We start from the raw sequence: 71477 nt of genomic DNA, 5'->3' as shown, positions 1-71477 counted from the left end.
CAGTCTTTGGGGACAGCAATGGAGGAAAGGAACTCATTTTTGAGGAGTTTGGTGTTGCATCTTTCCCTGATGAGGAAGCAGGAGCTGACTTCTCCTGGCTGATTCTCACATCCGGAACGAGAACCCGGAGCTCCTTCCCTTACTAGTCCGTGCAACCTTGCAGGAGTCCCCGAGACGAGGCGGCTGCCGGGGGACCGGGACCCCTGAGCCTTTCTGAGGCATCTGGACGAGGCAGTGGAGTGGCCCTGGTCTGGGTGGCAGGCCAGCCTTCAGCCTGGTGGGCGGAATCCGGAATTCTTGCCCTGGCACAGAACACTCCTGGAGACAGAGCATCTAACAACAGGTTAGACCACAGCCAGGTGTCACCGGCCCAAGCTTTATCTTCGTGAGGAGAAACATCCCCTGGCCACCTCACAAGGGGCACAAGGAAGCTAGATTTCCTCCTAGAGGCTGAGCACCCGGCAGGAAATGCTGCCCGGCTCGTAGGTCTTATGAGATTTAAAACATGCTATCTGGTGTCCTGAGTGCCATCTTGGTTCTGTCCCATCAGAGGCATCTTTGCAAGAGTCAGATGAGTGGGCGGGGCATGTGGGCGGGGCTGTTTCTCTGCACCAAGGGTTTTTCTTTTTTTTTTTCCTTTCTTTTTTTTCTTTTTAAATATCCATTTGCAGGTAGCTTTCGTTGACGTCAACACTGACCTCTGAACGCTTTCCGCCCAGACGCGTGAGCCGCTGTCACCTGCCTGAACACACGGATCTGCCCACATCTTTGGGTCTCCACCGAGGCCGAGCACGTAATAAATGGCGGGGCTTGTGCATATCTACACACATCTGCGTGAGTACGTGCACGTATATGTGCATATACTTTTGACCCCGCGTTTCTCTTTCACATGCTTAGAAAAAACATTATCTCTTGTAGGGCTGATTTCAGGGCTTACAGGGATGATCATGGGAAGCAGACATAATAACATGTTTTCGGGATTCACCATAAATCTGCTTCTATCTTGTTTTACTGCACGTGATTTCATAGGTCGCAGATGTGGGAAGTATGAGGAGAGAGACCCAGTTGTGGCTCATGCCGTGTACCTTTTGTGCACAACGTTCAGCTGCACGGACTGTCTCAGATCTCGGACCGGGCAAAATGTTCAGGCCCACTAGCTTTACTCTGGAGGAGGGAGCTTCCCCAGCTGGTCGTTAACCGCTCAGTAAATCGTCTGAGGATTGTACGTGATTGCTCTATTAATAAGCCCATATTAAGAGAAATGAAGTTAATAATGAAGTTGCAGTGATCCTGTCCATGCACCACCTTGCAATCGCTGTCACAGGGTCTCAAAATGAGGAACTAAAGACCAAAATGAGCCCTGCAATAAAAATTAGTAGGCCAGAAAAGCCGTAAGTGATGGGGCCGTGATTTGCTAAGGGTAAACCACATTTCCTGCGAACTTCAGACCCGCCGTGCGCACTCGTGATTCTCTCGAGGCGTGGCGATCCCGGGAGAACGGCGGGTCCATCGGGACACGAGCCGGGAGCATGGGTGAGCTCAGACGAAGGACTGTCTGCCTCGGGCTTCCCCTGGACTCCCATGTAGCACAGGCAGGGACGCGGGAGCAGGGGGTATGGGGGAGCAGTGGGAAGGGACAGCGAGGCTCCTCGTGCCCTGGAGGAAATGAGCACAAAGCAGCTCCTTCTCGGGGACCAGAACCAGGATTTGTGGAAGGAGGTGGGCTGCGGGCTGGAGGGGCCATGAGACCGTGAACGGTGTACGTGCACACAGGGTGTGCTGTGTGTGTGTGCATGCATGTCTCTGTGCGCATGTGTGTGTGCGTGCATGTGTGTGAATATCTGTGGCATGTGTGTGCATGCACGTCTCTGGGCGGTGTACGTGTGTGTGCGTGTGCAAGCAGTGTGTGGTGTGTGTATGCACACGTCTCTATGCGTGGTGTATGCACGCATATGTATGTCCCCGTGTGAACAATGCTTGATGTGCCGTGTGCACGTGTATTTATGTGCACGTGTGTGTGCGTGGTGTGCGTGGGCATGGCTGTGTCTGTGTCTGGGTGTGGTGTGTTGGGTGTCACATGTGTTGTGTGTTGTGTGGGCAGAGTAGTGGGTAGTGGGCCCGTGCTGCCCGGGGTGGATGTATTTCCGCATGTTAACTTGCATCTCACTGCACCAGGGACTGGACATTGGCCATGAGGCTGAGGGTCACTGTTGCCCTGTTTCGGTATTTTCACCCGGAGCATTTGTGAAAGGACCCAGTGCCCCCCGAAGCCACTCTGTTCCCTCCCACCCCACTGTGCATCGAGGTCCCCGCTGCAAATTTAGTCCCGCCCCCTATTATCCCCTGGACGATGTCACCCTACCTGTCTAAGCCCCAGTTTGCCGGGCTGCGGACTGGGGGTAACGATGACCACTCCTTAGAGGGTGGTCAGGAAAACCCGGTGAGGTGAGGCTTGAGAGCCGCTGTGGCACGTCAGGATGGGGTCATCGGTGTAATTTCTACCGCGGGAGATGGTGGGGTTGTGCCCGCAGAGGCTGGACCCATCACCACACCTCCCTTCGTGCTGGAACGCCCAGGCGCCCCTCTGCCCCCTGCTTCCCCGGGGCCCGCAGGACACCACACCCTGCCTTCGCCAGCTTCCCGCACGGAAGGTGGCTCCCACCATGCCACCAGGGGACTCGTCTCTGGTTCATCCCCGAAGCACAAATACGCCCAATGTGAATCATCCGCGGGGCCCAGCCCGTGGACCAGAAAACGGACACATCTTTCGAAGACTGGACTCCGGAAACCGAGAGCCTCAGCACCTGGCCTTCCCTATCCTTCCTTGGCGTCGCCCCCGGACCCTGCCCAGAGCTCCTCCAGCTAGATGCCCTCGCCAGGGCCATGTCGGGCGGGGGCTTGTCTCCGGAGCCGCCGTGCTGTTTGCTTTCGTCCCACAGACTTCTCAGTTCGAGGATAACCTAGATGTGTCCGCAAAATCCGCCCACATTCCCTTTTATAAAAACAGTGGACGAAATTCCAAAGCCACCCCAATTCTGCCGTGGTGGGTGCATGTGACAAGTATCTGCGTGACCACATCCGTCCTGAAAACCAAAACAAAAGAAAACGGACCGCGCTGTATGCACTATAGGGAGTCGGACTTCAACAATAGGGCCTCTTAAAGTAACCGCGAGTTTAGTCACAGACCGCGGTGACCAACCCGCTTGTCATTTTAACGGCTGGCAGGTGAGCCGATCCGCACGCGGCTTCTTGGACGGCCTCAAAATACCGCGGACACCGTTGCGAGACGAACAGAGGAGCGTCTTGCCTTGAGACGCTGGGAAGGGCTCGCCCACTGGAAGAGGCGTGAGACGGGCGATAAACAGCCGTCCTCCGGGACCACCGCAAGGCAGGAGACGTGCATAAAGGCATTTCAATATTTCTGCAAACTCACAAAGAGTGAGCCATTTCCCTTTCATATTTAATAAAGATCTCTGTCAGCTGCAGCCAGTGATAAGCGTAATATCCTTAAATGGTTAATCCCGGGATCACGGCTCAAGTGTTTTCTGCCGGTCGGAGCAGGAAAGCTGTTAGTAGCTGCAGTGTGCATTTCATAAACCCAAGGAAAAAAATTTTTTTTTGATTTGGCTTTTTACTCTATCTTAAATGCTTTCGTTTTCAGGGGCGAGATAAGGCCTGGTTCTTCACGTAAAACTAGAGCTTAGCCATCGCCCGTCTCTCTCGGTGAAGGAGAAGGTCCTGTCTGTGCACAGATGTCTCAGATTAAATTGTACCTTTGCAATCCTCCCCGAGCTCACGCTGGATGAACTGCCAGAGGGGCCGTAGGCAAGAACTGAATTGCTTTGGTTTTAGTACACAGCGAATTTGGCTCAGACAAGCTGCATCAGTACATTAAATGCGAATCCCTCACAGATTTGAAAGCAGCCTTTAGCACAATTATTGACTGTGAGTGATGATTCTGTCTAATTGCGGGAGACGTCTGCTACCTGTAGCCCGGCTGGAGTCCACCGTGCCGCGGCAAGGCGCCGCCTCTTAATTCAATGTTCCAGCTTGAGAGCGGCATTGGAGGCTAAATCCCGACGTGTGTACACACGGTCGATAAACTTTAATAAACTTTACAGGTTCGGTAACTAGGCCGAGTGTATAATTCAATTTTTTCATTCAGGAAAGGAAAACGGCTAACAAGTCTGTTGGCCTGCAGCACTGTGCTCGCTCACCACAGGCAGACGCCTTCCGGAACAGGCGGACGGGCCCGAGCCGCGCTCCTCCTCGTGCCCCGGGAGCCCGCCCCTCTCTTCGCGGCCCACAGCACCCCCCCCCGCCCCCAGGGCCCCGGCGGCCCTGCTCCCCGGTCCGGGACCCACTGCAGCAGATCTGGGAGGAGAGCCAAGTAATGTGACAATTCTGCATTTTTGTTTAGGGAGGTCACGTCAATAACCGGGGGAAACGGGTAGGTTTCCTCACCGATCCACCGGCTTGCCCGCACCTGGCCCCTTCTGACTCAGCTTCACGTCCAACTACCATCACAGCAAAGCTCCAGATAGGGCTGGCTCTTCCCAAAGTTGGTGACTTTTCTTACAGAACTCAAGGCGATTTTCTCATGGATCTTACTTTTAGAATCTTGTTTTTTTGTGCTCTTTGCAAAAGATGCGCCCCCCCCCCACACATACACACACCACCACCACCAAATCCTGTCCATATATTGGCCATGAGTGCGTGAATGTCTCTTTGCCCACGAGCATGTATGTGTGTGTGTGCATATGTGTGTGTGCATGTGTGCGTGTGTGCATGTATGTGTGTGCATGTATGTGTGTGCGCGTGTGTCGCGCGTGTGCATGTGTGCGTATGTGTGTGTGTGCGTGTGTCGCGTGTATGTGTGTGTGCGTGTGTGCGTATGTGTGTGCATGTGTGTATGTGTGTGCATGTGTGTGCATATGTGTATGTGTGTGTGTGCGTGTGTGTGCATGCGCGTGCGTCGCGTGTATGTGTGTGTGCGCGTGTGCGCGTGTGCGTGTGTGTATGTGTGTGCATGTGTGTGCGTGTATGTGTGTGCATATGTGTATGTGTGTGCATGTGTGCGTGCGTGTGTGTGTATGTGTGTGCATATGTGTGTGTGTGTGTGTGTGTGTGTGTGCGTGTATGTGTGTGTGTGTGTGTGTGTGTGTGCAGTCTCAGCCCCTGGCAGTTTTCTAGTCGGAGTAAATTCATTTTGAATGAGCACCAGGCCGCTTGACATTATTTTAAAGAGCATTTAAGGCAGAATTTGCAAGTAAATTCCCTTCCTGTGCTGTGAACGCAAAGCCGGGCCATGCTTCTCCATGAAATCATTCCTCAATCGTGCACGAGCCGGGTCACCAGGCCTGTTTGCCATTAATTTTCCTTGTGAGGAATGGGCCAACGTCCACATGGGTTTGAGTTATGATTTTCTGCAAATTGGAGCATTCGTTAGAGTAATCAAAGCACAACCCGGAGGTCTGTGTCTGCAAACGGCCGGAGGGACGGTTTGCAGTGGTCACCGATGAGGGCGGTGGTCCTGCCCGGCCCAGAGCAGACCGGGTCCTTGCACGTCTGAGGCGTGGCACCCGTGTCCACCGTGGCTCCGTGGCTGCACTGTGTCCCTCACCGTCCCAGGGGTAGGCTCTGGACCCGTGGGAACCCGCTGTGGGCCACACTGACATCTCTGATCACGAGTCTTAAGAGAACCTTCCGCCAGGTTTGCTGGAAGCCTATGTAACTCGTGCTCAGTGTTTACGCGGAGATCAAACATCGGGTCAGTTCTGTCAAGATGGCTATAAAGCTCTCTCCGCCTTGCCCTTCATTTTAGAAATCCTGGCGAGGGTCGTGTGAGGTCACTTCGGGAGTCCGGGGCGGGAGTGGGGGGGCACTTCGTGCCGAGAAGCCACGGGCACCACGGCTCGGCAGGCTGCTCCCACGTGAGACACCCACCCCGTGCGGACCTGTGCGCTGTGAAGATCGTCGTCACAATCAGGAAGGTGCGCTTTGCGATCTAAACTCTTCACCAGCAGCCCAGAGGCTAGGTGACAAGCAGCTGTCCCGTGTCACGATTTTTCCTCTCTTGTTTGGCAAGTGTGTCCCAAGGGCGAGGGGTGTCTGCTGAGGGAGGCACAGAGTCCGAAGGAACGAGGCTCCTGGTCCCCGGGGAACCCGGGGCACGGTGTCCAAGTTCGGCGGATGGCACGCGGCGGGGGCCCGTCCGTGCCTTCCTGGCTCCGCGGGCGGCACAACCTGGGCCTGGATTCCAGGACGTCAGAAGGCGGACACGGCGGCTCCAGCCGCGCCCTCGGAGTTGCGGTCCCGCCAGACGGGAGACAGAGAGGTTACGGAGGCACACTCTACAGCTGTTGGTTTCTTCCTTATGTGTCCCCGCGGTGCGCGCTCGCATTTGGCGAAACCCCGCGTTTATGGAGGGCGAGACTGGTGGAACATGAACAAGAAGCTCTCGCACGACACTTCCAGGGACAGCGACTCACGAAAGGCAGTCCCGAGTGTCTCAAGAGCGGTTCCTCTGGGGCAGGAGCCAGCGCCCGGCACGGCTCCCCTTCTGTCCAGACGCTGGGCGTCCCAGACAGACGGCTGAGTGCTCCCGTGGCTCCTTTGTGTCCTCTCGCAAGCGGTTGTGAAGGTTGTACACATCACAGTGCAGCGGGGGGACCCTTCTCCCACGGGGGTCGTGGGCGCCATGACTCTCAACACCATGCTCGCTCCTGGGATGCGCCTTGTCTCCTGTGGCCTCTGTTCCCGACCCACAGGCCCCAGCTGGCCGGCCGTGCGCGTGTGGCCCTGGCCGGGCTGCTCTGCAGAGACACGTGTGTTCGGTCGGGGGTGGGGGGCGCCACTCCCTCCGCTGAGAAACCTGAACCCTGTGGGCTCTCATCCCGTCCCCCTGGGCGGTGGAGGCTGGGCCTCAGCACGCCGGAGGTCTGGCCTTGGGCACACCACTTCCTCTCTCTGTGCCTCAGTTTCCCCATCTGCAAACTGGAGATGGTCAGGACAGGACCTCCCCCGTTGGATTTCGGGAGGAGGGACTGAGTGCGGGTGGCTCTTCTCCAGGTTGCTGGCCAGCGGTGCCGTCCCGTTATTATTGCCTTGGTTTCCCTGTGGCTTCTGTCCCACGTCACCAGGTAGGCAGGACTGGCTCTTTCTGGGGGCGCTGAGTGGAGACCGCATCCTTTGCCTTTCTTCCCAGGCTCTGGAGACCCCTGCACCCCTCGGCCTGTGGCCCCTCTTCCTTTTCACGTGCCATCTTCTGTCCTCTGGGGCCTCTCTCTGTCCTGAGCTCTTTGTCTCTCACTCTGACCCTCCCAGCCACCCGGGATAGGACCCCAGGATGACACCGGACTCACCCGGCCAATCCAGGGTAATGTCCGTGTCAAGGCCCTTAACGTCATCACGTCTGAAAAGTCCCCTTTGCCACGTGAAGAGACAAATCCGTGGGCTCCGGGGATTAGGACACGGGATCTCTGGGGGGTCCATCGCCCAGCTGGCCACAACTGCTCCCCCAGCTACTACTACTGGCCACGTGGCTCCTTGGGGGGGGACTCTCCCCGTGATCCAGCCTGGCCATTTCCTTTCCCTGGACAGAGCGACTTGTTCAGGGACGTGCACCTGACCGGACCCAGGCCCACCCCAGCTCCTCTGCGTGTTCCGGGAGAGAGCAGTTCCCTTTCCTCGGAACCGCTGTAGGGGGTGGGAACATAAGCGAGGAGATCCAGGAACACTGTGTTCTCCAACGTTGATCCCACCTAGGGAGGGGATTCCGAGGAGATCCCACCTGGGAAGGAATCCTCGCGGAAGAAGGAGGAGCTGGGGACGATGAGAAAGAGCCCGTGCCTTTTGCGTCCTGGTTCAGGTTAGAGCCCCTGTAGCCACTGTTCCTGAAGCCCATGCCCCTGGACTTCCCGCCCACGAGCACCACCAAGCACCCTTTGTTGTGTAAAGGAGGTTACGTCTCCGGCAAGCTCATCAGAAGACAGTGTGGTGTCCAGCATGGCAGAGCGTGTGCCTCGGCGTGCTTATCCTGTGCTGCTCTCCCTTTACAGAAGGACAAACTCCCCTCCACCAGGGCCGGTCTCCCAGGACACACGGTCGTCCCACCCCAGGCCTCACGGTGGCTCTTGTGAAGCTGGAGACGGTGGTTTCCGTCCAGTGCGTGTTTATTGTGGATCCGCTCGATCAGGCTTAGTAGCACGTCTCAAAATGTGAGCACGGACCCCGGTCACCGCTCTTGGTCACTCACCAGGCAAACAATTCCAAGAGAAGAGACGTCCTCCCATGGGGCCGCAGGCGTGTGGGTCCCCAGGCGCCGAGGATCGTGGGGGTGGGGGGCGGCCACCCCTGAACCAGGCTGTCCTTGCCGCACACAGCCGTGCGGGTGCCCAGCATTTGTCCTGAGCCACGACATCTCTGAGATGCCACGTCCTGTGCGTCTTCCGACAAGTCTTCTGGGGTTGGTTTCTTCGTGTGTTTTTTATGCTGCTTTTTCAAAGCCGGGATGACATATCAACTTTCAATACACTGAATTTAGCACTAGTTATGATGAGAGGGGTGCAGGGGTGGCCTACTTGAGGACGTGGCCTTTCTTCCCCGGCGGCCCTTCCTCCCGCCACCACTGAGACGGTCCCCAGCTCTTCCTGACTTCGTGACTGTGACCCCAAGGAGCGACGGATGCGGTGCCGGGAGCGTGGGCAACGTGGCTATCACACCGTCAGAGACGACACCCGTAGCACTGAGGAAGGCACACCAACGTGGCCTCGGGCCACTGGGGCGCTGTCGTGGCCAGCGTGGCTGGGTGAGGGACTTAAACAACAGACATCAACTCCTCATGGGTCCGAAGGCAGCTAAGCGCCAGATGAAGGTGCTGAAAGATCTGGTTCCTGGGGAGGCCCCTCTTCCTGGTCTGCAGACTGCCGCCTTCTCGCAGGGTCATCACACGAGGGAGAGAGAACTCGCCTCTATCCTGTGTCTTCTTCCAAGGGCACCAAGCCCCTTCCGGAGGGCTCCACCCTCACAGCCGATCACCTCCCAAAGGCCCCACCTTCTAACAGCGTCACGTTGGGGTTAAAGCTTTCGCGTGTGAATTTGGGGGAGGGGGACACAAATACTCAGTCCGTGGCAGGGGCCCAAGTTGGTGGTATTTGAGGATCATGAATCTGGGGAGCGCATCTCACGGAAGGCTGCTTAATTATCTAACAACACTTAGTGGCCGCCCGTGCATCTGCTGAAGGGAGGTCCTGGCCGTGACCTGCACATGGGGACCATGAAGACCCTGCAAACATCTTCCTGGGAGGAACAGAAATCCCCGATGACAGATACCCCGTCGAGTATCACAACAGTCTGGAACGAAGACTGTGGGAGTCCATCAGCCGGAACCTACAATGTGGGGACACCCGGTGTTTAGGTTCGACTCCCAGGACCGGTCCCTGTGCACCCACCCAGGCCGTCTCTTACCTGAGAAGGAGTCCCATCCCCTCCGGAAGTGTCCCTGCATCGTTGCTTCTAGATGACCCAGGAGGCCACCCACGGGCTCTCGGCACACTGGGTCCCTGCCAAAAACGCAGCAGAGGCCTCTGTCTCCTCCGCAGGCCTCTGTGTCAATGCCCGCTGCCCAGGGCACGGCCACAGCGGCACCTGCCACAAATCCATGTCTGTGCTAGGGCTTCGTCTCGTGGCTCCTGATGGCGGGGTCTTTGGGGGCCTGGACACGTGGGCAAATGAGGTCCCCACCTCTTCCCTTTAAGTCTCATGGAAGCCCTTCTGAGCAGCTCTTGGCTCCTGCCCTTGTCCTTGCCTGGAGCACCCGGGCTGGTGCTGTCTTCCATTTCAGGCCCTGCCCCCACCCCCCCCCCCAGGCTCTCTGGGCCACAGGCCAGGGGGGAGCAGACCCAGGCCACCCTCCCTGGTCTCCTTTTCTGTGGGTGGGCCCAGAGCTGGGGCTGCCGGCTGCCCACCTGCCCGCCTGTGTCCCCTCCCCTCCTCCTCTGCATCAGAAGGCCATCCGGTCCAGGGCAGTCATACACCCGGGGGGACGACAACATCCCATGTCTCACGGGCTCATGGACATTGGCACCATCTTCCATTCTCTCCCCAGGGCGGAGCTGGTAACCATTCTTCGTGGCCCTGGTGTGGGCCCATGTAACTGGCCCGATGCGGGACTGTCGGTGTAGACTCCAGGGGTGCTCGTGTGTGTGGACCATGCACGGACCGGCTGTGTGGACCATCCAGGGACAGGCCATGTGTGTAGGGACAGGCCGCGAGTGCTCAGGGAGCAGCACATAGCCCCCCAGGTGGGGGGGGGACACTTGCTCAAGACCGACCATCCCCAGCCCCTCCAGGCCCCACAGATGCTCCACGGCTCCCTGAGCTCCTCCACCGAGAGGCCTTCCGTGTGCGTGGGGTCCCGCCTCGCCCAGCTCCAGCCATTGCCCCGCCTGGGGCTCGCCATCACTTCCCCCGCACACAGCCTGCCCCCTTCTCGCCATCTGACCCCTCGGGCTCTGAAACTAACTGTGATCGTCTCTGCAGACCAACCACCAGAGTCCTGAGGAAGCAGTCTGCCATCTTCAGATAGAACAATTCTCTGTACTTTGGGTGGGACGCCTCATAGCCAAGGACACCTCTCCTTGCCTGGTTACATCTGGAGCACCCGGTCTTGAATGCTTGGCTGAATACTGTTCGCTCCCTGCACAGGATTTGGGTCGGGGGGACCCTGACCCGTGACGTCTCCTAATGTTTTACTCCATTTTGTGCACTGGGGAGAGGTTGGGTTTACAGAGCAAGACAGCCCGTAGGAAACATACGTTTACTTTGCAAACGTCATCTTCCCTCCGAGCTCCCCAAAGTGCAGGGCCCCCCCCAACGGGCCCCGTGAGTGCTAGAACTCTCTACTCATTAGTTCCTGATGGTGCAGACTTTGCTTTATTTGTTGTCGTTGTTGCAGCAACGTTGTAAGGAGACGTGATGTTTCACAACGCTCCGTCCAGCAGGGGCATCCCCCCCATCGTGTGCCCCTGTCCCCATGGCAGTCCGTCCCTTTCCAACTCTGCAGGCCCAAGCCCGCGGCCTTGCCGCCCCCACAGCCAAAGTGTCAACTCAGCCAACACAGGTGACAAAGATTTAAAAAAATAATAATAATAAGCAAAGCCCTGAGTGATTTGCAGGGAGCCTGGGACCCCGGGACCCTGATGGTTCTATCACCACTCTCTTGGGCTGAAACTCATCCCCTTGGACGAATGCATTGCTCAAAGACAAGTGTCTTTGATGGGAGTCTGCGGTGGCCAGGTCCACGGCGGGGCCGTGAGGGGAGGCGGTGTCAGGGCATTTGGTCAGAAGGTCAGTGAGAAGCCGGGCGTCCCTACTCCTGGGACTCGCCTGGACGGTTGCTCCCAAATGCTGGGCCTCAGCCTGGGACCGGCTCAGGATATATCCCTGTCCTGTTGGGCTTCTGACCTGCTCGTTTTATGATCTTCGGTCACACTCCGACCACCCTTCCACCGTGGTCGAGCGTGTTCTGTTAAAGCATACGTTCTGGGGGCGCCTGGGTGGCTCAGTCGGTTAAGCGTCCAACTTTGGCTCAGGTCAGGATCTCACAGTTCGTGGGTTCGAGCCCCGCGTCGGGCTCTGTGCTGACGGCTCGGAGCCTGGAGCCTGCTTCGGATTCTGTGTCTCCCTCTCTCTCTGCCCCTTCCCCACTCATGCTCTGTCTCTCTCTGTCTTAGAAATAAATAAACATTTAAAAAATTAAAAAAAAAAAAAGCGTACATTCTGAAGAATTTTGTTGGAATGTTTGTGTCCTTGGAAAAATAGCAGAGCGGATTATATTAGGTGATGCTAAAACCCTATATAGAGATGTTTTGGTTTAAACGTATCTTGGAAGAGGAGTGAGGTGACGTTGGCCAGCAAAACCTGGCCAGAGAAATATTTGGATTTCTACCAACCCAGGGAAGGTTAAATTTGGCTTGGGAGGTGACAGACTTCGCACATGGGTGGGGCGGGGAGAGCGAGCCCCCAGCGGGGACACTCTGCTTCTGTGCCATCTTGCGTCTGTCTTGAGGGGATTTGCTGGCCTCCAGAAGCTCTGTCGTTAGAACTGGCCGAGCGGCCAGACCGTGGTCTGAGGGTGACGGTAACACACACCCGTCATCAGGCGCACGGCTTCCACGAACAGGCTCACGGTGTCCTTGTGCGCAAGGCCAGGGCTGTGCGGCTCGGTCTGAGCCCACGAAGGACGCCTTGTTTGGGATCCGGCTGTCTGCTCTGCGGGTGGTGGTGGCGGTCAGTTGGGGAGGGGGCGTCGCCTGGACACTGTAAGTCAGTCAGTTACATAGTAAGTTTGGGTTGCGGGTAGTTTCTCCCGCAGGATTCTGCGTTCTTCAGGCATTGAAACTTCTCTTTCTAAACAAGTTACGTGTCCGTGCAAGTAGCCGCTTGCTTCAATCGGACACAAAGACCATGAACAGATCTCCCCTGGTCTGAAAGGCTATTCAGAGCGTTCATGAGCACTGTCCACATCTTGCCATCAAGGCGGAGCCCCTAGGTGTCCCCACACACCCTGGTGCCGACAGTGAGCGCGATGAGGATAGGGCTGTCCCTGTGCGTCCTGCTCCCCATCCTCAGCCGGGTGGTGGGTTGGAGAACTTGTACCTTGAAGACACTTCACTTGCGACTCCAGTGGTGACTTTCTGAACTGACGCGGAAGAAGATTTAAAAAAAAAAACGTACAGACACACACGCATCCAAACTGTCCTGTTTTTACCTCTTAAGAGATAGAAACTACGAGGTACAACATACATGTCACTGGGATGAAAAGTGAACCATAGGGAATATAGACAGTAAGCGGGTAATAACGTTGTTTGGTGACAGGTGGGGACTACAGTTATTGGGATGAGCACCGGCTGACGTACGGAAGTGTTGAGCCACTATATGGAACACCTGAAGCTAATATAATGTGCGTTAATTACGCTCCAATTAAAAAAATAAGTATTGTTTTTACTCGGTCTTGGAAACCGAATCTACGTGCTCCCAGCCTTGATCTTCTCAGGGGCAAGCATTTCACCCTCCTAACAGCCTCCGGTGATGACAGTGGCCATTTGGTTATAATTCGTCATCACCGAGTGTTCATCACCTATTTATTTTGTTGATCCTCGAAAGACATCAGCCAGTTGAATACTAGAGTGATTAGTACAATAGGGTACACACACACACACACACACACACGCACACGCACACGTTATTGGCATTGGCATTAATCACTGTAGTCATACTGTACGATTCTATAATACTATGGAATATATAATTCTATAGAGTGAATATATATATTGTACATACAAGCCACATGCACACACAGCTCACATCTTCTTCATTGTAGTATCTATAATGTGTAGACTACATTAGACACATATAAAGGATACACATTGTGTACATAGGGGGTGTACATATGTACATTCTATATGCGAACCACACACACACGCTCACCCCACTGTTCATTGCAATACAAGCACCCACTACTCAGATAATGTGTGTATTTGTACGTTTCCTAACCTTTTGAAGGGTGAACCCCTAAGCCTCCACCAGTGTAAATAATGCATTCAAGTAAAAATGGACTGTCAAACTCAGGCAACAATTAATTATATAGCACATAAATCCTTCCTTCCAAATGACTAATACACAGGCTTCCGTGCATAAATGTTTCTCTGAATTCTGTTTGAACTACTAGCCTCGTAACATCAGATGGTGCATTCAGGATAATTTTCATTAGAAAAATAATTATAGGCTAAATATGGTTAATAAAACATTAACTATAAATTTGAATATTTTAAAAGCATGTCCTTCCAGAAGCAGCTTCTAATGAATTTTGATGAAAATACCATGATTACTTAAGAAAAAATAAATAGACGTGATTATTACACACAATTGTGAGACTGATGAATTACAAAAAACAATTTTAACTCAGAAATAATTATTCTGGGCAATCTGCCTCCTAAAATTGATGATTATAAGAAGAAAAGAAGAAAATAATAATTCTTCACAGATGACGGCACATTTGGTCTGATTTTGATCCTCCCTAGTTTCGCGAATTTGTAGCTATTAGTCAATTATAAATCTTTTGGGTTTTAAAGTTTAAAATAATATCAAAACCTAAAGTCTTGTGGAAAGATTTCACACCCACTTATGTCTAGTGACGATGCTTCTGCTCCTGCCCTGTTGTCCTGCCCCCGAGCCAGGACGGGGGTGGGGGACAGGGACCCTCGAGTGGGCCCTGAGGTGCCTAGGGACTTCTCCTTGAGGGACTGAGCTCCTGCCCGAGCCGGTACTGCAGTCGACCAGCCAGGGACCCACACACGCCGGGCGGCTGCTGCCCTAATGCCAATGGCCAGGGGACTACTTGTCTCAAAGACCGGCCCCTTTACCTATCTCCCACCCTCCGTGTGCGTGACGAGGCACGTCCACCATTTACGTCTATGGTACCTCACACGGTTTTCGATGCGTGCTCTGTGTCTTCTCTAATTTCATCCTTTTGGGAAGCTTGCAAAGCTGAGCTACAATTTTATTTTTATTTTTGTGGCCTGAAATTGTTGACATGAAAAGGCGGTAAGTAGTGAGCAGTCACCCGGCAGGTGGGGGACGGAGGAGTCCCCACCCTCTCTGGGTCCGTAGAGCTCTCTGGGCGACAAGCTCAGGGAGGCACTGGGGGTCACGACGCCCCCCTTCTCAACAGCAGGCCCCCCGAGAGCCCCTCTTGCAGGCAGACCTACTCGAAGCACATCCAGCTTCGAGTCCCACGCAGTCCCCTTTGAGGGAGCCCCGTACATGCGTCGCCCCAAGCCGTCCATCACCCAGCGTCCAGCGTGGTGCTACGTACTCAAAGATGTAGCTGGTGGCCTGCCGGAGGCCAGGTCGCACGAGCTAAGCTTCGTACATAAGAAACCATAACGTGATGAAGTGACCCTGCCATCGAGAGCCACCCGGCTAGTAAGTTATAAAAGCAACATTCCCACCCCGCCAAGAGCCTGTCTTCTTCCCACTGCCACCGCAGTCCAAGGATGGACGTGCTCCTGTCCCTCCAGAGCCCAAAGCAGGAGCCGTGAGTTAGGACACACTCGCCATGCAAGACAGTATCAGACGCCCACACTCAGGAGCAAGGTCTTGTCACTACTCGTTTCAGAGAGGAGCAAAGGAGCCTCAGAGAGGTTCAGGGTGTAGGCGGATCGATCCCAGCCCTGACCGCAATGCCCGCTCCCCCACACTGCCTCTCCTTTCCTCCTTCCGCTCCACGAGTACAGGTCTTCTTCAGCCCGTCACGGTAGACCTCACCCCGAGCCCGTGTCTGGTCCTTGCTTCATTCGTGGTCACGGTGATGCCACATTCCGAGGACCACCCCGGCAGGTGCTCTGGTGTGATCTGGGCACGACAGCTGTGGGCTGGCTGCTGCGCTGCCTGGCCCCCTCCCAGCGTCCCCCCATGGAGCAGTGGCTCCCAAGCTTCAGGATTCCAGAACAAGTGAATGAGACACACATAGATCACAGTTCCCTGAAATCACATGGGATTTGACACATGAGTAGAAGTCTCTGGCAAAGCACAGCGAGGAATTTTCCTTGCCTCAGAATTTGAAAACTAAGCTTGAGATCTCACAACATTCTGAACAAGGCATTCCTTACCCATCCGTGCCGTGGAATGCCGTACCCAAGGCATTCCAAGGGGGTGAACGGCGGCTGAGCTGTTTGGGCCCCGGGCAGGGAGTGTGGAAACGTGCATTTGCTCAGCCCCACTTTGGACAGCCCAGTCCTTCGTGGGTGGGACCAAGCTCCATGAGGAGAGCATCAGGCTTGCAAAGATGTTTACAGCAACAGACACAAGAGTCGTCTTCAAGCAAATCGTGGATTTCCTGGGAAGGTCTCATGCCATGGGGGTGAACAGAGGAGACTCTTGTGCATCTTGTGATAACACTTTAAACTGCTGATGTCCTTAAAAAGTCACACATCTTAGGTCTTCAGGTAGATGCCATCTCATCTAATTCCCTGTCTGTGAGAATTTTAAGTTAAGGTAATTCTGTCCACTTGGTTTCTATCATGTGGCCAAGGAAGGACAGGTGTGGCCTGCAAGGACCCCCTGCTCCCTCACACCCCTGGGGAAGGGGTGGGACATAGGGGTGGGAGTCACGTCTGCCCTCCCTCGTCCCTCAGATGCCACCGGGCTCACCCCCAGTCTTGTGCTCTGCTCCCTTGGCGGTCGGGGCTCGGACAGGGGTCTCCGTTCTTCTCACACTGGAACTCGAGTCACTTGGAGCCCAGCTCTGGAAGGGGGTCTGTCCCCGAGTCTGGGAACCAGTGCAGCCCGGGGAGGGGTGCTGGGGGGACTGGAAAGTGCCGGATGAGAGCTGTCATGGATGGAGCTGGCAGGTGACGAGGGAGGGAGACTCTGTCCGGGCGCCCCACCTGGCACCAGGAGTGAGGTGGAGGGGTGGGGGCAGAGGGGCCCTGAAGACTCTCCTGGGACTCCTCCCCTCAGTCTGTCCCCATCACTAGTGACCTCAGATCCCCTGTGCCCCCACCTTTGCACTTGACCCCTCCTGACACCTCTCAGCCCAGGACACACAGCCCAGGACAGACCCCAGGAAGATGTCTGTGTCCTCGTGACTACTCCTTTTTCCACTCAACAGGGGGTAATTTTCTCCCTGAGGTTCCTCCGGCCTCCCTTCACCCCTTCTCACGATCACAGTGGCTCTCACTGTCCACTCCTCAGCCTGGCATCCGAGAACCCAGTGTACCTACCCAGCCACACCACCTGCTTGCACACGCTGGCATCCCCTCGGTCTCCCGGCACCCACGCTCTGGGAGCTCCCAGTCCCCCAGTCATCGGTTGGGCGCCCCCTCCTTCCCTCCAGATTTCCTGATCCCCGGGTTCCAACCCGCCCCAGGTGGCTACGATTGGTGCAAATGCCCAGTCCCACGTGCTGTCCATGACGTCTCTCCCCCAGCACCTGTCCTTGACCTGCAGGCAGCAGATGCACAACAAATGTCTGCCACACGGAATTAAAGATGCAAGGGGGAGCTTTTCTTCCTCTGAAACGGGGGGAGAGGGTCTGTTCATTCTTCTGACTGCACCAACCTCCTGCGTGGGTCCCAGGAAAGCCCCCGGACACCCCTGCAGTGCCCGGGGGAGGGCTTAGGGGCTCACCAGGGGGTTAAGGGAGCCAGAGGGAGGCGGTGGCCGGAGGGAAGTCACAGCAAACATACTTCAGACAAATTAGAGTCCAGGCAGAAAGGACCTGTAAGGGGCAAAAGTTTGAACGCGAGCTGGTGGGCAGGTGGGGTTGCTGTTCTCGCTATCTTGCTCCAGATCACTTGGAACAGGACTTAAAAAACAAGAGATTCAATGAACAGAAAGTACCAGGGGATTCCCCACATACCAGGCGCACAGAGCACAGAAGGTGTGGACCCAGGGCCTCAGTGCGGTAATTACCTGGATTCAGCAACATTCATTATCAGCGACTTACGTCTTCCAACAGCCAAAGATGCTCCTGGAAACCGGGTGTTTGCCTTACTTTTGCTGTGCTGCCTTGGGACTCCAGGGGGGCTTCCCGGGTCGGTGGTCACGCTTCTAGAGGCTGTGACCCTCCCCAGACGGCCGAGAAGAATATAACCAGAAAATGCAGTTCTGCTGGGCTCGTCTTGAAACCACTTTGAACATCCTCTGCTTTGCATTTCAAGGGTGTGTGTGTGTGTGTGTGTGTAAGGGTAAACACACAGAACATTGGCAAGACTGCTGGGACATCCCGACGGCAGTTGCCAAAATGTTTGGTGAGTTCATTGGCAGTGAATCAGAAACACGTGACTTAAATTATCATAAAAATTCATGTTTAGAATTGGATGAAAACTGCCTTTGATGAACGGAGGCTCATCAGAGAGGAGGTTGGGAACAGACCGGGAAGAGAGGCAGGCGGGGACCGCAGGTCCGGACATGCGGCTGAACTGCGGTGTCCTGCCCACGTCGTCCTTCCGCAGGCCCGACCCCTCCCGCAGCCCCGCTTCCCTCCCACTAACCCACGGCCGTTTGCGGGAGCGTCCAGACCGTGAACTTGTCGGCACTTCTGGTCACCAGTGACTCGACGGCCCCACATGGGGGTCAGCGGTCCGTGCCAGCGTGGGTAAGGGGAGGGGGCGGTGACATACCCGGCTCTGCTCTTGCCAGCGCGCCCCTCCCTTCTTCTGGAAATTGGGCGACAGTGGGCCATGCATCCTGCAGGCCTTGTGGTCTCCAACACTGGGCAGCCCATTTCCTCTATAGTCTATTTCTCCCAAGATTAAAGACTGAGAACACTGCGTCTGGCAGTCTCTGTGTGCGCCTCACCCACAGTGAGAGAAGACAGCCCCAACTTTCTTCCCTCCCGCCGCCAATCTCCCGCCGTGGCCTCCCAATGGCCGGACCATCCGGAACCCCCGGGGCCGGGAGCTTGGACACAGCACCCCAGGGGGCGAGCCCTCCACACACAACAGGACAGAGAAAGCGACAATGAGAGAGACTTCAAGCCCGCCTACAGCATCCCGGCCCACGCCCTGGCCTAGATGGCAGTCTGTCCCCGGACACCTCTGCCCGTTGGCGAGGTCTTCCCCAGGGTGGGCTCCAGGGTCCCCTGGGCGGCAGGTGTCTGTGGCCCCCGCCGGCCCTCCTTACGCCCATTCCCCACTTTCTGCCTCCCTCCCCCTCCTCCCAGTGCCCCTTCAAGGATCTGGGGGTCGAGCCCAGGTCCCTGTGAGTGTCTCCCCCAGGCTCACACCCCCGATGCCTGGCTGGGTCTGGGCTATCACCATCCCGACTGCCCTCACCTTCCCAGGGGAACAAACACACTCGTGACTCTCACAGCCTCTCCAGGTGTGGCAGGAGGTCCCGGCTGATGCCCCACAGGCTGCCTCACCCGGACGGGACTGGACAGGGAGTCTCCAAGACCTTCGGGTTCTCAGAGATCAAGGTCCTAATGTCACCAAAGGATGGGACTGAGGGGTGCTTACAAAGGGCTTTTCCATTTGACTTTTCAAATATGTGAAACCAAACCCACTACAGATGTTTCTTCTGTTCTCAGTGACTGGACCAGCCTTCTGATCTGCCCGGAGTTCCTCCCCCTTCCCTCTTGCCCCTCCCCTCCCTCTTCCCCTTCCCTCCTCCCGTTCCCTCCTCCTCCCCCTCCTCCCTCTATTTTTTCGTAGGCCCCTCTCCTTTTCCTTTCTTTTTCCTGGAACAGAAATGAAAGAAAGCGAGTTATTTGAAAGAGACTCTCGTCTGGTGAGAATGCACGGCGTTCAGGGCTCTGGCCCCCTCTCCCCGGCCCTCTCCAGCCTTGTTGGGAGGCACAAGCTTGGACCACATACAGCAGCGGCAGCTGGCCTGTTACCCGTGGTGCCTCTTCCTCTCCTGTGACACAGAGAAAGGCGTCTCCCCTCTGGCCGCGAAAGTATCCCTGGACGGCTGCAAAGTCACTCTTTCTCCTCTGCTCCACATTGATACTAACGACAGAGGGTCTGCTGCTTCTTCTGGCTCTCCGGGGTCCTTGGCGATCGCAACCCCAGGAGGGCCACCCCGATGTTCCCCAGCCCCTTTGCACGGCTGAAGCTGGGCCCCCTCCCCGCTGGCTTCACACAGACCGAGGGCCTTTCAGGGAGCAGGGCTGACCCCCGGCGCCGGGAGGGGTGGCCTCCCCAGTGGGTCCTGATCCACGGCCGTGATTTTATTTAAAGCTGGCCCAACAATTCCAGTCTCTGTATCCAAGTTGGAAAACTTGGATCTAAATTATGCATGTTCAACACGACCGATGTCATCCCAAGAGGACGAAATTGGTTCTTGGGGAATAAAAGTCTTAATCCTTTCATGCATTAACCACTGATACACATACAATACAAAGACACATAGCATATATGTGTTATTAAATTTTCATGGGTGGGGAGTAATTAGGTAAAAGAAAGTCTACAGGGGCTCCTCACGTGGATAGTGATGAGAAAAGGTGGTGGCCTATGAATTTTATCTCAAAAAAGCTGCTCCATACATTTACATTTTAAATAAAAGCACGTGGAAGGAGATGATCTAAAAGCGTCTTGCCCCTCCCCCCCCCCCCCCCCCCCCCCCGGAGGACTTGGCAGGGGCCGCGCTTTATGAGAAGCCACTCTCCGAGGCCTGGATGCCACCGCAGCCGTTGTATTTAACGACGATCTAACTGGCCCTTTGGGTCAGGGGCTGTGGGGAGGACGAGGACCGAGGACCTGGGGGCTGGAGGGGAGAGGGGAGGCAGGAGGGAGAGAGCAGACCTTGTATTGCCTGGAGGCCACACACACTGGTCTGGGGAGGGGACAGCTGGCCGGAGTCTGCAAGGTCAGGGGGGAAAGAGAGGACTGTGGTTGCCCAAAGACACCTGCGGGATGGACCTGACTGCTCCCACTCGTGAGTGAGCCCCTGCCATGCTGGTTTCCCTGAAGACCAGAAGCTACAGACGTCCCCTGTCCACCCCGACCGCTGTTCTGTCCCCACTGAACCTGATATGCACCACATGGACAAAAGATCAGCCCTGAGGGGCCGGGCGCCCCAGTCTCTTGCCGGCCGGGTGTACCCTGGGAGCTGGTGTTATCATCACTGTTAGTCATCGTTTCTGCCGTGAGCTCCTTCACAGCCACCTCTTACGGTCCCCATGGGGCCATTTCCTTGTGATAGATCTGAACTGTGGGTTGCTGCCTTAGGAGCCCCAAGACCTTTGGGTCCCGACTCCGAGTGGGCATCACACTCTGTACCCCAGGCCTGGCTTGCTGTCCCTGGTGTCCCCAAGGCCCTTCCGTGACTGGAGTTACCCACCCGAGCATGCATCCCCTCCGCCATGTTGTTACGGTTGCCTTTTTAACTTGTACGCCTTTACTTATTCCATTTAGCATTCATTTTGGATTATGTGCCTAGGTAGGAACCTAACCTAATATTTTTCAAATCATTATCTTTCTATATTACTGGTATACCTCGTTGATTCGAAATGACTTTCATCTTGTACTTGATTCATATACACGTTACACATGTGATTTACAGATCTCCTGCATATTATTCATGGGGATGTACGTGCACGCTTCTCTTGCCCTAAGCCCAGCTATGTTTGGGTGTGTGGGGGATGGAGTCGGAGGGTGGTCAGTCTCCCTTCTCCATTCTTGTTTCTTTCCTCCAGTCTCTCTCCATGTCTCACCTCTGGCTTTCCATCCCTGTCTCTCTGTGTCTCCATGTTTAGATATGGAACTACATTACTATGGATAATGTATATAATCTTTATTTGATGTACATCGGTGCCTTGACTTTCAGATTTGTTCCACTTCTTTCTAATCTTTACCAGTATCATAGTTTTGCGTCTGTTTGGTGACCATTTAGGTTTGGTAAAGGACACCTTAGCTCATCACCTCTTAAAACATTTTCTTGGCTATTCATGTTTGTCTTTGCAGGTAACCTCTGGAAGGATTGTGCCAGGTTTGAGACAGCTTGCGTTGGAATTAGAACTGCATTAAACCCCCTTGGAAGGTGATGGGTCTCTTACAATGGTGACTTGTGTTTCTCATTGCCTCCTCTTACAGTCTTCCTCCAGGACCATCACACCCGCTGGGGCCCCGTGCAGCTGGCTGCAGCCCGAGACTCAATGTGGATGATCCATGCAAACAGGATGATGCCCCGTGGAAGCTGCCTGCCCGATTCCTACCTCCGCTCCCCCCAGCCAGCCACGGGGAGTGGGGTGGTGGACCAACACCCCTAGCAAGGCAAGGAAGGTGCTGGTCCCTGTACCTGGAGCAGAACTGGCCCATCCCCGCACCAACACCTGCCTTCCCCAGGCCACCTCATGTTTAGACCTCTGTCACGAGTAGCTTGGTCGTCCAAGCAGCAGCAGAACGGCTGTCCAAGAAGATACACTTTCCCATTTGATCCAATGTTTCAAATGTCCTTCAGTAAATGTGTTATGGGTTTTCATTAGTTGAATTTATTCTTGGATATTTTATCATTGTCATTGCTATTATAAAGACATTCCTTTATCTCACAGCAACTGGTCGTTTCTATCACATAGAGAAATACTCATTTTGAGACTTTACTCAATAATTGACTTCCTTACTACTTTCTCATTGTTTATAATTTTAAAGCTGTTTCTTCTTATGCATTAACATTTACTAGTACGCCACGTGCAAATCCTTTTCTCCTTTTCTCCCCTTGTCTGTTGTCATGATCTCTAGACTCCGCCACAATACTGACCAGTTCATTCTCTGCCCTTCCCTCCAGAGTTCATTTACTTACCGAACTCCTTTGTCTCCTCTACAGACACATCAGCACTGCTGATATCTCTCTAGATCATACGGCCTGTGGTTCCAATTTCCAACTGGATTCAACTGGATTTCTTCACATAGCTGTCTTTCTCGACCTTCTGGTCAATACATACATTCACTTTTGCTCCCATACTGGCCTCCCTGGGGACCCCCCGGGCTGGGCTGGAGACCTGAGCCTCAATCTGTCATCAGTAACCTTCTTTCCTTTGGTCTAGCTGAGCCCAGGCTCCCTGCAGCCTCTCCCCTGTCCGGCCCCCAGTGATCACACTTCACCTGGGCCACCTTACGCTCTTGGCCTGTACCCCTTTTGTTGAGTTCTGACACTTTCAATTTAAATGTTGTTTGGCAATTTTCCAACACAATACAATGGAAGCTCTTCCAATAGTACAGAAAGCGGGTGAGGTGTGTTCTCTGGGCACCACACACTGTGGTCTCCCCAAAGGGGGGTTAAGTTCAGCAAATGCTCATTAAGTGCCTGTGATGGGCCAAGCATGGGGACAGAGCCGTCTCCCATCATGGGAAGAGGTAGACACGTCTTTAAGTCTCACCTGATCTACGAGTGTCTACAACTGTTTCTCCATGCAGGGCAACAATCGTTGACCTGTTATAAAGTGTTCTCTTTTCTCTCCTAGGTGGCACTCCGGCACGTTCTAACAACTAACCTGGACTGCGGAATGTAGAGCTTATTCCTAGCCGTGCAGTGTCCTGGTGTTGGGGAGCCCCTCGACCCCTCTACTTTCCCCTCTCCTCCCTGTGAACCGCCTCCAGCCCCCACAGTTTACCTTCCTCCCTGAGACGTCTGGAGGATAAATGAGGTCCTTGCAAAAGATTCTGAGGAAGGCACTGAATAAATACAATGAGAAGCTTTCCCTGCCCCAAATGGCTCAGAATGTTGCTGAGTGGATACTAAACAGATGACCATGTTCTTTTCCTAAGGGAGCTCCTTTCCACGTCCATGGAAAGTCCCCACGAGGCTCAGCCTTTTCAAAAGAGGGAGGGAAAAAACAATGGAAGGTGCCTTGGTTTATAAATGGCCATATTATTCTTAGAAGGCACCCCTGGAGTGGGGCCCTGTGAAGCTGCTGACTTGACATGACTTAACTAGGCAAGATCAATGGGTCCCGCAGCCCCGGAGTGCTGGGGCCGGTGTTCCCTGGTGGTGCCCGTTAACCCGTGGGGGAGGCTGGTGCCAGTTCGGGCTTGACTGATGATCTTCTGATGACACTCGAGAGTGAAACAGTTCCTGGGAGCACGAAATAAAAACAGTGACAAGGGCACGAAACCCCAGTTTGCCAAACAAGAAAACCAGCCTTCGTACTTGCTGGCCGCTACGTTTTCACCCAGCCTGTTTTAGCAGATGCCCCGACGCTCCCCCAAATGGGCAGCTCCCCAGATCATTAGCAATTCCATTTTTATGGATGGATGGATGGATGGATGGATTAAAAGCAGCTTGTCTCCTATGTAGCGTGTGGCAGACTCGGGCGACATGACCAAGCTACCGGTGTCTACCCCTCTCCGCAATCCAGTCCGCAGCCCCCCCCTCCCCGAGTGAGGCCAGCGCTCGGCTTCTGGTTGGATTTGAATGCCGGCCCTGATAGGGCCATGGCCCAGATGACCACAGCACCCAGCAAGAGCAGCATGACCAGCTGTTGTCCCAACTGGGAATGGCGGGGCCGCCGGCCAGGAGGAGCCCCTGCTCAACGCCTCCCTGCCCGTCGGGTGGGCGTCCATGCTCCCTCCCCTGCTGGGCAGCGTGGGCATGCAGACTCAGCACCGGCCCCCCTCCCCGCCCCCCGCCGCTGCCTGTAAGCGACCCTCCCCACACACCTGTGGCCTCGGTCTCTTCTCGCCGGTGCCACCAAGGACCCTGGTGTGCCAGAGGGAGTGCAGCCAGCGTGGCTTCCCTGGAGGGTTAGAGGAAGTGGCAAGTGGCTGAGATGGGCGCGTGTGGGGAGACCACCCTTCCTCCGGCAGCACTAGGCGTGGAAACTAACCCCATTGTGGGAACGGCGTAAATTCTGCCCCTCTCCTCACCCCATGCTGCTGTCCACCAGGCTGGAAAGGCATCTTCCACTTGGGCTGCACCGTCTCTATTCTGACTTTGCGTCCCTGTCCTGCAAGTTAGGGCAGATCCTATCTGGTTGGAAAGAGCAGAGTGGCAGGACGGTCACAGCCCCTGGCTCACCAGGTTCCACGAGCCGTGTCGGCCACCATCCTGTGGTGGATGCAGGGTGATGGGACAGACCGTCTCCGTCCTACAGACCCATCTCTGGCCCTGGTCGTACAGGAGACGGCCCTCCCCGTCATGCAGAAGCCCGGACCCGCACGCCTGAGGTGAAGCACTGCAGGGCAGAAGTCAACCATCACACAGCCCAACAGCAAAGCTTCCTTCCACCAAACTTGGGGGGGTCCGATGGCCCTCCTTGCTGGTTAAATCTGTGTGTGCCATTCTGTTTGTGGACCTCCCGGAGGCCACGGGACCAGTCCCCTATGGCTTTGTGCTGGGGCTTCCCATCAGGCATGCGGGGCGGGGTCGTGTTGGGTGGGTGAGAACGTTCCAAAGCGCATCTCCCCTGACTCCTCGCCAGGGACCCTGAAGCCCACACGACTCTGGTCGTTGGCCAGTAACCGAGTCTCACAACGGCTGTGTGGTCCAAAAGCAGTGGTCACTTCACAGCCGCATGTAAAAGGGACGCCTCACAAGTAAGGGGCATCTGGTGTTGATTCAGTGTTAGCATTCAGACACTGGCTCTTTTCACATAAACGTGAAGGCCGAGCCGAGGCGCCCACAGCCATATGGATGAAAAACCTTCATATTTTTTTCTGATGAGATGTTATTAGAACATCTTTTTCAGAGTTACAACGTAGAAAATCTACATGAGACCAGCCAAAAGCCAAGAAGTTTGAACATATCGTTCAACCGGACGCCATGGAACCACTTGCTTAATTAAGTTTGGTCATCCCGCTAAGCGCAGTCATGGGCGATTATTACTTTTGATGTACTTCCTTCTCTCGGAAGCTCCCTTTGCGGTCGCGGAGGTGAAAATACCCTCGCTGGGTGGCGCGACCCCTCAGTCTGACGGAGCACAGGTCGGGGGGAGAGGTTAAGCAGAGCTGGTCCCTCACAGAACCGGGAAATGGACATCCTCAGAAACCTGCAGCGCCTTCTTTCTGCCTCATTCAACATCTGCCCCCCGATTCTAAATAGCATCACCTCCTCCGTCACCTGGGCCTCTCACCCCCCTCCCCAGGGGAGTCTGGTGGGACCTTTGCATTCTGGGGTCCCCCTGTCTAGTCTCGGGCCCCTAGGGCGTGCACTCAGACCTCAGCTTCATGGCTGGATGAATCCGGTCTTTACCAGTTTTAGCCCCAGGAGAGGCGGAGGGAGGACCGGGCCCTGAGGGTCCCTGCAAATGCACCGCGAAGAGAGGTCAAGGTCAATGATGCGGATCTCGGGTTTATGAAGAAAGAAAGCTGACCCCGTCAGAAAGCGACCTGCTCAAAACTACCTGGGCGGCCTGCCCCGTGAATAGCGGCTCGTTGAAAATCCGAGTGTTTGTCTCCCTCACGTTCCTTCGGATCTAAGCTATGACCTATGGCGCTGTGGGCGGGGAGGGTCCTCACAGCAGTTTTTATTTTCACACCCTTCGCCACTGCCTTCCTTCAGGCCCTCTTCCCAGAGCGAGGCCGGTGTGTGAAAAGCAGGGCGGCCACGCGTCACCCGCACTGCAGTCAATGAGCCTGTTAATGTGTCAGACGAAGGTCTCTGCTCAGACTCGGCCGCTGAGACTGCGTCTTGGCCAACCTGGCCGAGCGCTATAAATAAATGATAGTTTTGTGGGGCAGGAAACAAACGCTCGATTATCTCAGTTTCCTCCGGAGGCAAAGCTCTCCAGGGAGCAGGAGAAGCCTGCAGTGCCTGCAGGAAGGAGGCCGACGGGCGGGCGGGGCGGGCCGGGATTCGGGGAACGGGGCCGCCGGCCAGGGGACGGCCACCTCACAGAGCGTGTGCACAGGGTTCGCATCGTCCAGTGGGCACCTGTCTCCGCCAAGTGCTTTTCTTGTTAGGGTCCACTTCCATTCTTCTAGAGAGCTCCGTGCCCCCATGTGGCAATCTTCGTGCTACAGGGATGGCAGGTAGATACACGACCAGAGTCACCTGGCTCAGCGGCATGTGAGGCCGGAGGCGGGGTGAGCGTGTGTACGTGGTGGGGGGCCACACGTGGCACAGAGCAGGGGCCCAGGAGTCCGTGAACACAGCCGCTATCTCCCTGGGGTCAAACCCGCCAGCTGCTCCTGGAAGGCGAGACACAGAGGCTGGAGGAAAGTTGACCGCAGAATGCTGTCATTTCTTCGGAACCTTCTCTACCAAGTCAGCTTTGCAAGGGAAGAGAGAGACGCCTCTGCAGAGCGTAGCTCTTTAAGTGCAGCTTTGGCAATGCTTCTGATGCAAGACTTTGGTCTTCACAGATTTTCGGTAGCTATGATGGCAAAGATTAGTCTAAGAGGGAGCCGCCAAATGACAGCTTATGACATGGAAACCTTCTGTACTCATGTCCTGTGGCTACCATAGCCAATGACCACAAACTGGGGGCCTCAAAGCAACGGGCATTTATTCGCTGGCAGTTCTGGGGCCGGAGTTCTCAAACCAAGTGTGGGCAGGGGCCGCACTCCCTCCAAGGCTCCAGGGGAGGGTCCTTCCTGCCTCTTTCACCTCCCGGTGCCTAAAGCTGTTCCTGGGCTTGGGGCTGTGGGGCTCCGATCTTTGCCCTTGCCCTCACTTGGTTTTCCCCACTGTGTGTCCCTTGCCATCAACTGAGGGCAATGGAGGCCATCGTCTGTCCCTTGAGAAAGGTGTAATCTGTGACCGCCTCTCAGGAATGCAGCCGACGTGGCACCGTCTCCACCGTGACCTTCAAAGTCCAAGTTTGAACACTCTAGGTTCAGGGATCTAAACTCAACTTTGATGATCTCCACTCATAATCCTCAACTTAATTATATCTGCAAAGACTCTTTTTCCAAATAAAGTCACTTCAAGGTCCCTGTTGGGCACACTGTTTGGGAGCGGGCAACCCGTTACACCCACCTACACATAATATCCACGCATGTAATGTGTGCGTTGCCCTGCAGTGGGGGGTTATGGTTACCTTTCCAACGTTCCCTCCAGAGGGACGGTACGCTCCACAAGGGAGAGTGGAGGGGAGGAGAGCTTGAGCACATCAGGAACTCTGACATAAATGTCTATGGGTTTCCGTCTTATTTTCGGTTATTTATAAATGACAGGACGAGAATTTTTGGGCTCAGCATGTGAAAGTCTACCCCTAAGTGACATAGAAGTCCAGACTGGCTGGAGCTCTCAGAGAAAGAGGCCTGGAGTCTGTCAGGAAGGACAGCTGTCCACACAGAGGAAGAGCAGACTCGCTGGGTGGCTTCTGGTGATTCTGGGGCAGCCGTCGGTGCAGGATGTACTGGGCCCGTCTCCGCTTAGAGTTCGTGTGAGGCTGGCACCAAGCCTGAGTGAGCACCTCCAGTGGTTCCCATTGTCAGCTCTTCAGGATGTGCCGAAATCCCAGGAGGTGAGGGTTTGGGGTCTCCAGGCAGCATCCGGACTCTCTGTCGGGGGGGTGGTAGGTGTGCTGTGTGTCCCAGTGGCTGTGGTCTGGCTGCCGTGTGTTAAGCTATAGGTGGGCTGTGTCTGGGACTTAATTTGAGTTACCTGAATGAGCAGATTTAGAAGCCCTGTGACATAATGGGGACACGGCCCACACTGCTTTTCAAAGGCAAATCAGAGTCCTTTGGAGAGAATAAGGCCAGGTTGGGCATGGAAGGAGAGCTCGGGAGCTCCTGGGGCAGGAGAGGCTGGGAGGGCTCCAGAGGTCAGGGATCTGCATTGGCAGCAACATGGTGCTGGGCAATTAATCCATACCCAGTCTACACAGGGTCTGCACAGGTGTCCACAAAGCCCGGGAGAGGATTTGGGGGGGGGGGTGGGCAAAGGGAGAGAAGCCAGCAAGACCAGCAACTGCTACGAGGTAAGATGGGTTTTGGCGACAGGATGCTTAACGGACCTCATTGTCCTCCAATTTATCGTGATGGGAGTTGGGCATTTTTGGAATGATTAAGAAAGAGTGGGGTCCATCAAGGTATGTGATGTTGCTTACGCTTGTCCTTATCCGTCAATCGGGCAAAGACACCAGAACGCAGGGCATCAAGGAAGGAGAAGCAAACTAAAATGGACTCATTTTGATAGATTGTCCAACTGGTGCATTTTTTCAGGCTTCAAGTGGAAATTTCAGGGATCTTGAAAGACCCCATTTTGTGGGTGCCAATTTTCCTTCCCCAAGGGGTTCTAGCTACATACGATTTTAGGACTTCTCTTTCTCTTTGCAAAGTATGATGCGTGTGTTCAGTGGGGGCATGTCTAGAAATGCCCAATGTTTGTGCTTATTTTTGTATGTCATGTAAATATTTTACTATAAGCACGCACACTTCCCAGGCTAAAGGCATATGTTGGAATCCAACAGATGGTCTCTGCAGAGCCAGGAGAGACCAGAGGAATGTTCTAGATGGATAACACACAACTCTCCGAAGGGCTCCTCTGTGTGCACAGGAAGATGAATCGGCCACCTCATCCAACACGTAGCTGCTGCTTGACAGGATTTTTACGGTTCTCTCCCTCCAAGTTCCCAACACTACTGAACAAGATTTTCAAGTCTGTCCATAAAGTTGACCTCATCTCTAAAGACTTTAAAACTGCCTGGGAAAATGTTTATCAGCACAAATTCAGGCAATAAAACATCTAAAAGATTCTGGCCAGGGGCTCCTGGGTGGCTCGTTGAGCGTCCGACTTTGGCTCAGGGCATGATCTCGCGATTCGCGAGTTCGAGTCCCGCGTCGGGCTCTGTGCTGACAGCTCGGAGCCTGGAGCCTGCTTCAGATTCTGTGTTTCCATCTCTCTCTGCCCCTCCCATGCTCACACTCTGTCTCTCTCTTTATCAAAAATAAAAATAAAAATACACGTTAAAAGAGTCTGGCTAATTGATGACCTGAGCAGCTCATTCACTATGAAATTATAACCAAGCAAAACATGGATCTGGAGTCCGCGTTATAATGTGTGACGCATGCTGTGACCTAACTGCAAAGATTCTGGGTCTGTTATTTAGGAATTGCCTCAAACCTGTAGGCTGGTTTCCCCACTGCTCCTCCTAAAGTCAAATGCTAAAAATAGCCCATCTCTCTGAGTGATGTTTCATTCTGGAGAAAAAGAAAATAAAATTTATAACTCAATTGTTACAGGATTAGAGCTCATAAAATCCAGCAAGAATTACTTTAAGTGCGTGGAAAACACTTCACAAAACCCACTCTGTGAGAAAAACATTCCGTGTCCCCTTTATATGGATTCACTACTACTCAAAAATGTCTTCTGAGGAACTCTGCTTCTAGCCTAACTTCGGGTTTTAACAAGGAAGCATTTTGAGAGCCAGACAGACGTGTCACGAACGTGTAGAAGTGGCTGTCTTCGCCAGGGTGCCTTCGTTAGCTCCCCCAGAAGAGTGGAAACACCTGGCCCCACAAAGGGGCTGAGTTCGCCTCGAGGGGCGGGGTGGGCCTTCTCCCCAAACTCAACCACTCTCTCCTCTCCGAGGGGGTGTCTGCACCTCTGGGGCCCTTTCCGACGTGCACAAATTGTCCCCCCACCTTCCCTGTTCTCAGCAGCAATTATTCAGGTAAGACGGAGTCTGAGACCCCCCCGCTTGTGTGACGTCAGGGTCCCCTACGTGCTCCTATTCCACGAGCGAAGCAGAGGTCTGCTTGCATGTCTGCGTGGAGATATGCCAGCACAGTGTTGCCTGTGAGGGACAACTGCACGTGCTCCCTGCACCGAACCATGGGCCGCCCACGTTTTTAGTTAAGTATGACTCTGGGTGTGCCTTTAAGGGTGTTTCTGGATGAGGTTAGCACCGGAATCTGCAGACTGAGTGAACTAGATTGTCCTCCCCATGGTGGGTGGGCCTCATCCAACCAGCTGAAGGCTGAGTGAGTAAAAGACTGAATAAGAAAGAATTCTCCTCTGCCTGACTGCCTTCGAGCTTGGTCATCGGTGTTACCCTGCCTTTGGACTCAGATGGAAGCTAGACCGTTGGTTTTCCTGGGTCTCCTGCTTGTAGACTGTAGATCTTAGGACCTTCTGGCCTCCATAATCCCGTGAACCAATTCTTTACAGCACTTTTCCCTTCCACACTCTCTCTCTCCCTCCACCTCTGCTCTATCTCTCTATGTCTCTTTTGATAGATAGATAGTTAGATAATGAGTAGATAGTAGATAGACAGATAATAGGTAGATGATATATATATATAGGTAGATGATAGATAGATAGATACATAGATACATAGATACATAGATAGATAGACACATAGATGATGGACAAGCAGACATCTACTGATTCCGTTCCTCCGGAGAACTCTGAAAATTGCACCCCCATCAGAGCTCTGCTTGAGCACATCTGCAAAGCCGCTCACCGAGGCAGCCCTCTGGGCAGTGCAGGCCCCATGTGGCATCGACCACAGTCCCCAAACTGCAGAGGAGGGCCCCATAGGCTTTAGCCCTGAGGAAGAGACCACGCTCTCCCAGCTTTGGGGTCAGGGTGACGAATTTTTACACGTAAATCCAAGACTGAGGAGCAGCTTAGAAAGAGCTTCAAGGTCCTGTTTGGTCCTGTTCATCTCTGGAGATAATTCGAATGGCAGCAAAATGTTACAAAACATATTGAACACGTCCCCATCGTCGACGGAACTTTTGTGAAGACGACAGTTCCATTCCGAAGAATTCATTCTCCCATTATTGGCTTCTCATCTTATCCGCGTCATGTTTTGAGAAAAGAGATTTGCAAGTAATTTTTCATGAGTCTGTCCACCTCCTTTAAAGGGGAAAAAGGCTGGAACCCCCAAAACTTCCCACCGTTCATCTGTTTCGGTCTGGGAGGGTGTCAGCGTGCGACGCCAGTAAATCTGATAAAATGAGAGTTTACCAGCTTTTTGTTTTTGAGGAGGAAAGAGAATACCGTCTCTCCGCTCCCTGGTGCGCCAGCTCCCGGGCGCTCCTGCATTTTTCGGGCCTGAAGGAGCCACCGCCTGTCACGGGAGCCTGACAGGAAGGAGCTCCTGAGCCGCTCAGGCGGTGGCAGCGTCTTTAGTCTGGAGACAGGCACATTAGTCTGGATGTTAGCGCATCTCCTTAATTGGATTGCCTGCATAAATTGCGAGACGGGGGGACCAGTGATAGGGGAAAATATGGGGGTTTTTTCCTCTGAAAAGAACCTAAACATGTAAACAGCCCATCATGTAGGAGGAGGTGTATGTGCCGTGTATGGTAAGGGGAAGAACACTGGAGAAATAAGAGAGCACAGGGTGGCAGCCAATAGTCCTCTCCTCCAGCGGACGGCCCCGAGTGGTAGAGGCCATTATTTCTTGCATTTTCAGAGCAAATGAACTTGACAGATGGCCGTGTCACCCAAACCCCCGCCTACCAACTTGATTATGCAGAAAACAATACAATAGAAAAGAAATCATTACTGCAGGAACCTGGTTAGTCCACAGAGGGCCAGGGATGCAGAAGAACAAAATTGCAGTGGTGGAATAGAACAGCAAGAATGCATTTAACATCAAGTGGGTTACAGCGAGGCAATCAGTCATGGCTAAAGCTATTGTCTGAGCTTGCTTGCATGGTATATGAAGTCATCTGTCATCTCCCACGGAATTTATGCTTAGTTTATAGGAGAAAACTACAAAGGTTTTGCCAGGACATGTCTCGGTAGCCTTAAGTAGCTCAAACGTGGATGCACGGAAGGAAAACGGTGCGCATTTTCCGATGCTTTGCCGCCGTCTGTGTTTGGGAGGCTGCGACCACGTCACCGAGACGCCCCATCGGATGCCCCCATGACCTGAAAGAGGCCGTCTGCGGGAAGTTTGGGCACGCTTCCTTCCACTTCTGCCAAGAATAAGCTGCTCACAGCAGCATCGGGCCCACAAGACCCGGTCGAGAGACGGAAGGCTGACGTTTAGATGGGCCTCGTGAAAGTCGGCAAAGAATGTGGTCTTAAGTTCAGAAAGACAGATACCTCCTTCTTGTGGCCGTATATATTTGCAAGAACGGACCAACCTGAATAAAGGGGCAGTGTCCTCTGTGTGACAGACAGCCAGGGAGAAGCGGCTGTGTTGCCGATCTAGCCACACGAGGCGTATCGATGCCCGAAGTCAAAGCAGGCGTTTCCAGACCACTAATGACTTCTCAGGAACAAGACAGCTCCTCTGCTCCCGTCCCGAAAATCGGTGCGATTCGTAGCCTTTACGTATTTCTGCCTGGTGCTTCCCCCATCAGGGAGCCTTCTCCCCACCCGCCCCCGCTTCCGGAGGCCACGGCCACACTGCGGGCCAAGCTGGAATTCACCAGCCGTCGGCCCACTTGCTCTGCCCACAGTGCTCAGCTCTCTTACCACGAGACCCCGCTCCTCCTGGGGCCGCAGTGTTTGGTCGGGTCCCAGCTCTGCCAGCAGTCGCCCACTCCCCAGACAGGGGACGCGTCGTGTCTGTCCACCCGAGGAACTTTCCCCCATCTGCACATCACAGCCTCTCCGCACGTGGGTATGACGCCTGGATATACATATCTCTATATGGGTCATGTCTACACGGGAACACGGGGCTGTTTAGCAGGACACCTGCAGAAAACATACAGATGTGTGCGTGCCTCATAATCCGACCACTTGATTTGTTATAATTTTAATGTGCTGGTATATGATAATAATTAAATATAATAAATAAGATATACTTACCATAACATATATTACAACGTAACGTACGAAAACGTTGTATGGGTAATAATTTGTGGGGTTTAATTAAACGTGAACTTGTCAAAAATTGACGTAGGAATAAAAATGCCAGCATGTTTGTAAAACATTCTCTCTGTCTCACTATCCACCTCCAGCATCTTCATACGTGCTTTTAACCGGTGGCTTGTGTCCTTCTTTACGTTTACTTGATGAAAGATGAGTGCTTGGCCGGGCTGTAACCGTCACCTGTCTGCACCGTATGTCAAACGAAAGAACAAACGCGGACACTCGTCCTGGAATATTCTGGCTAACGGAAGTCCAGGTCTGGAGTCCGCTGTTCAAGCCTCTCCAGGAAATGCAATTTTCCCGGACTGGAAGCCCACGAACGGAGGATAGATCTCATCTACCTAAAGCAGCTCGTACCATCTGCCACGAAATCACATTTGCTGGCAACTACTGGGCTCACAGCCCTCGGAGAAGGCCGCGTTCCGTCTGCCCTGAGTGCAGGTGCTGCCCGTCCCGTGTGGGAAGCCGTGTGTCTCCAAAGCAGCCACCAAACCTCGAGGCCTCAGGGACCCAACCTTTGAGCGCTGTCCCCGTGGCCTACTGCCTGACAGAGGCGGAGTCCTCCGAGCCTCACCTCTGGCTCTCTGGAGAGACGACGTGTTTGGGGGTCCCTTCGGCCCCGTCCCAGGCATGTGCTCGTCGGGGACCGTGCCACCGTGCTGGTTTCGGAGAGGTCCAGCCGTTCCTCGCTGGAGCACCCCAAGCTGGGACTCGGCTGGACAGGTCTGGGTTCTGTGACTGTCACGGCCCTTTACAGCAGGGAATAACGGCCTGGCTGACATCGTGACTGTGGCCCAGTGGGACCCATCACTGGCGTTGGCGCTCCAGAACTATAATCGAGTAAGACTGCCGTTCTCAGCCGCTGAGCCCGTGGTCACTTGATACGGCAATGGAGGGAAACAAATATGCCTCTCCCCAGACCCCTGGCTGGTAGCTCATTGCACGACCTGGAGGGGAGGCCTGGCTGTTCGGGGGGCAGGCTTGCCTTCTCACCGAGACCCTGAAAGAAGTTCCTGAGAAGTAACTTTAAGAGACTGGAACTTTGGGCGAGCCCCCCAGACCTTTGGGGACAGGAGTCCTCTCCGGAATTCACCCCCACAGCCCCGAACTGGCTGGGCGCACTTGTTCGTGGACATGCTGACGGTGACAAGGTGTGGGTGGGTGTGGAGTCTCCTCCCATCTCCTCGATGGGGCCGCCTGATCATGAACGGCGTCCGGGACGGCGCGGTGCCACGCAGAAGCGACAGAAGCTTCTCGAACGATCTCCGTGACAGGAAAACCGGGGAATTGGGAAGTCGGGGGGCAGTGGGTGATGCAGGCCACGTGGAACCACACAGGTGTGCAGGAGCCTGGCCCAATGACACAGCGGGAGTTTAGACAGTGGGCAGCTGGGGGTCCCAGCCCCTGCATCCGAACACCAGAGAGTCATTCATCCAGACCTGCGTCATAGAACATGCTGCACATGTGACCTGTAGCCCGAGTCTCACCTGGGGACGGCACCCCTGTCTCGTGTGGGTGACAGTGCCCCAGTGTTACCTGGGGGAGGGCACCCCATCTCGCCCAGGGGAGGGCACCCCTGTCCCACCCTTACACACCTGGCCGAGTCCCCTCCTTCCTTTGCACGCGGCTCTCTGCTTTGTCAGAGTCCGCGGGGGAGCCCTGCTGTGGGGCCTCGCCGAGCCCGCAGCCCAGGCCTCACTGTCAGGGAGCCCTCGGACCGAGCCGGGAGCAGCACCGGGCCGTAGGCTCCTGCACCTGTGCCCTCAGCTGGGCCCCCAGCTGGGCTCGGCATCCGGACCCAGGAGCACCTGGATGCAAGTGAGCAAGTGCCAACTGGAGGCAGGGGGCTGTGCCAGGCCCCGGGGGCTCAGCACCCCCCCCTGGAAACACAGCCCGGGGCTTCGGGTATCAGCCAGAGAGGCCTGGAAGCCTCCGCCCTCCAGGCCGCACTCTGTGCTGAGACAGGACCGCGTGAATTCTCAGGGAGGCGTCCGCTCCTGGGATCAGGACGGACACCAGCTTCAGGTGGAGGCCATGCCCCAAACAGGAGGACGCATGGGACTGACCCCAAAGCTCACAGCCGTCCGTGTCCCTGCTGGCCTCCAGGTTTATGGGTGTGTGCGCCTGGGGTACCTCAGAGGAGGGGCGGGATTCTGGCTTTCTTGAGACCACCGGCCTCAAGTTCAATCGTGTTGTAATACCGCCCTCAGAACCAACCCGTCTGCTGTCCCAGATGCCCACACATAGAAATCCCTTTCTCCGCACATATCCTGACGCCCGGCCCGTTCTGCCCGGGACCCCAGGACAGGAAACCCGGGCCCGGGTTGGGACGTCTGAGTGTGCATTTCTGCTCCCTGCAGCCTCTGTCTCATCACTATTTGCACAGGTAAACTGAGTCTCTTCCATTAAATTAAGTGTCTGTGTGTCTGAAATTTAGGAGTTCTGTGCTCAATCCCAGAGACCTGACTCATGATGGGTTTTCTCAGAGCCAAAAATTTCACAGTCTCCAACCAAAATGATGATGATGATAATAATAATAATAATGCAGGGGCAATATATTATTATCATCATTATTATTATTATTACTATTATGACGTGAAGTCTATGAATCAAAGTCAATATTTGTGTCCCGGTGGAATAAAGCTCTTGTCCGGAACTCACAGGGCCTCATGGTGTGGAAATAACTGGGACTTCTCACCGGCAGGTGTACATGGGCCACCCAGACAGGGCCTGAGAGCCTCCTGGCTGCCCTCAAGCCTGTCCCCCTGGAAGCTGTGGCCCTCATCCCCGAAGGTCAGGCTGGGAAGGCCACATGAATGGGGCGAAGGGAATTTTGGTCCCAGGGGAGGGAGTACTCAGCACGGCCGTATTCGTGGCGGAAGCCGCAGCCCTGGGTTGGACAGAGAAGCAGGGAGTCTGAAGAGTGGCCCAGGGAGGAGGCGGCCTTCACCTGTTCTCACCTCAGGGCGAAGAGGTTAGGGCTCAGCTCGGCTGCCGTGACCCATGGGGGCTAAAATACGCACCCGTCAGCCCTCTTAGGGGCGCATTGCACATATGCTTCGAACCTGACTCATCCAGTGGTCGGACCGAGAGGAGAGGAGCAAGCATAGCCTTTGTGCTCAGGACGTTCTACTCGGATGCCCGGTGTCCCCAATTTTAAGAGCTAAGACCCACGACCCACTGAACAGCCACACAAGGAAAAGTAAGCGTACAAATATGCATCATTAGCGTCCCGGCGTCCACACTCTCCTCCAAGCAGCATTACCGCCCCTCCCGTCCATGCACAGAAGATACTGATCAACTGCTGTCCCCCCCGTGGGGCCTCTGGCCCTGTAGCTCATCCCTGGCTATGTGGGCCGCAGCAACGTGCCCGGCAAGTCAGGAACGGGAGACACCAGGAGAAAGAGGAACAGGGGTCCGGGTACGCACTACCGTGTGGTGATGCTGAACGTCAACGGGAAGACAGCATCTCTGGCTTCGTTAGGCTCCCGCTGAGAGTGGGGGGCTCTTGGGTGAGGCCCTTCTCCCCTTCTGACTGCACCCCCTGCCCTCTCTTCTTCTCCAGGCTCTCAGATGACTCCAGGGGCTCACGGTTGACACTCGCCTGCCCCTGGCTCTGGGTGAGCTCTGCCTGCCCCCCTCCCCACGCCCCACCTGGTGTCTTCAGGTAGTGCCTAGCACCCCCAGTGTGAGCAGGCGCCCGCCCCAGTGCCTGCCAGCACCCCCCATGCCAACAGGGCACACACGGGCCTACTGGTCTCCCTCCAAATTGGTCTAGAGAGACTTGGTGCTGTAGTCTGGGCTCAGCAAACGTTCTTTCAAGTGGGGACCGTTGGCCGCTGTGTCCAGCACGGGGGCTCCACCCCCAGGTGCCATGAGTAGACCCCCTGAGTGTCTAGAGAATCTTCAGAATCTGGAAAATGGGGTTGCTGCTGTTCACCCAGGCCGTCCCAGGACCTGGCTTGGGTACCACTGAAAGACAAGCTAGGGGTGGGTGACCCTGGGGCCCACAGACAGAATGGTCTTCTGGGAAAGCAGGGAGTCCTTCGCTGCAAGAAATGAAACTCACACAAATGGGAATTTACTGGAAGGCTAATGATGCGGGAGGTTCAGAAAAGGGTAGGGAGGGCCCAGGAGAAAGCCCTACAGCTGCCACCTGAGCCAGGGACCTCCATCTGAGAGGTTCTCCCACTCTCTACTAGTGATTCTGAGGCCCAACACAGAGTATGGGTGGGGCTGCACCCAAGGTTTACATCCAGGGACACATCTGTCCTGTGGGCTCTTTCCTCCAACACTGCACATATCCACAGAGAGAAAATCCACCAAAATGAGCATCACGTTGATGGGGGTGGGGAGGCGGCTGTGTAACCAATCCCAGGTCAGGATGCAGGAACCCCATGGGGCTGGGGTCTGGGTGGGTTTGAGACCTAGCATTCTCGGGTCCCTAGGTCTCTAAGGATGGCTGTGCTGGGATCTGGAACTGGATGTGTGTGTGGACACAGGTCTCCTGCTTACAAACTCTGCCAAAGATTTGTGCCGAACAAAAACACATTAGGTACTGTATGTGTGGGCACCTCAGTCTTTTCGGGGGCAACTTAATTGTGCCAGTCAAGTTAAAATCAAGAAGAAAAAGTGATTGCACAAGACAGAACATGGAGAATTGATGAGAAATTGTCATGGGTGATCCGGGCTGTTGTGAGCGGGGAAGGAAAAGAACTAGCCTAACGTGAGGCCCATTCACCCACAGAACAATCCCTAAAGGAAGCCTTCGGAACGGAGTTGGACACAAGTCAGGAGAACACGCTCTTAAGAGCACCCTCTGTATTGGCAGGAAATAGGCCAGATGACAAAAAGCTAATGGCCACATTCCTATGACTTCAGGATGCTCATTGTCAGGGTTCGGGGCTGTGGCTTTACTTTGGAGACAGCTCACTGACCGGACTAGTGAGAACGCCTCAACATAACTTCACATTTCAGAGCTGTGAAGCCGAAAGCCCACTTATGCGAAAAGAGCAAAGAGATCCAAGACCAAAAGTCAAATTCCTCTGGCCCACGGGAAGGTCCTAGACTCAGTGCTGACTTCCCACCAGCGGCAGCACCAAGGGACTCCTCCCTCCAGCTCCTCCATGCTGAGCGGCAGAGGGAGACAGCGCTGGACCCCACTCGCAGCCGGAAGGAGTGGTGTCCACACTGGGTCTCCGGACTGGGTCAGAGGTCGAGAAGACGCGGACTGTAGACACCTCAGCGGAGCCCCTACAAGCCCAGGCTGAGGTGCGGGATCCCTGTGTACTATCTATCCTGCGAGTGCTCCCACAAGAGAAGGGAGGGGCAGCGGGGTGGGGGAGAGAGCCAAACACGACTGATCTCACAGGGAGCCCTGAGGCACACTTGCACCCCAAGTGAGGGCACGAGAAGTAGGGAGGCCGGCCCTTTGTGCTCCCCCCGCCCCATGCCCATCAGTCTCTGGCCCAGGTCTGCCCGGGAGGAGGGGGTCTGGCCCTGGGAGATGCAGATCGTGTTTTCAGGAGAGGAGGGCTTCAGGGAGGCAGCACTGACTGGTAAGGGGGACTGAACTTAGCGCCCACAGCGAGGCTGTAGCTGACACTTCACTTTTGTTCCTGCTGTACCCTCAGTTTTCTTTTTTTAGGAGAAAGAGAGAGAGAGAGAGAGAGAGAGAGAGAGAATCCCAAGCAGGCTCCATACTCAGTGCAGAGCCCAACGTGGGACTCCATCCCAGGACCCTGGGATCACGACCTGAGCTGAAACCAAGAGTCAGACGTTCAACGGACTGAGCCACCCCGGCCCCCTCCACCCTCTGTTCTTAGCAAACATTTATGGTGGAATAATTTGAAAGTTACAGAGGACAGAGAATCCCCACATCCCCAGCACCACCTACCCTGTTTCCCCACCGTCTCCATCTATGTTTGCTCTCTTCTTGGGACAGTCGTTCTGGGTATAAAAAGAAGGCTACAGACATCGGGACGTTAACTCCCTTGGGTTCATCTTGCCTTGATGTCAAGGCGAGAGCCACTTCCAGAGGCAGTTTGCAAAGCTCATTTTCCAGGACTGGTCTGGTCCCTGCGGTTTGGGTGACCTCCCAATCCTTCACCTGTAGAATCTGACCCGTCCACGTCATGGAACCCCCACAGATGATAACCTGCAAATATCACGAAGGCTGGCAGCTAGCAGGCCAGCACCCTTTCGTGGTTGTGCATGTGCCCTGCGGCGGAAGAAGGGTTCTCAGAGTCACCCACACCCCCCCATTCATCCCCTGCTGGCTCTACCTTGTGGGTGAGGCGCTCCCCCGCTGAAGACAGACCTACCTCTGGGAACACGGTCCAGGCTTCTTCCTGGCACCCTCACTGCCACTCCATGAAACAAGCTAGTGGAGAAATGATGACGCCCTTGCCTATGAAGAGGCCACAAGATTCTTCTGGGGGGACTGTCTTCACCCAAGCCACCGACTTTCCTTTCTGCAGCGTGCCCATGGTGTATCACTCTCTACCACCCATCCCACCTCTCGTGCACACATTGCAAGCTGCAGGATAGTGGTCCCGGAACCATCTCCATGATTTCCAGTTCTTTCCTTTTCCTGGGGACAACCTCCATGACTTTACACTGAGACTCAGAGGCCTCCCCAGGCCCTCCCCACGCTGCCTCACTTCCCTTCCACCTCTCCTTACTGCCAGCTCACCTACTATGACTCCAAGTCTTCTGGACAGTTCTTTTCCCTAGATCTTCTTAAACTGTTCCCTCCACCCGCGTCAACTCGGAAATCCAGACCATTGGCTCCTTCTCTCCCCAGCTCAGCTACGGGGCTTTCCGTGCTTCAGACACAACCTGAAGGGGCTCCATTTTTGGCTACAGAAGTATCTCAGCAAAGCCTGAGATGCTGCTGGGATAGGGACATCCCGACATCAGGACTTCTGTGGTGACGTGTTCTGATCACATCGGACGCCCCCAAGTACAGATACTTAGATCCGCTTCCGAGGTTTCATAGACTCCCTGATATTTTAGGCCAAATCTGGTGTGCAAATACATTTCTCTTTTGCAGAGGGTCCAGAACTGACACCAAATGTTGAGGGGGAAAAAGTGTCTGTGACCAAAGAGCAGTAATAATTTTTCTGCATCTAGAGAAGAAAGCCAAGTACAGTTAAGCACTTAGTAAATGCCTTGTGGAAACAATGCGCCGAGGGGTTTGTTGTTTGTCGTTTGCTTAATTATCCTCAGGATTACAGCCCGGAAGCCCCCACAGAGGCAGCCGCTCTGGGGCGGGCTCCTGGGGCTCCCCGACAGAGAGCTGTCCTCAGCCCGGAGGTGACAGGGACCGGGTGTCCCCTCCACCAGCCACCTGGGAACCCAGGCGGGTCAGGGGGTCCCGGCCCCTGCTCAGCACCTGCTCCACGAAGCCACTGGCAGAGGGGAGGCAGGGCAGGGAGAGGCTGGTGGCCGTGTGGTGGGCGGGGGTGGCCCAGGGCTGCAGGGAACCCGGGGCTGGGCCACCTGGGGTCGGCATGCACTCTGCTCACCCGCCTTATCCAAATCCGCGGACTCTGACCTGGATGGAGCCAGGACCTCAGAGGCTCTGGGCGGGGACCTCCCGGTGGTTGTGGCTTTGGGGAGCCAGCTGCCTTCCTGACCGCTGTGGGGACTCTGTTCATGCGCTAGCGGGGCGTCCCTCTGCAGGAGACCCCCAGACCAGGCCCACCCTGGGGCAGACCCGGACCCGACCTGCTTCCACTTGGGGGGCACCGACCACGGCCTCCCCGCACCGGCACCTGTTAATCCAGGCAGATGTGATGACAGAGCCCCAGCGGCATTCTGGTACCTGCGGATCACCCCTTTCTAAACCGGAAACACGTCTGTCCCCCCTGTCCCGTTACAGGCGGTCAGCCTCGAGGGCACCATTTGCAGGTCGCTGCTGCCTCGGTTCCCCGCAGCTTCCCTAACACACCCTCTCAGCCTGGGGGCTCTCGAATAGAAGCCCGTGTACTGTCTGACCCCCCAGAGGCTCCAGGGGACACCCACCCCCACCCCACAGAGGTCCCAAGCACCCCAGGCCCATGCCTTCATCCGGACCTCTGCCCCTCAGCTGCCTCTTCCCGCACCTCGCCTCCCACCTGCGCTGGCGTGGACTGAGTCCTGTACCCTCTGCACTCGGGCTGACCCTGTACTCCCCACTGGGTCAGCATTTAAGGTGGGGTCTTCCGGAGACAGCTCAGGTCAAATGGGGTTATGAGGGTGGGGTCTTAACCCAACAGGACTCATGTCCTATGAGCAGAGAAGGAGTCCCGCGTCCCTCCCTGGCTCCCCACTCTCTCTGCACCTGCAGGGGACACAGGTCGGAGGGGGCCGTAGCTAAGCCACTTGCTGGGGCCTCGCCAGGAGCCCAATCCACCAGCGCCTGGATCTCGGTCGGCCTCCGGAGCTGACATTAAATAGCTGCCCTGGGTCGCTGTGTTTTACCACGGCCGCCCCAGCTGGCTGATCCCTGAGCGCCGGCTCCCGTCCTGTCACTGGGCCACCCTAGTTCAGGATGCCTCGTCTCAAGATCCTTAACCAGAGCCGCGAAGACTTTTCTCGAATGCCATGATGCTCAGTTTCTGGGAGACGTGTCGTCTCGGGGAGCCACCATGCAGCCTGCTCCCCACGAGGAAAGGGGGTGTCTTCGTTTTTGGGGACGGAGGGCGGCCACTCACCTGCCGTGTGCACCCCACGCCCGCGTCTGCAGACTGAAGCGCCTTCTTCCCCAAGCCCTGCAGCGGGTCCCTGCTGAGTAGTGCCTTGTTCACCGGGGGCCTGGGGGAGGGCGACCTGTGCGACAGGCTCTCCCACGGATCACCTGCTGGGCTCGCTCAGGGTTGAGGACACGGAGGGTCCACTGCAGGGCGCCCCGTCAGGGCCCCACCTTCAACCTCTAGAAACCTCGATGGCGGTGGATGGCAGCGCCCCTGCGGACAGAACCCCGGGTGCCAACACGATGTGCCCTCCGCCTGAGGACTTGTGGCTTCTGTCCCCTGGGGATCTCCCTGCAGCCGCTGGGAGACGGGGTGTCCTGCGTTTCACGTGACTGTGGAGGGACCCGCACCCAAGGCCAGCCCAGCCCCACCCCCCCCAAGGCCCAAACTGTACCTTTGCCCTCACCCCCTCACCCCAGCTCCAGTTCCGGCCAGAATCCACATAGATCTCCCCAGCATGACCTCATTCCCACACAGAACAAACCCAAACACTGAAGACTGCTACTGAAACCAGGTTTCGGTTTTAAATGTTGAAATGTCTACTCACCTGTACGAAATGGATGCGACGCTGTAGTCTTCTGAGGTGCATACAGGGTCTTTCTTCCACAGGGTCAGGCTATTTTCTCGTCAGCTAAATTCCTATATATGAACTCCCGAATGGCCTAGGAATGTCGAGATACGCAGGTGACTTATTTCAGGCCTCATGACTTCCCAAACAAAAGGCGGACGATAGGACGTGTGCATCGCCCTTACGGTGTAACAGTCTCAAGTGCAGATAAAGTTCACTACGTGTGCAATGAGCGGGTAACACCCCGTTCTGATCGCTTCCTGCACGTGGACACTGTCCACACTGTGCTTGGCAGAGGAAGCTACTGAAAGAGGGAAACATGGGAGGGGAGCAGGCACCGTGTTTCTGAGGATGAGCCGAAGTCCACACAGATGCTCTAGACCCGTCCCACCGAGGACGGAGCCCCTCCCCACTCCTTTTCTATCAACTCATTTTAGACTTGTGCTCAGAGCGAGAGCATACAGAACCTAGGAGATACGTAAGTTTATTGAGTGAAGCCATTAATTCTATGCCGCGAGGAGCGATGGGGAGGAGCCTGTGGACGCACACGAGGACCAGAAATTCTGCAAGCGGCCCAACAATGAAAACAGGTGCAGCCGGGTCAACCCCCTTCCCCCAGAGGTGACAGGCCCCAGGGGAGGCAGGTGGCCTCCCCACAGGCACAGACGCAGGGAAGGGACATGCACAGGAAGCCTCAGACTCCTCGACCCCGTCCTTACGGTAGGAACCCCCTGCGACTGGTGCTGGAGAGCAGGAGGTATTGGGTGACCCCGGATCTATTCCCTTCCAGAAAGTTCCATTCTCCTTTCAGCTATTAGAGAATTTGTCATCATTGTCAGCTGAACCCGGCCTTCTCCTGGGTATCTACTGGGAGGGTTTAACATCGACCTCTTTGTCACACCAAGAATGATCCTCTCCTAAAGGTGGGAAGGGCTGTCAGTTCCCCCATGACCCCGTGCACCCCCAGACTGCTTCCCCTTGTGCAGTTCTGAGCACTGTGTTCACCCCTCTGTGTCTACTTCACTCAGCAAGCAACTGGCTTTGAACACGATCCCACCTTGTGACAGACCCTGCATAATGCCCCATCAATAGCGAAGAGTGTATTGTTTTCGGACTTGGCCCCTGTTCTCTTCAAGTTTATGAGCTAATGGACGACTGATAATAAACCACCCTAAGCATTCATAATTACAGAGAGAGACGAAGGGTCAGGGAGGCCCTCTCAGAGGAGGTGACATTTCGTCAGAGAACGGAATGAGAGGAAGGCAGGCATTGCGAGGTCAGAGGCAGGTGGTCTGGGCCGCGGGGGCTGAGGTGTCCAGGCGACAGGAAGTCCAGCCAGGTGGGGGACTGCAGAGTCCTAGGTAGCCGGAAGGTGCTGCCAGACTCCACCCTGGGCGTCCTGCGGGGAAAGGATGGAAACTGCCCTCACAGAGCCTACCGTCTAGGTGCTGGGGTGGCCGGGGAGAGTAAAATACATACGCGTCAGGAGGGAGGGGACTCTGAAGAAGGACCACTTGGGGCTTGGGAAGCAGAAGAGGGAGGGGTGGGGTGTCTGAGCGTCATCCTGAACGTGGGGAACCCCAGCAGAGGGAGGACGGTGAATGGTGCCACCAGGAGCTGAGAGCCACCCTCCCCCAAGCTGGCAGCCAGTGACGTCATGGGCTCCCTCGGCGAGCTAGAGACCTCTCTTTCCGGGGAGCACCCAGGACAAAGTCAGGCTAGGGCTTGTGAGACTGTTGCAGAAGGGGCTCAAGCACCTTCCAGACCCAAGATCTCCCGCTCGCCACACCCCGGGGGGGTTGGAGGTGGGCTGAACCCGCGTCCAGCGTGTAGACACATCGTAGCTTTGCGGGCTGGGAGTAAGGACCTGGCCTTCAGTATCTGCTGCTCTGACCCCCGGTTGTATCACTTCACAGCTCACAGCCTCTGTGCCCTCGCCTCTGTCACCTCGGGGGGCCCTCCCGGCCCTAGCCGCCCCGATTGCATTCCGTGTGAGCGCAGCCGCGGCCGCTGATCAGACGAGGGGGCGTAGACGGTTCAGGGCAGATCCATCACCACTGGCTGCGCAGCGTGTCCTCGCAGGGCCCGCAGGTCGATAACGCCATTTTCATATATTCCGGAAGGTGCATCTTTAGTGAGGAGCGAGGGACAGCTCTATCAGCATAACTTTTTAAAATAGTGACATAAGTATCTATCATTTCACTATATATGAATTTTTTAATATTTCCAATATAGATGATGCTGAATGTGGAAATTCACGAGATGTGATTCCACTTAGCCTGGGGGCCTTTTGATTCCTCCAACGTTTTTTTTTTTTTTTTTTTTTTTATCAGGTTTCATCAGCTTTATTGGAAAATGGGGTAGGGCCTTATTGGAAGACGGGTGGAAATTTGTCAAACACTTAGCCATGCTATCAGTCTCGAGCACAATCGTGGCTACGGACGTGATTATTGCACGGGGTTCGGATTTTGAGAGCTCCTAGGATGTTCTGTCCTTGAACAGAAATACGGATAACACGGGATGAAAATTCTTCTTTGTGTCTATAGCGCCTACCGTGCAGAGACAGCAAGGTAGGCATAAAGGAGCTAGACTTCTGGGTGTCATTCTTACGCGTTGACTGCAATTCATGAAAACTACCAATATTTTCAAACTGGAATTAGGGAGACCTGAGACAAGGCAGAAAACATTTCCTGAACGAGCAGGTGGAAGAGACATTTTCTTTCTCCAAAGGGAACCGTTAAGAGAGACCCAAGGGTGACAATTGAATTGGGGGGAATGTATCCATTTGGGGAGGGCGGGGCAGAAATGATGAAGGAGAGTAGGACAGGCCGGTGCGCTTTTGGGGACCGCCCCGTTGGTGTGGGAATCGGGGGTTGTGGAGAGACTCTGCGTCTGATACTGGGGAGACTTTGGGGAACACTGGTGCCAAGTGGGGCTCCCAGACCAGCAGCACAGACGCCTGGAACCTGCTAGAATTCCCGGGAACCCACCTGACACACTGAAGGAGAGACTCCGGGCTGGGGCTCAGCAGGGTGATTTAACAAGCCGCCCGGGGGGATTCCAGCACAGGCCCGATCGAGACCCAGAGCCTGGGATGTGGTCTGTGCAGGTACTGGAAGGTACTAGAAGGGCACGCCGGTGTGTGGGGGGGGGATGGGGGAGTTCCTCTGAGGACGGGAAGGAGAGGGGCTCTGTGGGGGTGCGGCTGCTAAGGCAGGACGAGGACAAACCACCATCTTCTTTGGCTTCTCCTGATACGACTTGGGGACTCTCTTCCCCACACGGGACCTCCCAACACATGTGAGCAGGGTCTCGGGCTTTCTCTGGAAGCCGCGTCCACCCCAGGGAAGGGTGCCGTGAACAGAGCCTGCTGTGAGCCTGCCGCGCCGCTCAGGTCTGCTCCCCCCTCGGACGCCAGGAGGCCGCGAGTGTCTCAGAGCAACACCGGGGGTTGTATCGAATGGTATAGACGGCTTGCTCAGCATTTTGGCCCCCAGAAGCCAAAAGTCCCATGGAAAGCGGACCAGAGGAGTTTTAAAACACCCATCTCTTTGTAGCACAAGGACGGGCTTTATGACCTTCTCCTCGGGTCCCCGCGGGGGGAAGACGCAGCTACAGTCAGCCCTCCTCTCCCCATGGAGAGTGTGATGCATGGGGGGGGGGGGAGAAGCAGACCCCCAGACAGTGAAATACCAGGAAAGGACGCTTAGAAAATGCTGAAGGTCTGGAGCTGGCCACCGGGCACTGGTGCTGACTGGCGACAGCCGGCCTGGGAGTTAGGGGTGGACTGCGGTTTCATACGGCAGCAAGGGGCAGGGGGACCCGGGGCTCCGGAGCCCGGACGTTCCTACCTGCATCGAGTGTAGGCTAGTTAGTGTCCCTCTGCAGCAAACCAAAATTTAATCGAACAGAAACAATCACATAGAAAGGACAGAGGGCCAGCAAGACGGGAAGAGAAGGGAGAAGAGGAAGAAGGGGTGTGTGGGGTAGAGACAGACTGGGTCTGCAGGAGGTGGAGAGGACATGGCTCTGTGCAGGGGTGGGGGGGGCTGCCACCCCATCGGGCCTGCAGACCCTCCACAGCTGCCCCTCAAAGTCCCCTCCCTGCATCGGCTCTGGTTTGAAATTCACCGTGATAGTCCACAGAATGCAACGAGCTTCTGGACGTGTCCTTTGGGAAGGGTCCCCATGACTGACGCTGCTGTGCACTCTTGGGGACACTTTCATGGACCGCAGGAGCCCCGGGGGCACCTCTTCCTCCCACGGGCCTCTTAGGGCCTCTCCTGGGTCGCAGATTTGAGGCAGGGACTGCCCCCAGCAGAGGCACAGTCAGCCTGGTGGCAGGAAGGGTCACAAGGAGGCGGCCACGGGGGAGGAATTCTGCAGGCGAGACCATTCTTCAACAACTGGGGTGGAATAAAGACATTTTCAGATCAGTGGAAACTTAGAGAAAAGCTGGGTCTCCTGGACGCCTGCAAAACACCCTGAAGGGTCATTCCTCAGACTGAAGGAAGGTGTTTCCTCATGGTAGCCCATCTGGAGGAAGAAAGGAAGAGGTCAGGAAAACAGACACAAATGATGATGTAGTTAACGTGGATTTCCCAGGGAACAGAGCAAAGATCTGGGAACGTGTTTTCGAAATTGCCTTCATTATGCGTATCCATCCCAAACAAAACCATAGATACTTTTAGCTTTTCAAAAAAGGGCAACGCAGATGTGGGTGGCACTCTGGTTTTTTCGTTTAAAATTAAGCTGTCACGGGGCACCTGGGTGGCCCAGGCGGTTAAACGTCCAACTTCGGCTCAGGTCATGATCTCGCAGTTTGTGAGTTTGAGCCCCGCACATCTGGCTCTGTGTTGGCGGCTCAGAGCCTGGAGCCTGCTTCGGATTCTGTGTCTCCCTCTCTCTCTGCCCCTCCCCTGCTCACACTCTGTCTCTCTGTCTCTCTCTCTCTCAAAAATAAACATTCAAACAAATTTAAAAAAATAAAATTAAATTAAACTGTCACTTTCCAAAGTTGTCCAGCAAATAGAAGCCTTACTTACGTCGGGGTTTGACTAAACGTCACAAGCAAGCAAGCCCTGCTTCCCAGGGGTCTTTCCATCACGGATCCAATGGAGGAAGATGCTTCACAGTCGCGATGGCAAAACTCAGGGCAGCCCTGCGGGAGCCGCCAGGACTCAGGGTCCCCAACCCCGTTTCCCTCAGAGCACCCACAGGTGGTGACCGCCCTTCACGGGGCTGCTGCCCATCACCACCCTGCCGGACAGGAGCCAGCCTTCTCTGTGCCCATTGTCTCCTCTTCCGTGGCACAAACGCGCATTGAGCGCCTACTGTGTGGGGCGTCGCACGGCTGGTAGGAGGCGTGCAGTGGGCAACACGACGGCCTCCCAGGGGCTGCCCGTGCGGCTCCGTTACACCCCATCCATCCCAAGCCCTCGCTCCCTTCGGAGGCTTCTCTCGCTGGGCTGTCTGGGTGGCGGGAATAGTGTGACCTCTCCTGGCGCCCCCAGGCTTAGATGGCTGAGCAGAATGAAGAAAGAACCCTGGTTAGACTTTTGGCCACGAGCCAGGTGGCCAATGCTGTGATTTCCTCCCGGGCTTCACTCTTTCTGTAAACCTTGAGAGCTTTAAGCCCTCACTCTGCGCCCGAGGTCTGTCTCCGGCCTGGGAGCACTTGAGGATCGGGCTGGAGGGACAGGAGGAGTAGCTCCCGGGGCGCCACCCGGTGTCTTCCACGGTGTGTGTGCACATGGTGCGCACTGTGCCCCAGGCCCTCCCCGTGGGACCGAGATAAGGGCGTCCGCCCTGGGAACCTGCCTGTTGGTCCCCGCACCGCCTCCCTCCCCCAGCCCCGCACCCCTTCCTCTCCTGTGGTCCTCACTCACGACTTGCACCCCAGCCCCTGTCTCGGGTCGGCTTCTGGGGACTCACACGAGAGTTACCACCGAGCTGAGAGCCGTGCACCCTGCCCCCCCTGCCTCTTCGGTGCTGCGGCTTCTTTACCGGTCTTCTGCCAGACAACGTGCGTGGTTCCACCCCCCACCCCCACCCCGTGGCCCCTTCCCTAGCAGGCTGGGGCGGGGAGCTAGGTCCCCAGCAGCCACAGGAAGGACGCTCCTTCTCGTTCGGAACCCCGAAACCAGACCTGGGCACCGCCGTGTGCTCGCCTTCGGGGTGAGTCCGTGGACAGCCAATGGGGACAGACAGTGGTCACTGCCTCCCGGCCGCTTTGAGTCTCCACAGACGCCCAGCTGTAAAAAACAAGCCGCTTTCTCTCCCATAGGCTTCTTTGTTTACATCTAGTTCATGGTGGCTTAAACGAGCAAAGTCAGATTGTCAAACTCCAGCCGCTTGATCTACTGCCCAGAATCCTTTGCACACCTTTTGATAAGAAGCGCTCAGCCCTGCAGACTGGGTTGTGCGGGGGCCACTGCATGTACGTCTGCCTGCTTGTTCAGCTCAGCCCAGCAGCAAGTTGAAAGCGAGCTGCGGGAGGTGGAAATGTTTTCTTTAGTTTTTTTTTTTTTTTTTTCGGCATTTCTGTGTATTTATTTCAGTGTTTGCAAAAACTCTGTAATTCAGAAAAGGGCCTCTGGGTGTACATAAAATACTTAAACATCACATCTCCGACATCAGGCGGACTGGAGGCTGCCCAGCAAATCAAATCCGCCCCTGTGATTTTTGACAAAGCCGCCCAGGAACATACTTCAGCAGGTGCCTTTGCTGCCTGAGAATCAATTTGAGTGTTTCTTTCGTTCAAAGACGGGAGTAGTCTTAATATCCAGTGTAGGGATGAGGTCACAGAGCGAGGAGACTTCCTATAGAATCGGGTAATTTTCTCATGAGTTATTCTGGCCAGGGAAAGTCGTGAGTGAGTTTAGCGAGAGAGGTAAGAAAAGATTTTAAGGTATATACTTACATGTCACTTTTGTACTCCGTTCTTACAAAGCTACTCCCAATTACTGCCAACAGCAACTCCCAAGTCTAGTGACTTAAAGTAATGAACATCTACAGTCTCAGTTTCTTTTCTTTTTTAAGTTTATTTATTTCTTTTAGAGAGAGAGAGAGAGAGCTCGCGTGTGCATGAGCAGGTTAGGGGCAGACGGGGAGACAGAATGCAAAGCAGGTTCCACCCTGACAGCGTGGAGCCTGACTAGGGGCTCACGAACTGTGAGACCAGGACCTGAGCTGAAACCAAGAGTCAGACACTTAACTGATTGAGCCACCCAGGCGCCCCTGTCTGCCTCTGTTTCTGTAGTCAGGTGCCACTCTGCTGGGCCCGGCTGCGGGTGGCGCTCAGGCTGGAATCACGGAGCTGGAGGGCTGCGGTCATGTCCCCGGGCAGCTGGGGCAGGACCCCGTCTGTGCTCCCTCTGCGGGTGTCCCGGCACCTCGGATCTCAAGGGCTGTTGGACGGGGGCCCCCACGCCCAGTGCTTGAAAACCACATCGCTGACATCAGTTTGCAGAAGTGGCCATAGCGGGCAGTGAACTCTGTTTTTTAGTCAAATGGTTTCTAACCATAAATTATTGCCAACAAATTTGTTTTCACTTTTACAGCGAGTTCTATCCCACTGTTGAGTTCTAAGCCAAACTGTCCCCTGGACGGGGCTGCTCAGGGTCTTGCTGGGCCCTGTGAGGGTGCTGGGGCGTGTCCCTGCAGGAGACGCAGGGCGGGCAGCCTCGTGGGAGACCCGGAAGATCGGGAGCGTGGCCCTCCTGGGGGAGAGGCTCGGCTCCTTGCTCTGTGAACTCGGGGAGCTGAAATCAAGGATCTTTCCGGTGCTGTTGTCTGAGTCTGGCAGAACTTCCTTAACACCACCGGCCGGGTGGCTGAGGACCAGCAGAAGCTTATTTCCCAGGTTCTGGAGGCTCAGCGTCCGGCAGCAAGGTGCTGGCGGCTTTGGCGTCTGGTGGGGCCCCCCTTCCTGCTTCATGGAGGGCTGTCTTCTCACTGTGTCCTCATGTAGCAGAAGGGACAAGTGACTCTAATAAAAAGGGGCAATTTCAACTTTCGAGGGACCCAGCCCTGTGACCTCATCACCTCCCAGGGGCCCCACTTGCTAACACGTCACCTTGGGGTTAGGATTCTAGCACATGGATTTAGTGGGGACGCACACATTCAAAGGTCTCCAGCCACCGGCAGCCAACAGGCCATGATTTAAAAAAACAGAAAATCGCGGGGCGCCTGGGCGGCCCAGGCGGTTGAGGGTCCGACTTTGGCTCGGGTCACAATCTCACGGGTCGTGAGTTCGAGCCCCGTGTTGGGCTCTGTGCCGATGGCTCGGAGCCTGGGGCCTGCCTCGGATTCTGTGTCTCCCTCTCTCTCCGCCCCTCCCTACTCGCACCCTGTCTCTCTCTCTCTCTCTCTCTTAAAAGTAAACAAAACATTATAATTTTTTTAAAAAACAAAAAAATCGCTTTGTTAAAAGGACCAAATATGATCCCTACCCAATGGCGTGTCCCGCGGGGTGGACCAACCTAGTGTGTAGAGACAGAAGCCGGGGAGACCCCTCTGCTCAGGGACAGGGGGACACTGTTTGTGGGCCACAAATGTACCTCGGGCTAAGGCTGTGTAGAGGCATAGCATCAAGGGGCCCTCAATTTGGGGTCCCCAATTCCAAACCTCAGAGTGAAGACAGGAAGGAAAAGGCCCTGAGAACAGGTCCCAGAGACGGCAAATTGTACACTTTGTGGGGCATTTCGGGCAGCGGGGCCGAGGCCTCGACGACAGGCGGCTGGCATCCCCGGCTCCGTGCCCTGCTCACGCCCAGCCGTTGACTCCAGAATGGCCCTGACTCGGGCCCAGCGACAAGGCCGTGTCTCCCTCTTCCCTTGTCACCAGGGGCCGCAGCCTGCAGGGAGAGACGTGCCCTCTGTTTCTCTTACTAAACCCACACAATATCCACACTTGCCTCTTCTGATTCAATCAGAAATCACTCTAAATCTATCATTCAATTTCAAAGCAAAGTGCAGTTAAGTCGGCAGCTCAGCGCGCTGGCCCCTCTCTCCGTGTGTCACCTCCATCAGAGCCGCCTCGGGCCGGCGTGGGGCCCGCTCCCGCTCCGCCCGCATCAGGGCCCCGCCGCCCCCGCCTCCCCTGCCTGCCCGTCACTGGCCCGGGGGCTCTTTCTCACTATTTATAAAATAAGCTTACAGCAAAGTGCACAGCGAAATAGAAGCGAGGCTTCCATCGACCGCCTTCCAAAGGCTCTCTGTTCTCTATACTTGGTCCACGGTTTCTAAAGAAGGAAAATTCTTGGGGATGACGTCGGAATCCCTCTTGGTGCCTCTTCCTTTCCACTCTGAATGCAGTGTTGACCATCCCCGTGCACGGTTCCGAGCTTCCCTACTTAGGCTGAGCCAGTGACTTCATACAGCGTAGCTTGTGCTCTTTATAGGACACGGGCACACACATTCCCCTCCTGCCATATGTTATACGACTGGACATCACGTGTTTGAGGTCCGTGTGTTGAGAAAGAGGGCTCGGTTTCTTTTTTTTCCTTTCATTTTTCTTTTATTTATTTTTAACTTAAAAAAATGTTTATTCATTTATTTTGAGAAAGAGAGAGATCTGGGGAGGGGCAGAGAGAGAGAGAGAGAGAGAGTCTCAAAAGAGAATATATGCCACCAGCACAGAGCCCGATGCGGGCCTTGAACTCACAAACCGTGAGATCATGACCAGAGCTGAAATCAAGAGTCAGACACTTAACGGACTGAGTCACCCAGACGCGCCTTTTCCTTTCATTTTTAAATGCGTTTATTTTAGGGGCACCTGGGTGGCTCAGTGTGTCGAGCATCCGACTTCAGCTCAGGTCATGATCTCTCGGTCTGTGAGTTCTAGCCCCACGTCAGGCTTTGTGCTGACGGCTCAGAGCCGGGAGCCTGCTTCCGATTCTGTGTCTCCCCCTCTGTCTGCTCCTCCCCTGCTCATGCTCTGTCTCCCTCTGTCTCAAAAATAAATAAAAACATTTAAAAAAAACTTTTAAATGCATTTATTTTAGCTTCTATTTTTTTTTTCTGTTCTTAACTTTTTATTTTGAAATCCCTAGGGGAATCAGAGATCGCCCCCCTCCCAGGAAGTTGCAAAAACAGTGGAGTGCTCTGGACCCTTCCCCCAGGTCCCCAGTGACTGTGTGTCACCTAATGATGCAATTTCAAAGCCGGGAATTTGGTGTGGATGCAGTGAATGTGCATGGTGCGTGTGTCCCCATCACGGGGGTGGATGTCTGTGACCACGACACCCTGGGGACACAGGCCTGAGACAGTACCCCAGGTGGCTCCGTCACACCTCCCTCTGCAGTCGCGTACCCCCTAAATCTCAAGAGCCGCTCCTGGGCTTCCACGTATCGTTGCGTAATGGCAAGAAGGTCATACGATATGCTACCTTTCCAGATGGCTCGTCTTCCCTCCGCATGGCACCCTGGGGGTCTGTGCAAGTGGCTGTGTGTATGGAGATGTCTTTCTTGGTACTGCCGACCCGTGTTCCAGGACGCCCGGGAAGGACGGACTCAGGCGTCAAACCGTCCACTTGCCGAGGGACGTGCGGGCTGCATACAGTCTGAAACTACCACAGGTAAGGCTGCTTCGCCCAACCCCACACAGCTTTGTGCAAGCTGTACGTTTTCTTTTCTCTGGGCTACATGCCCGGGGATTCTGTTGCTGGATTGTGCTGGAACTGGTGCTTTGGTCGGTTTGGGGGTTTTGTGCTTTGGGAAACTGTCCCGCCGTTTTCCAGAATGGCCGTCCCATTTCACGTTCCCGCCACCACCCGCGTCTCGCGGTCCTCGCTGCGGGCGTGGCCGTCATGATGGATGTCACCATCGATGAGGGGCAGATCCCGATACCCCTCACGGCCAGTGACAGCCGGCCCGTTCCCATGTACCCCTTCGCCCCGCGTCCCACTCCCAGGGAAACCTCTTTTCACGCTTTCGCCTATTTTCCCGTTGGATCACTTGTTCCTGACTTGTTGCGTTTGGAGAATCCGTTGTGTTTTCTGCCTAGGCGTCCTTTCCAGGCCAGTGCTGTGCACACGTGTGCCCTGCCTTCAGTGCGTGTGTTCTCACGCTTCACCAGAGAGAGGGATGTTTCATTCTGATGACGTCCAGTGGATTGAGTTTCTCCTTGTACGAACTGGGCTTTCGACCATGCCTGAGAACTTTCCCCCAAGCCTAGTCCCTGCAGCGTGGAAATCGACGGGCAGTTTTGTGGGGGATTGCGCTGAGTTTTGTAGGGGATTGTCCTTCCTCCATGGAATTGTGTCTGCAACTTTGTCCAGAACCAGCTGGCTGAACGTGTGTGGGCTTTCTCTGGGCTCTCCTTGTCTGTGTCATAAATTTTGTCTCTGTCTCTCCATGGATATCACCTGGTCTTGGTGAGGAGGAAGCCTTCAAATAGGGCAGAGTGTTTTGTTTTGTTTTTTTTTGACATTTATTCTAGCTACTCTATTTCCTTGGACTTTCATTAAGTTTTAGAAAAATATTGTCCACGTTTACAGAAAAAAATCTTAACCTGTGTATCAATTTGGAGAGCACTGACATCATTACCACATTGAGTTTTTCAATCCTTGAATGTGCATTATCTCCCATTTATTTAGATCTCCTTGATTCTATCCCCTGTGTTTCCTATTTTTTTGGCAGACAATTCCACCTTCTCCAGGATGGCCTCTTCATGACTTACCCTTTGCAATCACCCTGTTTCCAAACAGGATGTAGGCACACGGATTTTGTGGGAATGAATTCAAACCAAAATACATCCCCACAACTGAAATGTCTTATCTCTCTTCTCTTCTCATCTACATCTGACTCTTCTCTGCTTTAGAATATTTCAAAGTCCTCAGGGCACCTGGGTGGTTCGGTCAGTTAAGCGTCCACCTTGGGCTCAGGTCACGAGTTCGAGCCCCAGCTCAGAGCCTGGAACCTGCTTCGGATTCTGTGTCTCCCTCTCTCTCTGCCCCTTCCCCGTTCATGCTCTGTCTCTCTGTCTCTCTCAAAAATGAATAAACATTAAAAAAATTGTAAGGTTTCAAAGTCCAGCATTCTTCAGTGAAAAACCTGAAAACCACCCACCTGTGTCTCCGGAAGCCAGAGCGACCTACTCTCCACCCACATCTCCCACACGATTCCCCCTTCAACTCCCTGTCCATAAGGAGTCATTCGACAGAGGGCAGGGCTCACCAGCCCCTACGTAGTGGGACAGCCAGCCAAGGGCTCTGCAAGGACTCAGTGAAGACAGGTTCTTTTCCAGTCACAAAAGCACGTTGCCTGATACTAGGACTTTGCTTTTTCTGCTCGTTTAAAGCATAAAGTAAATGTAGCTCCAAAACAATCAAAATTCTGTGAATGCCAAGCTCACTGGCTCTGCAAAATCAGCAAATCGCACCAGGACACACCGTGATTTATGCTAAGCCTCCATTACACTCATCAAAAATAAAAAATAAGGCTTGGCAAAATACTCTATAGAATTTTGTACAAAAATTAAATAAATCACTAAAACCTTGTGACGAATTATTCTGCCTCCTTCTTCTTCCATATTTCTATGGCTTCTAATAATGTGCTTTCCGGGGCCAAAGGGGCCAAGCTACAGCTTACAGGTGTCTCCCGAACTCTCCATAACACACTTTGCTCAAATTTAGCCCATTTCCTCCGTGGCTCCAAAGACATCTGTAGTGCATTGAGTGGTGACCAAGTCTTAGCCAGAGGAACCTGTGAATAGGACCTTATCTGGAAAAGGGGTCTTTGCAGACGGGGTTAAGGACATAAGGGCATCCTGGATTATCCAGGTGGACCCTACATGCAGTGACAGGCGTCCTTACGAGAGAACGGAGAGGGAGACCTGAGACACAGAGAGACGCAGAGGGAGAGAGGCCGGGAGACGGTGGAAGCAGAGGCAGGAGTGACAGGGCCACAAACCCCAGAGCAGCTGGCACGCAGGAGGCTGGGATTGCTGTGACGGATTGTCCCTAGAGCCTCTGGACGCATGTGGCCCTGCTGACACCTGGAGTTCACACTTTGAGTTTCCAGAAATGTGAAAGAACAAACTTCCTTCGCTTTAATGCCCTCAGTGTGCAGTACTCTGCTACCCCTGTGCCAGGAAGCTGATGCAGCATCCGTGACCAGCTTAGAGTCCTAAACCAAGATGGCACCAAAGAACACGATGGAGATGGACAGTCCCCAAGCCACGCCTTCCTGACCAGTCCCCAGAGGAAGCCCCTCCACGCTGCCCCTGCCCCTCGGTCGGGCCCTGAGGCTTCCTGGGGAGGCTGGACCCTGGAGCCCCAGCACGAGGGCTCACACCTCGTCTCTGAGGACAGCGGTCACCCAGTGGGCCTTGAGCCACGCAAGGAGCGCATTTGTACCGCGCACATTCCTTGGGCTTGTGCGCAGCTTACGCCCGTCTCTTCCGAGAAGCCAGAGCCAACAGGATCATCTGCTCTGTGTTTACTTGACCTCAGAAGGATGCATCAGGCCTGTTGAAGCCCAGGCTCTCCGGAGAGCAGAGTCCGGACGGAGTGCCCGGGGAGCAAGAGGGACCGTGCCTTGTGGAGCGGGTCTGCGCTGACTGCAATGGCACATCAACCCTGCAGGATCTTCCGCAAGGAGCCTGACGACCCAGACTTGGGGTGGGGTGAGGGGAACGGAGAGTGGATCCAGTCAGCCTGCTCCCCGTTGGCCAAATGCCCCGCCACGGGAGGAGAACATCTCTTTGTCATTAGGGGTACAGGCAGCCACAGGCCACAATTCTGGGCCGAGGCTTTGTTGACCAGAGGCCACAGGGCTTGAGGGAATTAGAGCCAGTAGGGCCCAGAGACTTGAGGGGGTGCAAGAGCTGACCAGCATACTGTGATCCAGCCGGGCTGGGCAGCGACCCCGTGGGCCCCCCTGAAGCGTCTCCGTGGCACCAGGTCCGGCCCTGACCCTGATCTGGAAGACGGTGAGAGACCAGGGCACAATGTGGTGCTTCTAGACTGTGCACGTCATTGTGCATGGCCCTGGGGCCACAGGAACAGGAAGACGCCAAGCTCCGTCCCACTAATGAGTGGCTTGTGTCTGTAGATGTGTGTGTCTGTCACTGTTCTGGGGACTTTGCCAAAAAGAGTCAAATCACTCATCGTAAGACCCTCTGACAGGTGCGGTACTCAGGTGTGTTTATGATAAGACACCTGAACAGAGAGGGGACGTGCCCAGGGCCAGCCAGCGAGCCCGTGTGGGCATGAGGGCACAGAGCCATGCTGCCCAGCCTGGAGCCACACTGGCAGCCTTTACTCTCGGCCACGGCTCTGGAAGAACGTGAAGGCCGGTAGGTGAGCAGAGATTTATATGGAGAAAGCATGTGGCAAGGGCTCCCAGAAAAGGAAGAAAATGCCAACGGGAACAGACAAGTGGGGCTCTGAGTCCTATCCCGAAGGACATGCATGTGTCTCTAGGAAAGGTGTGCAAGGAGGGGGCAGGGTTCACAGAGCCCCACCCCACGGGGTGTCCCTTTCACTGGCTGGGCACCAGGGGACCCCGGCCCGTGCACGTTACCCACCTCGCTGGTGATCATCGGTGCCAGTTTATGTTCCCAGCCTGAGACCCAAGAGGTGACACCGGGGACCTGACCTCTCAAGGTCAAAGCAGCCGGGCTGGGGACAGCATCTGGGACTGGAGAGCAGCAAGTGCCCCCCCCCACCGCGGCTCACATTTCTGCGCGTGCCCCGCAAGCCCAGCCCTCTCCCTCCCCGGACGCGCTCCCGAGTGGGTTCTGCTGTGTTTCGCCCTTCTTCTCTACCGTACTCTCTGACCTCTCCGAGACACAAGGTCACGAGATCCAGTTCCCAGCCCGGATACGTTTACCTGTTGTCACGCGCCCTGCCAGGATTGTGAGCCGTCAGCAGTTTTGGTCTGGCTTGCTGAGCAGGGGTCGTCCTAAGCGGCTCTGTGTTCCGGGGGAGCGTGCGGTGTGGAGGGCACACGAGACTCGGTGCTCGGTCCTGATGCGGCGCCTGCAACGTGATCCCGTGCCCCCTGCCCCCCCCTGCTCTGTGGGGTGGGATTTTCCGTGCCCGAGTCACAGACACGCTGGGGTGACTTGGCGATCTCATTGGAGGGCACCTGATGAGATGAGAGCCCTTCGCCAGGAGCTGCCAGCGCATCCTGGGCTTGGGGGGTAAGTGGCTCTCGAGCCCACGTGAGCCTGGGAGCCCCGGGCGGCACCTCACCTGCCCGAGGAGGGGACGTGTCACGGCACAGAGCGGGAACGGGAGGCAGTTCGGGGAGCCGCGGGGGCGGCACCCTGGGATCGCGTCTAAGGTAATTAGTGGGGAGTCCAGGCACAGGGGCCACCAAATAGCAGCGTCTGTCCCCTGGGGAAAGGAGCAAAGCAGAGATGGAGACAGAGGTGGGAAGGGAGGAGGTCTCTCCACAAACACCCACATTCCCCGGCGGCATGGAATTTGCAAGTCAGGAACTGAGAGACCCTGAAACCGCCAGGGGTTTACCCAGATGACCCCCCTGCATCTCTAGCACCTACAAAGTGACAGGTAATTAAGGAACATCATCATGATATTAAAATAAGCAGAATGTAATTGATTGCTGAATTGATTGACTCGAAAGGGGCTCTCAAAACACAAACCTTCTGAACCACACCGAGCCCACTGCGCATGGAACGCCACACCGTTGCCCCGCGGGACTCCCTTCGTGCTCTGACCTCCCCACCAGCTTGAACAGCCCCAACAGAAAGCCCCTTCTAGTCTCAGCAAAGACGCTGCCGAAACTAGTGCTCTGGAGCCGCTCGCTGCCCTGCTTCTGACGCAGAGCCTCCCGGGGGCACATCTAGGAATCTGCTTGTCCCCTGGGGAGGCAGCCAATCCACCAGCCCTAGACTCTGCAGCTGTCCATTCCTGATCCCGGTCTCTCCTCCGGACCCCACCTTTGCACAAAGGTACCTGCGTTTCTTAAAGTGTTTCAGTATGTCTGAGTCCTTCCTTTTCTTACTTTTCCACCCTCTTTCACTGAGAGTTTCCTGCTGGCCACAAAATCACTGGCAAAACATGCTTGGCTGCACAGGCCTTCTAGAAAAAAAACAAAACAAAACAAAACATGTACGAGTTAAGCAAGGATGGCTTCGGCAGGCAAGGGGAGAAAGCTGGATGAGTGGTTGTGTCCCCAACCCCGAGGTGGGGTTGCAGGGGGCCCTGGTGCCTGAGGGCAGCTGGAGGAGGACAGGGCAGAGGGGGGCACTGGCTTCCCCCCCACTGGCCCTCATCCCGGCTGTGACCGGATGTGTGGTCATATGGCAGTCACGTGGGTGGGGTATGGGAATGCTTCCCTGTTTGGATCCCATTTCCCTAACTGGTGATGAGGTTGTATGGGGCTATTTTTTTTTTTTTTTTTGGTCCATTAACGGTGCTTTTTTCTCATCAAGAAGCTTTTAATTTCAGTGTGCCTATACACACACATACGCATATCCATACACGCACATTTAAATTAAAAGCAATAGTATATTGGGGCTCCTGGGTGGCTCAGTCGGTCTGGCGTCCGACTTCGACTCAGGTCACCAACTCGCGGTCCGTGGGTTCGAGCCCCGCGTCCACCTCTGTGCTGACAGCTCGGAGCCCGGAGCCTGCTTCGGATTCCATGTCTCCCTCTCTCTCTGCCCCTCCCCTGCCCACACTCTGTGTCTCTCTGTCTCTCAATAATAAATAAAAGTTAAAAAAATTTTAAAAAAAAGCATCTGACTTCAGCTCAGGTCATGATCTCACAGTCCGTGGGTTCGAGCCCCGCGTCCAGCTCTGTGCTGACAGCTCAGAGCCCGGAGCCTGCTTCGGATTCTGTGTCTCCCTCTCTCTCTGCCCCTCCCCTGCTCGTGCTCTGTCTCTCTCTGTCTCAAAAATAAATTTAAAAAAATTGAAAATTTTCTTAAAAAAGCAATAGTGTATGGATATACTACTCATCTCACATGTACAAATACCGTGAAAGTACTTAAGTTAGCTTTTGTTTGCGACCCGTGCCGCGTGGTGAGTTCGGGCAGCCCTCCCCTTGTCTGGGGTCATACATACCTTCTGGCCTCACCTTCAGGTCTGGGTCACGGCCGTAAGGGAGACGCCCCGGACACATCATTTTCTGCACTGTTTGTGAGAAAACTGCAACCAAACCCCTGCCCATCGAAGAAATGGAGAGAACGTGGTGCGTTATTATAATGGGACGCTTGGCACGGCTTGGGTGGCCCGGAGTCACAGGTGCACCCGGGGAGACAGTGGCCCGGCCCTGCAAGCAAACGCCGCCACGAGGTGGGCCTGGGGGCCACGCGCCCCGTGCCCCTGCCGCTCTGTGGCACAGAGTAAGGCCGCAGCTACCTGAGCCAGGTGCTTCTTTGTGAAAAACAACCTCAAGGACACTTCTGACGCCTTCACACTGCTCTTTTGATTAATTAATTTAGGTATAATTTTCTGATTGACCCAGAGTCGCAACTTACCTTCTCCTACAAAAACAACACAACAGACTCTTAAAGACACCGCGCTCCATTTTCCTGCGTGAACACCTAAAGCGTCAAGTAGGAATCTGAGCCCCGCTTGGAGCACCTTCTCATGAAAGCATCTGTGACACAGCGAACCACCCGGCTGCGGCAGCTTCTGTTCTAGAAAGGGGCTCTGAAAGCCGAAAATGTCACACCCAGTGTGAGAGAAAAACAGAGGCAGAGCTCAGAGCTGTGCAAAGGGACTCTGGGAGCAGCATCTGCAAATGACTTTGGTCCCCCGGCGTGATGAATCATGGAGTCGCAAATCCTTTTTAGCTAATTGCTATCAGCTTGCGAGATTTTCCCTTCCATGTTCAATATCAATTTTCATGGCCATAGGAGATAGCGCTTCTCCCCTGAGCCCGCTGGCGACCGGCCGATAAAACGGCAGCGGGAGCACTTAGCGGCTGAGAGGGGTGCCGCCTAATTGCAGCTGCCCCTGGGGCTGGAGGAGAGGCCCGTGCTCCGCCAACGCCACCTCGCTAATGCGTTCGCGGCCGTGACCTTCCCGAAAGTCGTCCTCCCCGTGTTGACAGAGTCTCGGCTCTCAGCGCCCACCTTTCCCCGTCTAGGACCTGCCCAGCTTCCCGGGGACGGGGCCCGGAGCGTGTCCTGTGCTCCTCTGTACAACCCAGAAATAAACCCACTGCGGACGCGGGGGGCGGAGGTGATGCGCGATGGGGCCGCGGGCCGCGCAGAGCCCCGCGCAACCGGCCCCGCTGATTGGGCCGACTTCCGTGTGACTCGCTTCCCCAGCAAACCTTACATGTGAGCAGCCAGTGACTCTGAATGGACTGACTTTTCACGGCTTCTCCTTTTTGTAGACGTGTGAATGGACGTTCAGATGGCTGCACGGCTGGGGGTCCTGGACGCTCAGAAGCCAGCAGGTCGGCTGAATCACTGAGGGGTGACTGAAAACCAGCTGAAGACCCTCTATAATTGCCGGTCAGGAGGGAGTCGGGAAGGGGGTCCGTGGGCGGCCTCCCGGCGTGTCCCTTCCGCTGCCTCCGGGCCGACGGGCATAATACTACGCCTTCCTCTGCTAAAAACAGTAGCAGAAGCCCCTGCAAGCCTGTGCTTGGCTGGTAACCTCTTTGGGGCCGACGTGGTGTCACCGCTTCTCAACTGCAGGTTCCATTTGAGGAACGTGGCTCATCTCTACCCCGAGGGGGCGTCTGGACACGCTGGGCTGGGGGGGAAGGGCTCCAAGCCAGCACTCACCGCCTCGGACCTGTTAATGGAACTTGCTGAGGCTTGGTACCGTTTTATGTCGAAGGGAAATAGAATTACGTGACTCTCGGGGTTGAACACAGCAGGGTTTCAGAATTAGTGGTTACTTTCAATCAGCATATATCTAAACCCACGTACAAATGGTTCTGCTTGGCAGGAGCCCTTCTCGTCTCAGAGCACTGCTCTCTGGACGGCGGGCACGGGGCTGTCTCTCCACTGTCCCTCTGCCGTGACCCTCTGTGCGCACAGAACCCAGACAGCAGGGGCCACCCTCCACTTTCGTGCGGAGCTTCTGTGCCTTAACCGGAGTGTGTCTGGCCTCCACGAACGTGTTTCCTTACGTGTAGACGATGGCGTGGAACAGGATCGCAGGGCTCCTGAGAATCCAAGGGTGGGGGACGGGCCGATGCAGGTTGTGCCCAGTCCCTCTGAAATGCAGTGCGTGTGACAGGTGCAGACCGTGACATCACGGACCCTCCTCTCTCCATTAGAGGGTGCAGTGCCCTAAATTATGTCTCACCATTCCTAGTGCTCAGAGCGAGAAGGTACAGAGCGTGGGAGATACGCGTGTTTTTCGAGCGAAGAAATTATTTCCACACCGTGAGGAGTGATGGGGACGAGCCTGTGAACACACACGAGGACCAAAAATTCTAGATGCGGCTCAGGAATGAAAACAGGTGTGGTCAGGTCGACTCCCATCTCCCCCCCAGAGATGACAGGCCCCCGAGGAGGCGGGTGGCCCCCCGAAAGGCACAGACGCAGGGAAGGGACATGCATGAGAGGTCTCCTTCTTACTTGTAGGAACTCTGTGTGACCGGTGCTGGAGAGCAGGGGGCACTGGGTGACCCGAACCTATTCCTTTCCAGAAACCAGGCAGTACCCCCAGCTCTGTGCACCAGTCTTAGACACGCTGTGGACACACGGGGAAGAAAGTCCACCCCTGACACCTGGGGCACAGTAAGCGGGCGATGGTCCAACACCGGATCTCAGCTCGGCCTCCAGTAAACAGCCAACAACGTCCATTCCTTAAACTAAATTACCCAGGTGGAGGCTCTTTACTTAGGCTGTGGAGGTGAAATTTCTGACGATACAGGACACGTTTGAACACATGCCAAAGCCCCTTTTAATTTTTGCAGGAACGCACCGGCACGCTCTTGAGCCGAGTGCGATCTCAGACGTCCTCCCGAGAGCGAGGGACGAGCTCTGGGCCGGCTTTCCCTGCGTCCCTTCACCTCCAGATGTGGAAACTCCAAGGTGGGAGGCGTGGGACCAGGCATGTTGAGGATCCCCTGCATGTCCGAAAACCCCCGTGACGGCTCCTCGCAACCATATGCCGAGCCTTGTGCGAGCTGCTCGGGCACCAGGGGGCTTTCTCACCGATCTTTCCAAGGAATGTGAGGGCTCCCACCTCCGGTTGAAAAAAAAAAAAAATGCCTCTGGGAAGTGGGCAAAAGTCAGAAGAGTTGTCCCACGTTTGCTCAGTTTTATTCCAAAATGTGTCTCCTGCCCTCTCCTTCCCTCCCGGCCCCCAGCGACTGGGCTTCCCCTGGAGCAGCCCTGCCTTCCCCACGATCCAAAATCCTCCCGAGCGCCTTCCCTCCTCGCTCTGCGAGCCACCTCCATCTGCAGAGTGATTGTTGGCTGCCCGCGGTGTGAGCGGAAGGGAGGTGCGTCCAGATTGACGGGGCGCCTGCCACGCAGCCGCGTCTGGGAGAAACGCGGGCCCGGCCTCAGCCCACAAAGCGGCACCTGCGGGACCGTGGGCGGCAGGCAGGACGCCGAGGGACGCCGAGTCTGTCCCCGTTCCAACGTTTCTGCGAAAGCCTCGTGAGCGGGAATCAAAGGCAGGCCGTCGGCAGCGCGGTCCCCACGCTGGAGACCCGGCCCCGTTCAGACAGCAGTGGCCGATCTCACCGCCATTTGCGAGCCTGGGTGAGTTTCCTATTTATTAATGTTCTTAATGACATCGCCCTCTCCCCGGGTCCTCGGGGAGACCCGCAGGCTCTGGACCTTTGCCTTTGAACATCCTGGAGTCGAGCATCAAGAGAAGGTGACGAGGGCCGGGAGGCCCCCCCGACACGGCGGCTCGGGCATCAGCCTCTGCAATTATCCGGCCACCTTTCCGGCAGACGGTAATTGAAAAGTGTGAACCACATGGGCGCCAGTCAATAATGGCACCCGCACACGGATGACACAGGGCCGCCGTCCTGGGCACTTTGCTTTTCACCTTTTATCCTTCTCAGCATCATGACTTAATCCACTCTAATGAGGTGAGCTCCACTGCCAGAGTCCAGCGGCCACACGGCTCTTTCCTGGCACCGCGTGGGCTTTGCGAGGAGCCCGCCGGGAAGGGGCTTCGCCAGCCCTCCCCGAGGGGGGCGGCCGGGGCCCCTCCGCACCCTCGCCCTTCGCCTTCGAGCCCCCCGCCTCCCGTGCCCGGGGCTCGCTGCGTGGCCGTCCCCGGGTGGGCAGGTCGTCTCCCGCGCATTCGACCTAGCGGCACGCGTGCTTCTCCTAGCTCGAAGGACACGGCTGGTGGCCACATGTCACTGTTTACAAACAGCGGGTGACGGCCACGAGCGGCGAGGGTGTGAGTCCCTTTCGCCCCCTTCTCCTTACCCGTCTGTCCGCGCGTCCCGAGCTGCGAGCGGCCGCCGGGACCTCGGTGGCGGGGTGGCGGCCCCCACAAGAAGTCGCACGGCCGGGCTGGCCGGGAAACAACCCGCCTCCGCCTCGTGTGGCAGCCCGTTTGGAAGGAGGAGACCGGGCTCCGTTTAATTGGCGAATCCCATATGCTCTCCGGGCTCCATCACAGAGGGCTGCAGCGCGTAGACGCCAGGAGCTCAGATGTCACCGAGCTCTTACACCTGCCCCGCCACAGCCTGACTCCGCGGCAGCCTGTGCTAATAATTAGCATCCTCTCTCTTGCTGACTTCACACTGCTCCGCCGTGTGTCCCCGTCCCGGAGAGCGCCGGGCCCGCGTCCCCTCCCGGGGGCAGGGGCGAGCCCGCGGTCGGCACCGGGCCCCCGCGTCGCTGGGCTCCTCAGAGTGCGGGCGCCGCGGCCGGCCCTGGGTGTGCACGTCTCATAGTTTTATAATTAATACAATATTTCCCTTTAATGGCTTTTTTTTTTCCTGCTGCCGAAAGCAGGGAGAAGAAGAAAAGAGAGCACAATGCATTGAAACTCATGGGATTAACCGCACGGTCTTAATAAATGTATACGCATCCCAGGCAGGGAGAAAAAAAAAAATGTGGCTGTTACACGGCTTGAACCTCCCCCTTTTCTCCAGCCTTAATCTGATTTTTGCCAATTCCTTTTGATCTATCAGGGGCAGGCAAGTCAGGTCCACGAGTACAGATGGACTAAATATGGAGATTAGCCCTTCTCCTCCGGCCTCAGCTCCTAATACCTGATTAAGTCTAGAATCGCACGATTGTCTCCGGGCCGCTATCAGAGTGGCTGGGCTCAGAAGGGGGCAGGATGAATGCCGATTTTGTAATGGATACTTACTTTATCCCAGCGCTCTAAGGAGATTAGGCCTGGGGGTGTCACATTAGCCGTGATCTCTGGGCCCCTGGCCGTCTCTGGCGGTTTTCAAACACCTCTCCTCGGCCTTAGAACAAACAGGGAGCCTGGACCCAGCGGCCCCATGTCGGGCATGAATAATTGCCCGCTGCAAACTGTTTGAAGAACACAAAGTGTTGTGTAAATTACTCAGTTTGGGCTTTAGTCGGGGTGATTTGTGGTGACTTATTGAATCTTTTCACAGTTCAGAATTAAACCTCCTCTGCTGCGAACTGCAGACAGGGAGAAGGGCAGTGGGCTCCGAGCGGACAGCAGTGCCCTCAGATCAAGATTCGCAGGAGCCACACGAGAGTCCGGCGAGCCTGGCCCTGGGCTTCAGACGGGCGCCCGGGCGAGTGGCTCTGCCGCGTTTTGCCCATTCGGCATAAAACTTAAAATAGCTATTGAAACCGGGAGACAGAGAGAGAGAGAGAGAGAGAAGAAGGAGGAGGAGGAAGGGAGCCACTCGTTTGGAATCACCCACACATTTTTGGCATGATCTCTTGGGCAATTTTCCTCCCAGCACATCCAATTTATTTTCTGTTTGTTTTCAAACATGGCACATTTCTTTAATTAGTGACGGCAAACAAGTTAGAAACAGAGAGAGAAAAAAAAAAAAAAAGTTGAAGATTCCTGGTTGGGGAAAGGATGTGATCAACCCACATTGAATTAGAGGGAATCGGCTGGGCTGGGGGGTTCCCATCTGAGTTATTGTGGGTGAGAGTGGCTTGCCCACCCTGGTGTGGACGGCCCAGGTGCCAGCAGAGAGGGAACTGCTTTTGTGTTTCAAATACGTTTGAGCTGCACCTTATTGAAGGTTCTGTTAACGGGCGAGCTACCTGCCCTGCTTCTAGGCGGGAGCTCGCTTGGGAAAAATTAATTAGCTTCTATGTATTTTTTCTTTGTATCTGCCTCATCTAAGCTGTCTTTGTTAAATAGTTATAACACCAAGAGCAAATTCTGTGATAGCAGAAATAACAATGAATGATTTTTCATCTTGCCAAATATTTTGGAAACAGTGTAAGAATATAGACCATTGCACTAAAGAGCTTTTATGGTAAAGAACCCCAGACAGTACTTGTGTGTTGTAACCATTCTACTGAAAGGTTAATCGTTGTAGCAACCTGTTTTCTAATTATCCAGAAATGTACCGTCAGACATCTGAACACATAAATATTTGTAATCACATATCAGTAAGGAAAAAAAAAGAGCAAAGAATATGGAAGTAAAAATGTGATTAATGATCTATTTAGTGGAAAAGGTTACCACAATTATTTTGCATCCTTGTTTATTTTCTGATTTACATTTATCATGCTATGTCTTTAAAATAAATATTGACTAGGCATTCATGGTAATTAAGAGTTTTTGAGTTAATTTCCCCAAATGTAAAAGAAATGTAATCTACTCACCTGCAGAACAACCCACATCTCCCTGAATGGAATAGCTTATTATGTTACTGCTAATATACATTTATCACCTAGGAAGGACCAAGAAAAAACGAGAGACAAAACCCAGATATATTGTGCTTTGTTTTAAAGTAGGATTAGTGAATGGAAAAAAAATCAATACAAGTCTCCATTGTAAATTTCATGCTCCTTGTTAAAGCCTGCCTAGTTAACTATTCACCATAGCATTTACCTAAATTACAGAAGCCGATGCAATGCTTAGACGGATACACTGGCCTCGGTCTTAAATCTATACATCTACCGTACACCGTTTTATGTTCGCTGGGGGCTCACAAATTCCTGATGGAGGTGCGAATAACAAAATAAAATATTTGAAACAAAGAGGCCTTTTGTCGGTGGGGTATGACCTGGGAAGAACAACCTAGGTCAGTGTTTGGGTTCTCAGCCTCATTCAGATATAACCTACCTACCTAAAGTTAGATAACCGGGTTATTTCTTGCGGAAAGATTATATCCTCATAGAAAAAAAAATACATATTCCTACATATTTAATTACTGCCACGTTCAAGGCATGGCGCTAGGCACTCCGGTGATAGGTAGGTAAGAACCTTCTAGAAATTTCTCGCCTTTGGAGATCTACGGGAGTGTATGCGTGCGTGTGTGTGTGTGTGTGTGTGTGTGTACAGGCAAAAGGTGAAAACAGAGAATCAAGAGAGTAACAAACATTCTGCCTTCTTGTGTTCATAGTCTGTCCCAAACGCCTCACCCGTATTAACTCGGTAATGTTGGGAGGTGGGCTTATCAAGATCTCCATTTTACGCTGAGGAAACTGAGGCAAGGTATGTGCGTGAGATCATACCCGCCGGTGCCCGGCTCTGGGGAACTTCGTCTCTACCTCACCCCTGCCTCCTGTCCTGAGAGCATTAGACACAGGGAGGTGGACATCCTGGAAAAGGCTGGTGGGTGTGTAGCTAAGGATGAGGTGATAAAGCCGAGCTGAGATCAGGCTGCAGAGGGATGGGGCAGCTGAGGACAACCTACCGCCACACGGCCGACACAGGCCAGCACCTGACCGCCTCACGGGGCTAAGCGGAAGTGTCCACAAAATGAGGTAAGACTGAGTCCACCGGAATAGCAATGAAGGACTTACACCAAAAATGACTGAAGCTTACAGATTATTTTTTAATGATCAATCTCAGTGTAGCTGGGCTATGAACCTAGGTTGCTTCCACCTTGTTTGTGAAGGCAACTCAGCTTTCCTGTAACTTGTATTCAGGCTTTAGAACCCAATTGAAATATTACCTGCCATTTGTGAGGGCCTCCCACAAACATCTCTCAATTCTAAACAGCCCCTGCATGGAGGGTTTCAGGTCAGACTAGCTCCAGGACCCCTTATAGGTCCGTAGGAGATGTTCAACTACCACAGTGGGTGGGTCACTTGGAGGCGAGTTTCCAGGATTTCTCAGCGTCCTCGGGGAGGGGCCGGGAGAAGGGAAATGAGGCCCCAGCTCCCAGCCCTCGTCAGGAAAGGGCACAGTGCAGGAATAGTTTGGATTGGTTGCCTGGGTTACTGCCAGGCATCTGTAACCCAGAGCCCACGAGGACAAGGCAGCAGTGTGGGTCCTCTTGTCAGGCTTAAGCGTGCTTGTCATCCATAGGAAATTTCTGTGACTCCCTCTTTTCTCGGGTGACAGTGGATGAGAGGCTGACATATCTTCCCTCACAGGCAAACTCTGTGCTGAGGGGACCCAGGACCCACATTTCCTTCCAGTGCTTAGTTCTACTTCAGTTTCACAGCGGAAGCTCACTCTTGGCCGGGCATGGGAGACGGGCTGTGGGATTTGGGAGAACAGGGACATAATGGGCCAGTATTACATGGAAACCTGCAAACTCATGCTCTCCTGAAGCCACCCCCCCCCCTTTGTGTGCAAGCACACAGCAAGAAGATTCAGTGTGCACATTACACAAACACGAATTAAAGATTTGCATGTGAACACTGGAGATGATTGACGATTTGATGACCATAAGGAGGTTAACTCCCAGGCTGGGTGGTCAAACTCCCAGCTTGGAACCCCAGCTTCACTATTTTGTTGCTTTGAGGCTTTGGGCAAGCCATTTGAGTTTTACGTGCCTCGTTTCCTCATCTGTAAACAGGGAGTGATAATAGCACCCATCTCATAAAGCATGTTTTAATGCCAGGAAGAGAGTGAGCTCTTGTAAACAGTAACCATACTGTGCGCTAAGTACCTACCATGTGTCACGCTCTGGTGCGGGTGACACAGAAAATGTAAAAGAAAGAGACAGACCCTGTCATCACACATGGGGGATAGATGCAAAAAGGAATCAGGAGAGCAATGTAAGAGAAGGCGGATCCCCTAAAGAAGACAAAATATCCATTGTGCAGATGCGTTACTGATAATAGACCAACGAAAGGAGAAGATAAGGATGGTTCGATCCTGGTACAGCCCTGGGGGAAGCTCGAGCTGATGAAGACTTTGAACCATCGGGTGGTCTCAGAAAGACAAGAGGAGTTCCTTTTAAAGCTCCAGGCTATGTTTTCCAAATCTGCAGCTAGAAGACCGCACTGTTCAGGAGACAGGTGTCTGAGGCTGAAGGCCAGGTGTGGGAGTGCTTGAAAGAGCAGGTAAATCCAGAAATCTTATTGCAGTGATCGGTCTTCAACTTGTGCGTTAAGATGGAGAGACAGGAAGTGCCGGAACGAGTGACAATTAGGACAAACGCCTCAGGGAGCTCAGGTTAGTTCAGCCTTCGGCACAAACCCCCTGGGTCAGCACGTGCCAGCCTCCAGGGGCTAGGGAGGCATAGGAGGCGGGTGGGGTAAGCGAGAAGGGCGTGGCAAGGGACTGAGGGAGAGATGGTAAGACTTTAGATGGGATGGTGGCCGTGAGAATGGGCAACAGAATTATCACCATAACAGCGATAATAACGGAAACGGCACGGCAGTATTGATTGCCTACCTGTGCTAAGTACTGTAAGCACCCACATTGTCTCATGTCCTTGCGTACATACACGAGTGATTCCAGGGTCTATACTCTTGCTCTACACCAGTGCTTTCCTCATGGAGCCAACTTCTGAGCCACTTACTGTACAAAATCACCCTTGCTGACTCCTGCAGTAGCCTTGCATGGAAAGATCCCATGGGTGACAGGTGAGAAGCTACTAGAAGGTGAATCAAATGAGGCTACCCATCCCTTATGGCTATAATGGGCATTCACAGGTGATCTTCTGCATGTAGATCCAGACAGAGATTTACGACGATGACTTCAATACAATTTTAATTATCCACTTTTTGCAAATAGTCTTTAAATAAATCAAATCAATGGTTATGTGCATTTTGCAAATATTAGAATTACTGTCACTTGCCATAGCCAAACCTGTCGAAGTGTGAAATGATCTGTTCTTAGTGGTGTTTCCTGTCCAAACAACGTGACAAAATCCCTGATTCCTACATTCCACGATCGGAGGTTTTGCGTTAGTAAGGCGGGACCAAGCACTTAGAATCTGCATTTTAACAAATTCTCAGGTTATTTTTTTACGACGTGAGAATCCAGATGAACCTCTTGCATCCTGACCTTCTGAGTCCTCTCTCCTGACAATAGTTCATTGAGAATCGGTACTGTGAGCAAAGAGTGAAATACAACAGTTAGGTATAAAAAAGCAAGTCGGTATTTTTAACGCGTTGCGATTCGAGGTACAGACAGGAACCTATTCATTTCTCCTACTTGCAGGGAAGCCTCAAATCCCTTCATTGAAGGAAGTTTCCAATCTCCTCCCCTTTGTCCCCCTGCGGAGCCAATGTGTTTGCTACACCTTTCTATCTCCACACGTCTATCCACTGACCACCACGTGACTCTTCATTTGCAAATTGTCCTCTCAACAAACAGATTTGCCACAGCTGCTTTTCGCTGCATTGCACAATATGGGACGATTTTCATAAGGTAGCCGGATCCGGTGCCCCGATTTAGCCGGTGCGTATGTATTTTGCAGCCCCATGGACCCGTCACGCGCTCCCGGGATGGGAGGCGACAGGTCCCAGGCACCTGCAGGCAGGAGCGAGTGCCGATGCCCAATCGAGCTAATCCACGGCCTCATCCTTCATGCCCACGTGCACAGGACCCCTCAGGCTTGGGCTGCACAACTACACCTCCTCGGGGTTGGCACATTGCTCCAGGGAGAGGCAGACAAAGATCAGATCTTAGAAAAGAAGCGACAGTCCTTCGGCAATTTCAAGGGTTGGTTCGATAATTACCCAGCTGCACTGAGCCGCGGCCCAGACTCCCGGCTTGTGGAACATGCCATGGGCTTTTCTGTAATGACTTGAGGTCTCTGTCGGGGATGCTAGCTGTTCCCTAACGCCTGTGGCCACCGTCTCCCAGCCCTGCGGCATGCCGGTCAGTCCTGCAGGTATATTAATAGAGACTGAGCAGCAAAGGTAGACACAGGGCTCTTCAAGAGGGCAGGTGAGGCCTGCCAAGGGAAGGCAACCCCTACTCCCTCGCTGAGCTACTGGTCCTTGATCGATGCTCCAGAGGTGGACCCGCTGAAGAGATGACAGAGTAAATAAACCCTGTCTCTTCCTGTTGTGTGTACAACAGAGGCCCAAAGAGGAGGCAGGGATGTTCCGGGAGGCCTCTGGGCATCTGCCTTCTGGGACAGCAGTGCCCCCAGGATGGGCATGCCCTTGTTCCCATGATGCCCTGGGTTTTACTGGGGCATACTTGCTCATGTTCTTCTATTGGGTGCCATCCCTCTCCCCCCCTCCCCATGCACCCACAGGTAGGACTTTCAAGAAACAATGTATGGGGCACCCGGGGGGCTCACTTGGTTGAGGGTCCGACTTCGGCTCAGGTGACAGTCTTGCGGTCGCTGGGTTGGAGCCCCACTTTAGGCTCTGTGCTGACAGCTCAGAGCCTGGAGCCTGCTTCAGATTCCGTGTCCCCCTTCTCTCCGTCCCTCCCCAATTCGTGTGCTCTATCTCCCTCTCTCTCTTAAAAATAAACATTAAAAAATAAAGAAAAAAAGAAATACAAAGTTTATTTTTCAAGTGAAAAGTTAATTTAAGACATTATAATAATATTTATTAAATTATAAAATTACGAATCTTCTTGTAAAATGGAGGAGCATCTCTCAGAGGTAAACGTATTCAAGGTTTGAAACACACCTTCTTATTCTTTTCTTTAATATACTTTATTGTCAAGTTGGCTAACACGCAGTGTATCCA

Source organism: Panthera tigris, chromosome A1 (assembly GCF_018350195.1).
Source record: "Panthera tigris isolate Pti1 chromosome A1, P.tigris_Pti1_mat1.1, whole genome shotgun sequence".
Classification (NCBI taxonomy): Eukaryota; Metazoa; Chordata; class Mammalia; order Carnivora; family Felidae; genus Panthera; species Panthera tigris.
The sequence above is the reverse complement of the archived record's forward strand: the minus strand, read 5'-3'. Positions refer to the sequence as shown.